This window comes from Haemaphysalis longicornis, unplaced genomic scaffold (genome assembly GCF_048455015.1).
Source record: "Haemaphysalis longicornis isolate Haplotype H1 unplaced genomic scaffold, Haemaphysalis longicornis Haplotype H1 scaffold_438, whole genome shotgun sequence".
Taxonomy (NCBI): Eukaryota; Metazoa; Arthropoda; class Arachnida; order Ixodida; family Ixodidae; genus Haemaphysalis; species Haemaphysalis longicornis.
The window spans coordinates 56,024-127,321 of record NW_027526375.1 but is presented as its reverse complement, the minus strand read 5'-3'; the positions used below and the strand labels follow the sequence as shown (position 1 = coordinate 127,321).

The following is a 71,298-nucleotide window of genomic DNA, read 5'->3' as shown; positions in this document are numbered from 1 at the left end:
TTTTGGCACTGTTGAACTTAGAACACTGCCACAAGGTGGCACCGCGAAAGAGATGGCGCATGCCGTCACCCCGATTCGATGGGGATGCCTTTAATAGTAATCATCATCGTCGTCGTCGTTATCATCATCATCATATGTTGAGGTCAAAACACTTTTTCCAAGGCACATTTTTTATTTCCTGTCGCAGAAAATCAGGCAGTCATGTATTTTTAATTAAAAGAATAATGCAATGTCACTTATGTGTTGATGTCTTGCCTCAATATGCCTGATTTTTTTCATTTTGTTCAACAATGTTGGCAAAGTGTGAACATTGCTTTCATATTTAGTATCACCTTTCATAGTTTCATATCACCCGCCTTCCGATTACATGTCGTATGCCTTATAAATTTGGCGATCTGGGTGACTAAGCTCTCCGCCATGGCTTAGTACACTGTATCTTGCGCTTGAGCGTGGTAACCAGCGCCACTATAACTACTCGGGGTGAATGAGACCTTTTTAACCCCCGGACCCACTAACTCGCACGAACGCGCGCGCGTGCAACACCCAGCGCCCGAAATCGCAATACCATGACTCATGCAAAGTAAAATTTCAGCATGTGCACGCTTGCCTATCGTTTGGCCTTTATTGCGAGAAAAAAATCAAGCCAAGTCCGAAATAGGCGTGTAACTTCCATTAGAGCGATGCCTCTTACGCGTGCAACACACACATCTTTTCGTCTTATCCATGTAAAGCAAGTCTTCTTTGGCGCTAAGGACGACGCCTGTGGCCGGCACTAGTCGCAGTAAACGAGCTTCGTTCCCTTTCCCTTTCCATTGACCTCCTGCAGGAGGCCCGACGGCAGCACCCCACCCGCCGCGGTGACTCAGTGACTCAGTGGCTAAGGCGTTGTGCTGCTGAGCACGAGGACGCGGGTTCGATTCCCGGCCATGGCGGCCGCTTTTCTGATGGAGGCGAAAGGCAAAAGCGCCCGTGTGTACGAGATTTCGGCGCACGTTAAAGATCCCCAGGTGGTCAAAGTTAATCCGGAGCCCTCCACTACGGCGCACCTCATCGCCTGCGTTGAGCCGGCGCGTTAAACCTACAATCAATCAATTCGAGTGCAGCACCCCGGCGTTGGTGCTGAGGAAGGCGGCGCCCGTTGCCTCGACCCCGGTTGTAGAAGTCCGTCTCCTGGAAGCCCGCTTCCTCCCGGACATCCTCGCGTTGCCTGAAGCCACCGGACTCGCGGAACTGGCCACCCGCTGGCTGAGGGGCGACACCGCCGACGAGGCTGCCTTCATCGATCGATCGGCAGGATGCCGCCCTTCTTGCCCAGGCTGTTACCATGGCCCTGACCACGACCGTGAACTTGGCCTCTTCCGCGGCCCAGGCCCTTGCCTTGACCTTGGGCATCTACAAAGAAATTCGTTCACTTTTTGCCGCCATTTTTCAACGCTTCCTGGTAGGGCCGCGCGAATTACCGACGTAAACGGTGTGTGACGTCTTTGGCGTGTATACATCACGAGAGCCGACACCAAGGCGTCCTTCAGCTACGCATCTTCATGTGTATATATGTAACGCGGTCATGTGTACTGTCGCATATGCCATTTGCTACTACAATCAGTTTTCTAACCAATGTTAGGCTATGAGGGAAAAATACACAAGGCAAGACCATGTGTCCCATGAAACGCAAGTCGTTTTGAAGGCGTGTAGAAACAGTTTGAAACAACTTGAAACGGCTACTTCTACGAGAAGTCTTGTAAATGTATATTAGCAGTAGTGTCAAGTAGTTCGTGTTTCGATGAGAACAACATACCGTATAAACCGGAATATAGGTCGAGTTTTTTTCCAAAAAAATCCGCACAAAAGTCACCCCTCGTCTTATATAGCGGTCATTGGCAGAATGTAAATTGTTGTCTGGCAACAATGTGCAAGCGTAGTCTGTCCCCATTGCCCTTTGTGTCGGACTGCTCTCTCGCACTGTCAGGCCTTTATTTGCTTTTCGCTTTTCTCTAGTTTTTCGTCTTTTACTCGTCTATTGTGTGTGTGTGTGTGCGTACATTTCTGTACGTGTCTGTTCCGAGATGAGTTGCGGCAGTCGACGCCAGTTCACCGCGGCTGAAGGCGATTGAGTCGCCGAGCAGAATGCGAATATGGCAGCGCAACGCCAGTTTAGCGTTTTGGAAAGAAGCGGCGGTACTGGCGGAGCCAGAAAGCTAAGCTGTGCGCGTGCAACCCCCGGAACAGATCATTCCGTGGACATCAAGCGGTGCACCCCGAGTTGGAGAACAAAGTGGCGGACTTCGTCCGGGAACTTCGCTCACGATCGCGCCCGGTTACAGCGGAGGCCATCCGTGGACCAGCTCCGCGAACTGGACAATGATTGGATAGCCGGCGACAACGAAAAGACCCATACAAGCCGGCTGCGAAGACCACCCCTCGTGACCGTGTCAAGCTGGGTGTCCTTCTCTTGGCAGTCGCTACCCGAAAACATGGTTGCACGAGCGTTTAGGAAGTGCTCCATCAGCAACGCGCCTGGCGGCACAGAAGATGACAGTGAGAAGCAGTCGTCCTCGAACGACTCTGAGAGCTCGGACGAGTGACTTCGGCAGGCATAGTGAGTGGCAGTGACTGACAGGCGTCGAAAATAAATATAGACGTGTGTGCGTTCTGTGCCGAATTATTTTTTTGTCAACTTTTCCCACCTCAAGGTAGGGGGTCGACCTATATTCCCACTCGACCTATAATCCGGTTTATACGGTACTTGGTACTTTACACTAAGAAATGTTATATTTTGTTCCACACAAGATGTGTGATGTATTTGCATTGCAAGTACTTCGTTAGAATTTCTTTTTAAAATGCGTTCCTTGGGCATGTGCATCGCCCTATACGGGGGCACCAATGCCCCCAACACAGGGGGGGGGGGGTAAATAAATTAGTGTAGCTCTTTAAAAGTTTAATGGGGCAGGCACATGTACGTCCTGTCTAGCTGGGGCAACGCTTAACCCACTTATCGTCTCCTCCTGCTTTGGTGTAAGGTAATTTAGTCACAACTGCTGCATTTCTTTCACGTTGTGGGGAGCGCCTTGGCCCGACACCTTCTGGCCTAGGGGGTGTCGCCCGGAGCCCCTCGCCATGGGCTCCCTTCCCTCTCCCTCCTCGCCTACCGTGCGGCCCGGTCGCCGGAGAGATGGCGCGAGTGGACGGGTAGGGACGGGCGGTGGTGCTGAGGAACCGCGCGCGGGGACTGGGACTCGGGACGAGCAGAGTGTTTTGGTGTGTGCGTGTGTATGCCCGGACGGGCGACAGCGTGGAGGATGTAAGTAAAGAGTTCTTTCACGCAACCGCAGTGTGCCTCATTCCTTGGCATGCCGTAGAGAGCAGGCCCACATCTGGCGCCCCACGTTGGGCGCCAGATGTGGTCCTGCTCTCTACGGCCGTCCAGAAATGAGGCACACTGCGGTTGAGTACAATGAGAAACTCTTTACTCACATCTTCCACGCTGTCACCCGTCCGGCCACACACAGACACACCAAAAAACACTCTGTCTCCCCCGAGTCCCGAGTCCCCGCGCTCGGTTCTTCAGCACCCCCCGCTCCTTCGCCTCGCTGCCCGCTGCCCGTCGTGTCCGCCAGCGCCATCTCTCGGGGCCCGACGTCCCCAGGTCCCGCGGCAGCAAAGTGTCCGCGGGGGAATCTTGGAGGCCATGCGTGGCCGGTGGGTGACCGGCGGCGGAGAGGGCCCGAGGAGAGAGCTCGTGGCGAGGGGCGCCGAAGCGCTCCCCACAACGTTTAAGGGAGCACTTACGTTCTCCACATTCGTTTGAACAGTTTTTCGTACGAATTTCTGAGATATATTCCACGCTGAAGTCGAAACTTATGTTGCAGCAAAGCCTGTGGACGACTGTACCATAGTTATGTCGTGGAAATCCCTGCAAAGCTCGCATCGCGAAAATCTCGTTTTCTGGATACCGTATACGATCCCGAAAACGCAGAGCATTTATTCCGTTAACTAAGCGAAGAAGGATGCTCACATGGGCCTTAATGGAGGCCTATGTTTTGGGTCGTCTAGATGGGGCGGGGGTGTTCGAATCCGCCACTGGCGGGAGCGCGGGGCCCCACAGGGAGCCCCGGTGCCAGCCATGGTTTCGGGGTGGTCGCCCCTCTCGCCCATGCCCTTAGCGCCATGGCCCCCTTTGGACATTTAGGCAGCGCGGCTTCACGGCTGACATGGTCGTAGGCCTTCTTGATATCCATTGCAAGGACAGTTCAAATCCGACGAGAGCATCCTCCGATCAGGATCATATGCAGAAAAGTGCTGCTGTCCGTTTTCTACACCCAGCTGTGGTCGGAATCCCCTTTGGGCAGGATGATAACAGTAATATCCCTCAAGGCACCAAGTAAGAAGTGTAACTATGCATGAGCTCTATCAGCTTACAAATGGTTGATGTAAGAGTTATTATTGGTCGAAGGTGACAAATACGGTCTGGTGTTTTGCCGGGCTTCGGGATATCAAGTATTTCCGCGTGACGCCAGCAGTAAGGAATCGCGGCTGAAGTCCATAATGTATTTATGGCTTCAAGTATGGCGTCGAGTGTGCTGCCTTATGTGTTCTTAAATAGTGCCGCGAACCATGCATTGGGTTTGTTTATGCATGTGTTTTGTTTTAACGCCCGGCGTGCCCGGCCGTGCCCGGCTGTGTTTGTGTGCCACGTGAAGCGCGTGTTCGATCCTTTATTTTTGATGCCGCACGGGTTTTCTCATTTGATAGGGAGAGTGTTTTTCCTGTCGTAAATGGACCAGAATAATCTTCTATGATACCCAGTGTTCTCGATGTAATTGGACGGTTCGAGAAACAATCGCGCCGAAAGATAAATTCTCGCCGAACAAACGCCGCGGCATTCGATTCACCGACACTCGCCTGCGCACGTCATTTTGCTGACTGCTGCTTCGCCGCCTGTGTATTCTTCGAGTTGTTAGGGGAGGAGCATAAGTTCGCTCCTGTAAACTTGCTTTTCCTTTAAGACAACAACTGCGTCGTCTTTGGCTACGTGACATCTGGTGGAGTTGCGGGGTGAGCACACCCTTTATGCTGCCTCACCCTTTGGAAGCCGACAAGCCAGCCAAAGCCGAGCTATCAGCCGACGGCAAGGTTTACCGGCCGAGTTTGGTCTCCTACCAAGAAAAACCAAAGGTAAGACCACCGCAACCGACAACATGGTGCATGAAGCCACTCCCCCCTTTGTCCTGCAGCAGTCCCGGGAACCACCATCGTTCCACGGATCTCCCGGTGAAGACCCTCAGGAATGGTTGGAGAGGAGAGGAATGGTTGGAACGCGTCCCGATCTTTAACAGGTGGAATGACGAAGAAACTTTTCGGCATGTACGTGTTCTTCTATTTAGAAGATGCAGCTCGAATTTTGTTTGAGAACCACGAAAGCTCCCTGACCGACTGGACTATCTTCAAAAGCGAGTTCCTTAAAACATTCGCCACCGTCGTGCGAAAGGAACGAGCAGCACTTTTGTTGGAAACGCACACGCAACACTTTAACGAAGGGGTCATGATCTCTGTTGAGGAGATGAAGAGAGTGTTTCGTCGTGCGAACTCGGAAATGACAGAAGAAAAGAAACTAAGGTTTCTGATGCGAGGAGTAAAAGCAAGAGATCTTTGCTTGTCTTGTCCGCAACCCTCCTAAGACGGTGGCCGAATTCGCGCCGCCGTACCACCGTCCACTGTCGCCCGCCCGACACCATGCAGTCCAAAACCAGACGTCAAGGAAAACAGACGTATGGCGAACCCCCGAAATCGTCCGCTGTGCTACCACTGCGGGGACGCCGACCACATCTACCGTCGCTGCCACTATAAGAGGCTCGGTTTGCGATGGTTCTCCGTCGACGCACCACGCCCCCTACCCGGCCAGCGCCATACTGAAATCGAAGAATACCTGTCCGAGGTCTAGCGCGCTTTAACCGTTTGCCGTCGCCCTACCCATACCGGTAGCCAAGCCGTCGAAGCAACTCCACGCGTGGGAGATTCCGCAGCCCACGTAGGGGAAACTAAACGCAGCAACTTCTGGAGGTGAAGTTGCTCTACGGCGAAAAACCGGAAATCATCCAACGATGCAAGGACACACCGAAGACCGCGATTCACAAGATGCCCTCAGCTCGACAACCCTATCTAACCCTGACTTGACTCTCGAACACGACCACAGCCACAAGGTGCTACGCGTACCCGACATGACCGAGCCTGCCGCTGAGAAGACGACGACAACGATGACGCATAGTGCCCCACCGTTAACACGCAAATAACTCTTCTTGGCCGATCCCCCTAAGTGGATATGTTCATTTTTTGGGCCGCCACCACCACCACCACAAGCCGAAATACGACGCCCCAATTAACGCACCCGGAACTTGAGGAAGGCGGCGCCCGACGTCCAGTTGTGCATCGACGGCTTTGATATATTCGCCCTCGTAGACACGGGAGACGACTACTCAGTAATGAGCGGATAATCCGCGTCTAACCTGAAGAAAGTTACGACTAGATGGGGCGGCCCACACATAGGAGCGCAGCGCCAATTTTGCGGCGCCCACTCATATCCCTGGAATCGTAAAACTGTGCGCCGCCACACCTTTAGCGTAAGGGAAAATTATAAAATTAATCAAAAAGTCCCAGGACCTCCATATTTTGGTATACCACGGCTTATATTTCCACTAAAAAGATGTCTCCTCAGCAGTAAATTTGTGCTTAGAGGTGAAGACGACTTTAATTGGCCTTTATTTGTAAGCTGGCTTTTTTACATCGTGTGTCGTGCAGTGAAGAACGTCCGTCTACGGAAGGAGTATGATTATAGAAAACGGCTATGACTCCTGTTTCATTAAAACTATCCAAAAATCAATTATATGACAGTTAGCCGCTAAGACGGCTCTACCATTACGCGGAGTTTCATTTACGTTTCAGAGTTACATACTTCACAGTGAAGTGGTAAATTTTGGGGAATTCCCGTCTGCTGCCAATACACGGACTTCTACGGGAGGGAAACGGACAGTCCATTTTTGTCCGCCCAAATAAAACCCTAGTCCGTCCAGGTTTCATTCAGGTAATTGACTTGGAAGTATGCTCAATCGCAAATTGCAAACAGACGTGTATTGTTTTGTACATTCCTTGGACTGCTTCCCGGTAAAAGCATGTCGCTTGCGTTGAGGCTCGGCACGACAGCTTCGTTGCTCATCCTTCTTCACAGAGCGGAAAGACACTGAATTTCTTTTAAAGCGAAAACTTCCTTAGTGGGACCGATGGCGTCCTGTCAAAAAACTAATGCATTTCCCCAGAGACTGGTTGGCCGACCGAAAAGCTCTCATCAAAAAATAAAAGCAGGTCCCAGGGCCTTCATTTTTTTATATGAGACGGCTCAAAAAAATGTCTTCCCATCAATGCATTTGTGTTTAGAGGCGACGCCGACTTTTAAGGTATCGATGTAAGCTTGGTTTTTGTAAGCTGGCTTCCTCACATTACCTGTTCTGCCGAGAAGCATGGCCATCTTTGGCCATCTACGAAGAAAGTATGCTTACTGAAAACGGCTCTAACTCTTCTGTTATCAAAAGTATCCCGAAACAAATTACATGAAAATTACCCGCCAAGACGACTGACTCTATCATGCGTGTTACCGAGCCTCTATTGTGCTAAAGCTGTCAGTTGAACATCGCGAAAAAGGAACGGTTCTGGATAAGGCAATACGTGCATCGATCATGAAGGAAGAGTACAACATCATAAATCACGTATCGGTATACACTTAGATTGTTCCTAAATGCGTTTAATAGTGCGCAAAAACCCGTCGCTTTCACGCTTCTCTCACCTCTTTTTACGAAGGGATGCTGGATGTTTTATCATTACCTTTTTGCAATTGATTCTTTTCGTTTTTAGGAGGATGTCTAATCGTACAACAAAATTGTGTTTGGCAGTTCATTCACGCGAGCTATGTATTTCGGTGGCTTCACCCTGAACGGGGACCGCGAATCAATGTGCCAGCCAGAATTAGGTTCTCATGCATAACGCTGCCTAAGGTCCTATCAGGTCACAGACCATGTGCATTTCAAGCAGATAATGCTGCTTAAAATGCACAAACGAAAATAAGCGTTCCAGTAAAAACAAAGGTTAGTTGTATTAACCAAAATTCCCGACAACTGCATTTATTCATCAAGAAGCTATAGCGCGCACTAGCGAAGCCCCAGTATTGTCTGATTGACTGTCTGATTTTGTCTGTATGATTTTAAACCTTCTGTTGAATGTCTGATTTTTAGCCTTTATAAGCTACCAACCAGTGCTAGTGGCGCGAATACGAAGGGCATTACAGCGAAACAACTATATAGCTACTCTCAGACAGCAGGAGCAGGAATAAGATCTTTGTACTGAAGGGACCGATAAAGCCTCCGTTCATTTTTTTTTTTCGCAGAATACGCCGTAAAATTATGAATTTTTCTACAGTACCACGTACGCGCGCCTTCTCATTGTTAAAATGTGCGGCGCAGAGGACCAGACAGAAAAGGAAACATCGGCGAGATGCGGAAGTGCGGGTCTTAGTACCACAGAACAAACAGCGGTGCGCAACCTCCGGGTAGACACCTCAGGTAACATATTGACGGAAGGACAAAGTTTCAGAGGTAAACTTGATGACAATGAAGTTGGGGTTTCTTTTGGCTTTTACATAGAAAATGCCCCTACAGTAATCCCTCGTTAACTCCAAGTCATAAAATCCGCTGAAATTTTCGAGATAAGCGGAGTTTCGAGTTGAGCGAAATGCCGAAAATTTGTGGACAGGTCACTGATATAAGAGCTAGTGCTGGTAGAAAATGCCCCACTGCACAGGGGAGTTTTCGTGATAAAGGCAAAATAATTCGCAGGAAACAGAGCTGCGTGATGTTCGCCTGCTTGGTGTTTGAATTTCGCCAAGAAAGGCGTGCACGAGCTTCTCAATGCACCTCTTCAATCGTAGGTTGCCACCGCTACATTTGTTGCGAAGCAGGCGCGGAATGTTTCTTGTTTGTGCCATTGTAAGCACTTTTCCAGGCTCCTCGTCACCCGCATGATCAGCTCGTCGTCCGCATGCAGCTATCCAAACGATGTAGGCGTCGGACAGCATTCCGGTAACGGGAACATCAGCCTCGCACAGGGCGTACGTAGCCCGTGTAAATTTGCCGTTCACGACCGCTTTTGGCGCTAAGGGTTCGAACAGAGAGAGACCTTATCAGCTGCCTGCAGCGGACTTCGCCTTGTGTCCTCCCTGGCAACATTTCGAGATATCCGTGGTCCCCCGAAAAAGCGTTCGAAATAAAGGGGGACAAATACGTATCACCCATGTGAGGTAAATGCGCGGAGAAAAACAGTTTTGACTTCACCGATATTGCGAGATCACTGAGTTCGAGTTAACGAGGGATTACTGTGTATTATCATGGATTGATTCGGTGCTGTATAAAAGTGTCTCGGCTGTGATCTGGAATTGGCGCACCCCTTTTCCTCACATACATGGGCAATACTCTAGCGGGGCCAAATGAGTGCTGTCAATATAAGCACAACCTCCTCAAGTAATATTGTAGACCGTGCGAGGTTTGTCAGGATGGATCAGGTTAGTTAGCCTAATGCGAAAATTAGGCTTCCTCTTCTACTTTAAAGTTGAGTCTCTTCTGTTTCTATTTAAAACTTTGAACACACGCCAGTTATTTAAGTCTTTAGGCCCTGCTTAGAAATGTACGTAAGAGAAGACAGCTGTAGCCACGTGTTACCGTAATAAAGTTTTTCTTCAGTTTGTTTGTAACACGGGAGGGAGGAGATTTCAATCGAAACCAAAGAATCCCAGGGATCTTCGACGGGGGGAAGCCCAAAACGTAAGCCTCTGCTCGATAAATAAAGATTTATTCTCTTTCTCTCTCTTAAAATAAAACCAACCCGGGCTTTAAAATAATGTTAGACCCCGGAAATGCAACCTATCTTTCCGAAGTAGTCCGACCATTGTACGAATTTTTTTTTTTTTTCCATATCCATGCACACAGTAACAACAGTAGCAAAAAATCTTTCTTTACTAAAAAAAATAAAATCAATTCAATTTTGTGCGTCACTTTTTTTTTTTTTTTTTTTGCCAATAACTTCGCGACAAGGCGCCCTTTGAGCATAACATTTGTTCTTTATTTCAGCATCTTGTTTAATAAGCGTAAGTGTCGGAAGGTAAAAGTTACACTTGAGTTAGTTTTGTGCACAAGGTCTCTCGAAGCCAATGCTCGAAGCCTCTGAAGGCGGTTTCTCGGAAGGGCAATTCCACCTACGCACTCTCGTTTTGGGTGTGAAATTATGGGTCTATGTTGCTCGATATAGGCTTGATAATTTGGGATTATTTGGATATAAGCGTTTCCTACCTCACTTAAAAGTGCACCGGATTATTTGCACGTAGGTGTTTCCTTCCCCACTTAAAAGTGCGCCGCCGAAGTCTTCTTTTGGTGGACGGAAGACAGAGCCGGGTGGAGAGAACAGGGAGGGAGAGCGGGGAGGGGCGTTCAGCGCAGGTCGGCGCCCTCTTTTCACCGGCACCCTGGGCGACCGCCCTGGTCACCCACCCATGAGACCGGCACTGAAGGTGACATACATTGTTTGGGCATCCGGCGCAGTCTCCCTCTCTTCTTCTTTTTTCTTTTTTTTCCCCGGTTGCGTACAACACCCCCCCGGAATATATTTCTGGCTACGCAACTGGCTCCTTCCCACGAACATGCTCATCAGGTGGCTCAGCGCTGCAAGTTATTCGTGCCGCTCTCCAGTGTTAACAAAATTGCTGATCTCTGCTGTCGAACCAGGGATGGCCACGAGGAACAGCGGGTTGAACGTTCATGTCTGCCCGTCGACGCTCAGTCGGAGAACACCGACCATGTAGAGCTTCAGCTCCTTCCGCATTACATCAATATATACCCTCCGTGTCCAACTTTCCACTCCTTAAGTTGGTGGGCTCTCTCCACAGATCCGAAGTACGTCTCCGGTGGAAAACATTATGGAGACGTCACTGGGGTGAAAAACCCAACAGTTGTTGGGATCATCGTACTGGACCCATTCGTCCGCCCACTAGTTCCTCCCTCTGTGAACTGTTCCAGTCCTGCGTACGGCCTCGCTAATCTTGGGGTTCCATCCTAGCTCCGTGGCCATCATGCATAATCTTCAGCGACTCGATGTCGAGCCGCACGTCCACACGGTCCCTCCCACTGAAGGGTGTCCGCAGCGGCATCTGCGCCCCGCTACCCACCCGTGGGGCGACCATCGGCATGCCCAGGTGGTCCCAGCTGCAGCAGGTAGGGTTAGCTGGGCACAAACTGGGAGCAGTGCTGGCTTAGCTTGCCCAGGTATCCCAGCAGGTATGTGTTATATACTGATGGTTGCTGATTGAATGAGGGACACCGGACAGCTTTACAGTTGGGTTTCACAGGCCGCCATCGTGTGTGTCTCTGCCGACGCTAGGCCTGTCTTTATTGACAAAAGAACCGGCACCCAGAGGGCGCTAGTGATGATACATATATAACATGCCACCACACAAGTAATAAAAACAAACAGTTAATGACTGACAGGATCTTAGTACAAAAATCTTGACGGAACTCTCACAGATCTTCCTGAACGAGTCTGGCGCTGCTGTGCTTGCAGTGGCAAGCCTCTTGGGTTTGACTGACTGGGGGAGTCACTGGAAATGAGCGAAAAGTCTAGAGGATAGTAGTCCTCAACCGTCAGTTGGGGGTTTCTCGAGTCTACTTCCTGGTTCCGCTCGGCCTTGGGCTCTCCTGAGCATGTTCTTATTCGGAGGTGATGGCGGTTGCGTGCGTAGCTCTGGCCATCAGATGATGTCACCTTGTATCTCCGTGGTGCTGGACCCACTTGGGTCACAACTGCTTGTCTCCAGCTTTTCCCATGCCAGAACCATACTGGCTGTTTCTTGTGCAGAGGAGGCAGCTCTTGCGCATGCTGATCCCCATGCTTATGTTGTGCACGCTGCCTAGCTTGAAGCTGCTTGGAGAATGACTTGTATGGATAGTGTGGTAGCAAGGTGCTTGGGGAGGCTGGTATTAGAGTCCTTATCCTTCTTCCCATCAGCATTTCTGCTGGGGATGGAAGGCCGTTACTTGGGGTTGCTCTATAGGTCATCAGTACCAGTGCCAAGTCCTTTCCTTCAGAGAGTGCCTTGGTCATTGTGGCCTTGATGGTTTGTATTGTCCTCTCTGCCTGTCCATTGGACCTTGGAAAGAGTGGTGAACTTGGATTGTGGACAATGTCCCATTCCTTGTTGAAACTTCTGTACTCCGCAGAGTCAAATGGAGGGCCTTGATCACTCACGATTTCATTTGGTATGCCGTGACGTGCATACAGATCCTTGAGCACAGCTATAAGAGCAGATGCTGTTGTAGTCGGCATTTTCTCAACTTCCACAAACTTTGAGTAGTAATCGACTACAAGCAAATAAGTGGTGCCGCTGTGGTGGAAGAAATCCATGGCCACTTTCTCCCATGGACGTGTTGGTAGGTCTCGGTCGAGAAGTGGTTCTTTCTGATTTGCTCTTTGATGTCGTTGGCAAACTTCACAGCCGCTGATCAGCTCCTCGATGTCCTGGTTTAACCTGGGCCAGAAGACACTTTGAGAGGCCAGGTTCTTGCATGCAACGATGCCACGATGGGTGATGTGGAGTCTTGAGAGGACATCCTTCTGGCATGCTTGTGGAACTACTAGTCGTTCACCATAACAGACGAAGCCATCTGTTACGTAGAGTTCACTTCTTCTTGAGTAGAAGGGCTTGACCGATGGGTGAACCTTCGAGATTTTGTTTGGCCAACCGTGCTCGATGTAGGTCATTACACGCTTCAGGACGTCATCTGCTGCCGTGCTAGCTTGGATTTCAGCCAGCTTTGCCGTGGATGCTCGAACCAAGGTGCAGACCAGGACACCATGTTCTTCATCAGCTGTGCTGATGCTCTGTGCTGGGTCAGGCGTGCGAGAGAGTGCATCGGCAACTGCCAATAGTTTTCCAGGTATATGAACCAACTTCAGAGTGAAACGCTGAATGCGAAGAAGCAATCTCTGAAGTCTGGGGGAAACCTTGTGGAAGTCTTTTTTGTGTAATCCAATGAGGGGTTTGTGGTCTGTCTCAACAACGATGCTGCGACCACAGATATAGTAGTAAAACTGTTCACAAGCAAACACTACGGCCAACAGTTCCTTTTCAATTTGCGCATAGCGCTGCTGTGCTGGCGTCAGTGCTGCTGATGCATATGCCACTGGGAATCCGTTCTGGAGAAGGACGCTGCCAATTCCATACGAGCTAGCATCGGTCGATATGACAATTGGTTGAGCTGGATCGAAGTAGTGCAGCACTGGTGCAGTTGTCAGGCTGCCTTTGATTTCGTTGAATGCATCTGACATCTCACGGGTCCAATGCCACGCGACGTCAGACTTCAGGAGCTCACGCAAAGGTTGCGTCTTTGATGAAAAGTTTGGAACGAACTTCATTAGGTATGTTGCCATCCCAAGGAATCGAAGGAGCTCTGCCTTTTCAGTTGGTGGTTGTATGGCATTGATTGCCTTTACCTTGTCGGGGTCAGGGGCAATGCCGTCTTGGGTAAGCTGGTGTCCAAGGTAGGTTACTGAAGACAATCCCAGCTTGAGCTTGTCTTTGTTCAGCTTGAGGTTGTTGTTGCGTGCTGTCATAAGCACCTTTCGCAGATGGGTTGTGTGCTCACTCGATGTTCTGGAAGCTACCAAGATGTCGTCGAAGTACGGCATCACGATTGTTTGACGCTCAAAGACTCTGTCGATGGCTTGTTGAAAAAGCTCTGGGGCTGTGCTGAGGCCAAAAGGTACTCTCCGGAATCTGTAGCGACCCCAAGGCGTGGCGAATGTGCACAGGTACGAACTCTCTTCATCAAGAGCTAGCTGCCAAAAGGCGCTCTTTGCATCAAGCACCGAGAACACAGTGCACCCAGATAGTTGTGCAAAGAGTTCTTCTGGAACTGGGATGCGGTAGTGGTGCAGCTTGATCGCTGCGTTCAGGTTTCTTGGATCCAGACAGATTCGCACAGTTCCATCCTTCTTTGTGATGATGACGATGGGATGGACCCAATCTGTTGGTTCTGTCACAGCCGTGATGATGCCATTGTGTTCCATTTGTGCAAGCTCAGCCTTAACAGTCTCTTCAAGAGCACTTGGCACTCGGCGAGGGGCAGTCACTGTAGGCTTTACGTCAGGCTTGAGGTGAATGCTGTATTCTCCTGGTAGTCTACCGATGCCCTTGAATACATCTGGAAATTCTTGAAGGACGTCTTCAAAGTCTGATGCAGGGTGAGGGGCCTTCTTCGTTGCCTCGACGAGCCTCACTCGATGCAACAGGTCTAAGGCTGTGCACGCAGATGCTCCAAGTATAGGCTTCAAATTTCCTTTTACAAGCAAAAACTTGAGGTTGGATTGGGTGTTCTTCACAGTGCAAAGGAACTGGCACTCATTCTCGATGTCGAGTTGCTCTCCTAGGTAGGTCGTGACCTTTGCTTTAGTTTTCTTGACCGCTGGATGGGGCTTCCATTTGGACACAAGTTGCTCTGGGAGAATGTTGACATCGGATCCCGTGTCCAGCTTGAACGTCACTGGGTTGCCGCTGACGTTGACAGTCTCAAGCCAGTCCGAGAGCGACTCTTCTGTGATGTCGTTTACAGTCAGGCTGCCCAGTCCAAAATCTTGAACAGCTACATCTTCCTCCATGTCTAACATTCGGACGTGCCGCGGTGCTGCTCGCTGTTTCTGTCGGCAAACGTTTTGAAAATGCCCGAACTTCCCACAGGCGTAGCAGGTTGTGCCATATGCAGGGCACTGTCGGGGCAGGTGGGTGGTTCCACACCTACCACAACTTTTCTGGGGCTTGGCTTCTGAATGTTGAGGCTGGTTGCTTCTTTGTTGAAACCGGGGCTGTCTTTTCGGCTGTTGCCTGTTCTGCTGTCGATGTGGCTGCCTTCCGCGGTTCAGCTTGTCGACCACCACTTCTTGTTTGTCAAGAGTCGTCGCCAGGGAAGACACGTGCTGTTTCGAGATCTCAGCCGCTCTGCATGTCGTGATGATCTTTTCTAAAGTCAAGTCCCTCTCCCGAAACAGGCGTTCTCGCAGAGCTGCGTCGCGGATTCCGATGATAATCCTGTCGCCTAGAAGGCGGTCGTGCTGGTCGCCAAAATCGCACTTTCTCGACTGGCACTGCAGCTCAGCTATGAAGTCGTCAACTGGCTGATTTTCCTTTTGGTACATGCAGTTGAAAACAGCTGCCGCCTGCGTAACGTTTTTGTACGGCAGGTACTTTTCATCAAACTTCGCAAAAATGGCAGCGACGGTGTCGGTAATTGGCTCACCGCTTGCTGGGGCTGTAAAGCTGAAGGTGTCGACGATTTTCCGTGCAGCGGGGCCGATAACGTGTAGTAGTAGTGCTCTCCTTGTTGCTGGTGGCTTTGTTGTGTACTCACACGCTGCTTCGTAGAGTTCGTAAGCCGTCTTCCATTCCGACCACGTTTCGGCGGGATTGCTGCCCGGCTCGAACGGCTTCGGCGGTTGGATCAGGGGAAATGCCATCACAATTTCCTCGTTGCTCTACTGTAGTTGCTTTGTAGAGTTGCTGCGTTGCGAAATTTTAACTTCTGACACCATGTTATATACTGATGGTTGCTGATTGAATGAGGGACACCGGACAGCTTTACAGTTGGGTTTCACAGGCCGCCATCGTGTGTGTCTCTGCCGACGCTAGGCCTGTCTTTATTGACAAAAGAACCGGCACCCAGAGGGCGCTAGTGATGATACATATATAACAGTATGTACATGTGGACTAGGCCCGAACACAAGCGGACACTGCCCACATTTTGTCAGGACTTCGTCTCCAGCCACGGATGTCTATAGCCCTACCGGCCTTTCCGCCGACACGGTCTGGGTTTTTCTACTCCCGTTCGGGTCCACGCACAACCTAGGCACCAACGAAGATCCCACTAGTCTGGATCTTAACAGCTCCTTGCCACTTGGTCATTTTTACCCGTGCAAATGCAGCTGTGTCATAGCGTACGAGGGCGTGGCTCGGGTCATGCTTGCGAAGAATGTAGCAACCACGGAGCACGCCGGCCGCTTGACCATTCGCTGCGCCATCTACATTGTGCTCCGCGAGTGGTGGACATTAAGAGCCCGCAGGAGAGAGCGAAGTCGGCGCTCCTGTTTATCTTGCTCCGTGGTAGCAACTATAGCTGTTGCAGCGATCGAAGTCAAACTGCAGCGGGTGCACTTCCACCTGGTACCACTGATGCTCATATCTCCCCGCACGCGGCGCAGATCATCGGATGCGTGACGCGGCAAATGTTCTCTGCATTATCAGATACATGGAGCTCGTCATGCGTGACCTGGTATCTAACGCGGTAGTTCATGAGGGGTCTACTGTCCCGCTTGACATGTCACGGTGCCGCCGCACTAGGTGCTGCTTCTCGGCGGCTCACCTATCCGCCATACCCACGTGGCCGTCTGCAACGTCTTCGTTTGTCCATTTCCATCGCTTCCACACCCCTCTCACACTGCCACTTCCACAACTATACCTATAGCTGTTCCGGCACCTAATTCTTGTTTCCGTCCAAGTGTTTCGCGAAAATTTCCAGTGGGACGGATATATTTGCGAATCTTCTATTACGCCCTTCTGTCACGGACTCTACAGCCACCCATCCCGTCCCGCGTAACGCCCACCCCGTCCGCGCAGCCCGCATCAACGCCCTCCGGAACAGTAAACGCCCCCAAGAAATTAATATTTACACCGACGCAAGCATAGCTAATCCACTAGTTGGCACCGCATGTACATCACCTGATCTCCCCTCCATCCAAGGCAAACGAACCCTTAATATTCCATGTGCTACCATTCTGGAAGCGGAACTCCATGCGATCATTCAAGCCATCGACTTCCTCATGTTCGACTTTCACTCCTCCGTCCCTTCACAAATACGCATCCTGACGGACTCATTCGAAGCCCTAAAGACACTACAAAGTCCCACATCGACCAATCCCATTGCCAACAAAATCCTGCATCAGATCTTCATCCTAAAATCTAGCGGCATCCATCTTCGCATCGACTGGTCGCCTGGACACGAGGAGTCCTCACCGGGGAACCAGGCAGCTCACTCGGCTGCACGGGAGTGTATAACCTCCAGTCCTCCGCTGCTACCTGACTTGGCTCCTCCGCCTCCTGAGTCATTACCGCCAGCCATACAGATTCTACGGTACAAAAAAGACAAAAAAGACCGCCTCAAGACCCTCACTCCAACCGGCTTTTTATCTGCTCTACCCCCGCTCCCAAGATCAGCCGAAATTTTTATGAACAAATATTTTGCAAATGCTAGCTTAACCCCAGAGACATTCCGTAAATGGTACACCCTATCCCTGCCGCCTCGATGTCCCTTCTGCGCCTCCCTCACACCCGCCAATCTCCAGCACCTAATTTGGCACTGTCCAAAATTTACGCGTTACAGAAACTTCAAGCCTCCTCCAAATGCCTCCTCCTCCTACATCGACCCTCGAACACTGGAACCCTCCACGCTGACTTTAATTGCGCACTACTCTCTAGAAAGCGGTCTAGCGCGAGCAGTTTAGAGCCGTGAGCCTGCTCTCCTCACCCCACGTGGCCTCTTCCTTCGTAAGGAGCCAACCAGCTTCAACTTGAACGGTTTATTTTCAAGATGTCCCAAGCCTCGAATATCCCACCCTCTACTCCCACTTCCTCCACTTGACCTAGCGTCTTCCTGATGTAATAAAGGCTATTTCCTCCTCTCTCCTATTACTGCCTGCGTGAGCTACGAGCTCACGTTCGGGCATGGAGGAAAGAACACTTTTCTTTCCTCCATGCGCTCGGGCCTTCGATCGTTGTCTTCGCTGCGATAATAAGGGCCTCTACGCGGCCTTCTTTGTCCATGCTCCATTTTCGCCCAGAATTTCTCTTTTTTTGCTGAAAATTTTTGCGTTCCCTTCCCAAATATTATTTTCTCACTTCCATTTCCGTCTTTTCTGTTTCTTACCCATCTTTCAGCATGAGATGGCCGATCATGGTCTGTCATGGCCAATCCCCGTGAGTAGGTGCGCGCCACCTTTTTTGTGTCCATGGTGCGCCACATTGAAATTCTTGGTTTCTTTTATTTGCCAGTCCTGAGCAGTCCTGAACGATTTCTGGACAGTCCTGATTGATTGATTGTAGGGTTTAACGCGCCGACGCAACGCAGGCGATGAGGCGCGCCGTAGTGGAGGGCTCCGGATTAATTTTGACCACCTGGGGATCTTTATTCTGGACAGTCCTGCTGCCTTGGGTCAGCTGTGAGCAGTACAAAACGGCAAATAAAAGAGACCTAATGCGTCCATGGCACCAACGTTGGCACCAACGGACCAACCTTTCCCAGATCCTCCCCCTCTTTTCTAAATTCATAACTCTAAATCCTGCAAGGGCGCATCGTCGATATGAAGTCTAATTTTACTATTTCGATGCTGCTATTGAGGCCCGTAATTTCTAATAATTGGTGCAACTTGGATAAAAATCATTCCGAAACAAGAACAAGAAATAGTGCTAGAGGATATCAAGACAATCCAATCCAATATTAAACAAACAAAAAGCATGCATTCAAGGCGTGCGTGGTACAAAACGTGGTGCAAAGCAAGTTGAGCATTTCTTGTTGACGCTTGAAATGGTTAATGGTGAAGCTATAGTGACGTTGTGAACAAATATGAAGCTGCCGTCAAAGAGGGTCTTCGATTGAATGGTTGCGTAAGTGTGTGTACTACCTATGATTGAAAAAATGACAGATTTTGTGTCCACTTAAAAGTGCGTTTGTACTGGCGACACAGCTTTGGATAGTATTTTACGGACTAGCGAATAATTTGAGGCTGATGAGAGCTCTAAATAGTGTTGCTGCAGATTAATGAATAATTTGGTGCTGGTGAGACCGCAATATTTGTAGCAGAAGCTGCTTCTAGCAGTAACCAACGCGCCCCCAAAGTTTTGTGCCTGCATGCGTGCGATGGGTATCACCCGAGCACACAGGTTTCTGTGCAGGAATCAACTACTCGGCCAAAACTCCTTTGTGAATAACAATTAAATTTCGGGGTTTGTGAAATCGAGGAGGCGGAAGAATATATTAGATTTTTCGTATAATTGGTTTCAAATGAAACGAAAATCAGCAACAATACAGGCCGTTGCCAGATGAACTTGAAGCTAACGGAGTTGCAAAAAAGAAAAATAATTTGGTGAGCCGCTTATCTATTCATAGCCGGAGGGGGAGAGGGGGATCGACCTGGCGAAGGCCAATCTATCGATACCTAGCGTCCCTAGCTTTGAAAGGTCACTCGGTGCCTAGGAGGCATAAACGTGCTCTGCGTCTTATGCCACGAAAGCGATAAGCTTATTTGCACCAAAACTTAGCACATGCTAGCGTCTGAAATGTTTGCCATGGATGCTACAAATGTCAGCTTAGTTGGCTGCTTACTCAGTGAGAGGATTCATTTTCACATTATATATAACACTTTATGGCTCGTTCGGTGAAGGGCAACTGTCCCTTGTTAGTGAAAAGTTGTCATCATGTGGCTAGGACCTGCAAGCAGTTGCTACGGTACTTTATGCCCCTGTCACACGAGCATGTTCAATCGTGATTGAGTCGATCTGGATTGAGCTCAATCCGTATTGGGCGGTGCTACGCGACAGTTTCAGTCGCGATTGAGCCTGATCCCACTCGAACTCAGTTGTGGTTCCCCAAGCGCGATTGAGGTTTCCAAGCGTGATTGGACGAAAGCAGGGATACTGTCGTTTCCACTGAGCAAGGGTGCATAAGGTGACAATTTCAGCGTCACAAATTGTATCAAATAACTTGACTCAAATAAACATGCAGTAACATTTGTATAGTTATGTATACCTACGACCATGCAAAGTTACCAAGCGCCGGCTGCGAAATGCATTTTCGGCACTATATGGCATATGTGAGTGCAACTGGTGCAACTTCTTAATCGGGGTTGAAATGTGCTGTGCAGCAGCGCTGATGCATCGAGCGTGGTCGAAAAGTCAATCGCACTTCTCTCCAATCCTGATTGAAAGTGGCTGTGGGACAGGAGTATTCTTTTATGTTTATATTTGGGTTGCCTTTATGTTGTTGTCTTTTAAAGCTGTAGGATAAACTTTCTGAACCTTCAAAATTTTCATGGCACCATGTTGAAGAGAGCAAAGTGTCTATTCATTTTTTAAACTGGCATTGGAAAGACACATGTAAACCTTCTAACTTGTGGAATAAGCCCATTGATGCATATTATGCTTCACTTTTAGATATGAAGCCTGAGCAGACCCCACAAGAGATCTATAACAGAATATAAAAGCCCAGATTGCCATAATAGTACTTGGTATCAAGTTAATGTGTTCATAGTTCTCTTAAGATTGACTGTAATAATTCACACAGGTCACACAGAGAGCAAACAAAAGTAGCGCTAACTCACAATTGTGTTTATTCAGCAGGAAAAATTATACTATTTATCAAGCGCTCTTGAATCACCTACTCTGTATTTCTGTTGTAGTCTGTCCGTCTTCTACTTCATTAGTAGTAGGCCAGTTTACGACTGTGCACCCATGAATATCGTTGCCCTCCTCGTCCTCACTAAAAAGACAAAAAGTGTAAGTTTGATAGGTTTTGTGTTTAAATCAGTCTCTCCCCTAATTTGTTGTCAACAATTCCCCCCCCCCTCCTTGCTGCTGCCAGTTTTGTTTTTGGGGAACGGTTGCAACACTTTATGGTCACTTAAATGGGTGGCATGGGCTGTTTATAAATAGCAAAAAAAAGGGCAATATTCCTCAAGGATATCAAAATAGCATAACTGCAGTAGCAGTCGCATCTCTTCTGGTACCGAAGTACGGGAAAGACTTAAGTCTAACTGTTAAAAAAATTATTTCAAAATGTAAAATCTTGCTTATTTTCAGGTGCATGCCTAATGAAAAGATGGGAGCTGACTGCATTAAAAAGAAGCTGCCTTGTCTTTCCTTGCACTTCTTTGATGCAAAGTAGGTCCAAAGCAGTAACATACGTGGGCGGACCTTTTTTCTCTTGTGTTACCTAATGCTGGCACTTTTTTGTACTACTTTGCCACATCCCATCGAGTCAAGCCTGTACGTCGTTTCAGCAAATGTTTTATGCACTTCATTGGTCCAAGTTGATCTGTAGCCTTCCTTACAGTGTGTGCCCCATATTCGAGGTGTAACTTTGGCACATAAAGCTTCAATCTGAATTTGAAATCTTCTGACAAGCAACTGCCATGAATCAGCTGCCATTAAGCAACTGCCATTATCCGAATTCATCCCACACAGCTTATGTGTGTGGATAAGAGAATGAGGTCACGCATATTCAATGCTTGAGTGAGCCCCTGTTCAGTTAGTGCCATAACTGTGGTTGGTTTTGTTTTCAATAGTTGTTTTTATTTGTCTGATAGTTGCTATTTTTACAGGAAATGAAAGCAACATGTGAACCAGAACTTTTCTGCTCAAGTTTTCTTAGCCAAACAAGCACTTCTAAGAACCTGTGATTACCAAACGGTAAGTACCACATAGAGGAACAAAGAGACTTGGGCAGCAAAAGGCAGCGACAAGTTTCATGTTTGTGAACATGTATGAGGTTCTGAGCACGCAGTAAGCAGGCCTGCCTAAGAGTGCTTTCCCTTAAAATGTCTTTTTTTTTTCTTTCTGGGGATATTGGCCGGAAGCAATATGAATTGCACCTGGGATGAACATCATTTGCTACTGCAGTTATTCGGCAGTTGGGATCACTTTCGTCAACGGTTAGCAACAAGACTAGGGAGAGCATGGTCTGCTACTGCCTGGCACACATGTGCACTTGGGGTTTTGCTACTCGTAATTTTTTTTTTCTGCTTAATTTTTGTGAATGTGTACTCTTAAAAAAGTGAACTCTTCTGTAGCTATTTGTCATCCCATGTAATCATATTATTTAAGTATCATGGTTATTTTAGAAAATAATGTTTTTGCAAGTTCATGGGGAGCAGGAGAGGAATCAGAAATTTAACTTCTTTGAATCTGCAGATGAAAGTGGCGGATGCAATGTTTAGCTACCTGCTCAGTAGCCGTGAAGGATCTTTTGTGGCCGAGTTTTGCTTGATGAGGCCCGGTGTGATGGAATCCACACACCAATGGCAGATGATTCCATGGTAGCTTGTAACAGTTAAAAATGTTTTCGAGCGTAAAGAACTTCAGTGCAGATCTTGGCATCAATGGCTTCTTGCTGATTTCCACAACTGTGCTGACATATCGACCTTGTAGGTAGTTACTCAGCCATTTGACCATGTGTCCTTGCAGCCCTATGCATGTTATCTCTCTTTGAATAGCGCAATGAGTGACTGCCAAATGCTGCCTTGACGTTAGAAAAGAGAGCTGGGAGATAAGACGGGTGTGTCCAGTCAACATCTTTAATTTTGACGAAAAATTTATATGTGGCCCTTTGTGCGAAGGGAAAACATATCTGAAGTTAGTTTTCTGAAAAAAAATTTTGCCTACCTGAAAAAAATTCCCAAAGCCGGCTTGGGTGGCAGGTCCGTTGGACAAATCGCGCGAAATGGGAAACTTTTGCAACTGTAAAACACAAACTAGTGCAGCTATTTCTGCGGGTTTTTTTCTGCAGAGGCTTTGCATACTGTCAAACAAGTTCGCAATTTTATTTTTAATTTTCAAGTGAAATTTTTTTTTAATAAGGAATTACAAACCCTGGCCTTTTTTCAAAAATTGCCAAAATGTCGGGTCCTGTTTTTCTGCATCTGGACAAGATAGGGAGTTCAATTTTCAAAGTATTATTCCCCCATTCTTTTCCATTCTTCATGCCAATTTTAGTTTATGTGGGAAAAGTAGTTCATTACAAAAAATGAACCACTTTTCCCGCATAAACTTGCTGGATATTCCGCACTTTCCGGACCTGAACTCGGCGGGGAGTCCAAATTAACCGAATTGCGGCCATATCTGATCTGACCAAATTAACGAGTTTTCAGCCATACAACGCAGAATTTGGACGGGACCAGACGGCAGTCTGAACCGCCTGAAATTATGAAGTAACGAGGAGCGGGGGTGGGGGGGTGATTTCAGATAAGATTGAACAAAGTGTGGCTGTTAGACCTCTTCAATTTGCTTGAAAATTTTTATATTATTCCGTGGTTATTGGCATGCTAAGATTCACGAATGTTTCCCCTAGGAAAAATTTTGTCTTGCTATAAAAAAAAAATTTAGAACGTGACAAGGTGGACCCCCACCACTACCTGCCTGTGCGCCTCGGACAAATTTTGCGACGTCAGACTACGAAAATATTCATAACGGGCAATTTGTAAATTGTAGGCTCAATTTACGCCTCGTGCACACTTCTCCGAAAAGTTTTGTTGCTGGAAAAAATAAGAAAATTTCGCAATAAAACATCAAATTTGTCTAAGAGCCTAACTTATAAAAATTTTTGAGCCTAAATTGTACAAAAAGTGCTTAAGTCACAACCTACAAATTTTACTCAGTTGTGCTGCTCACCATTATGAACAAACACACTGAATGTTATAATTGTATAAAACTCGGATAAGATGCAACGTGCGCGCAAGTTTGAAGAAAAGTTTGAAAAACACGAAGTTCAGATGCTATTATATAAAAAGAAAACACAGCTTCGATTTGTCTGAAATCTTCCACAGATGTAGGCCTTTACATGCTCTTTCATTATCGTCAAAAACATGTTGCATCATTTTGTTTCTGGAGTGCGTACAGTGAGGGACAGGAGCCCTGTTCGCCCGGCTCTCCACACCGTACTGTAGTATTACGACTTCCCTCAGATTTGTATATATTATATATGTTTTGTATAAAATGCAAATGATCCCTCCACAGATACAATAACTGAGAACGAAACAAAAAAACTTGAAATGTCTACTTTGGCACCATATCAACCAATCTGTGCCCAATTAAAAGTGTACAGATTGGGTAAAAGACAACAAAACCAGATATTCAGCGCCAGATTTAAAATACAGATGCTCTTTCAATTTTTGTGAAACTTTCCCAAGGTGTTTACCACCAATCTGCGCCCAATTAAAAGTGTACAGATTGGGTAATAGATGACAAAACCAGACGTTCAGTGCCAGATTTAAAAAAAAAAGATGCTCTTTCAATTTTTGTGAAACTTTCCCAAGGTGTTTACCGCTAACTTTACTTTGGTTGAAAGTAAAAACACCTTCATCATATTGAAAATACTAGCAGAAATACAGCGCCCCTTTACTACAAAGGCGGCACCACTGGAACGTACTCTGCTAATCTGTACAGTAACGGAGCGGTATTCTTCAGGTTTTGTTCTTAGAGCTTCCTCTGGATTTCTTAAAGCACCAGTACTCTTCCTTTTGATATGGTATTTTGTCTTTCCGAGCTGATTCATGTTGCCAACACACTGTGTCCGTGCATACCGCTGTCCTAAATGCTAGGTTTATATTGAATATATGCAAATTCTAAGGACGCAGATATCAGTGTTTCCTGTCTGAACACCCGCGAGGAGCATGGCTGACAGGGATCCATGCTTCTGCTGCACACACTTTAGTACCGATATAATGCAATATATTTCTTATAAAAAGTAAATTCAACGGTCAACAAATTAGGAAAGTTTCACAAAAAGTGAGGGTGCTTTTTTAAATCTGTGGCACAACCTAAGAGTTTTGTCGTCTTTTACTTAATCTGTGCACTTTAAATTGGGTGGAAATTGTTTTTTGTGGTTCCAACATGGACAATAAAGATGGCATTTCTCTGTTCCATTTTTTCTTCTATTCGTGGAGGGATCATTTGCCTTTTATACAAAACATATATGATTTATACAAAACTGGGGAAAGTCGCTATCACTACAGTTCGTCGTGGAGAGCCGCCGTCGAGAGCAGTTCGTCGTATGCATTCCGGGAACAAAATAAGGAAACATTTTTTTTATAGTGAGATAACATCTAAGGGCCTACATCTAGCTAGAATTCCATAAAAATCGATGTTTTTTTATATTAGCATCTGAACTTTGTGATTTTCAGCTTTTTCTTTAAACTTGCGCACCAGTCGCATCTTAACCGTACGGTATACAATTATAATATTCCATTTGTTTGTTTAGAAATGTAGAAACTGTGCCTTCCAGTCCGTCTGTGCCTTCCAATGATGCTCAACCAAGTAGCCCAACACCAAGCGTTACAGGGAGCGTGGAGAGCTTTGAGACCCAGGTTTGGTGAAGCCAGATACATGGTGCCCTTAGTGCAAAGCAAGAGAAGTAGATTGAAGCTTTGCAACGCTGAGTATGTGAGCTCTTGAGTGGGTCATCCATCAGTGTCGCACTCATGTGCAAGTAGAAGTGTGCAGACAGTTCTGAAGTTGCAGCTTTGCAGATTGTTCTGAAGTTGCAGCTTTGCAGATTGGAGGGGTGATTTTAGTGCTAAATTCTTCCACATCGCTCACTTTGGAAGTGACCTTCTGAAGAGCCTTTGGTGAGAACAGGGGAAGTGGGCTAGCCAAGGCCCTCATACTGCAAAATATTTGCCATATATGTGAGAGTGGCTTGCATGGACCTCTCTGAGAGCAAAACTGGCTGCAGGGCTATTTAGTGAGGTTGTCATTGTGCTTTTCCACATATTTCTGTGCACATCTAGCAGTTCAAATAATGTCCGGGGGGGATATTTTTTATGCAGGCCACTCTGCTCTCCTGTGAAGCAGCTCGTACTGGGAGTTGATCATTGACAGCGATTTGAGAAGCAAGCAACCTTTTTTTCTGGACAAGCACCCGCTTTCGAAATAGCATCACTGAACATCCCATGTGGGGTAAGAGCAGCATTGCTGTCTTCCAACTTCTCTGAATTAGTGCTGTGCTCTTTTAGTTTTTGGGGACCTTTGCCAACACCCTTGGGGACTGTACGGTTATGTGTCGGCAGGTGGTCACTACCAAAGCTTTCGGCATCAGCAAACCATAGCATGGGTGACAGCAGGGAGGCAAATGTCACCGTTGCATTCAAAGTGCTTGACTTTCTACCATGGATGAGTGTTGAGATGTTGAGCCTGGGTTGAGATCTATAATAATCTGGCAAGACTAGCAACATTTAAAAGGCGGCCTCCCCGAGATGTGCTCCTATTGCTGCCCCAAGTTGGGTGATATGCATTGAAATTGCCCGTAAGCACATGCAGTGGCAGCAGGTTGACCAAAGCATAGTGCAGAGGCTTACTGTCAAAGCTTGCTCGAGGAGGTATTTAGGTGATGATCACTTTCATTGCATTATGTTTTACTGTAGCCACAATGTAGTCAGTGAGTGGGGGGGCACACCGTGGACAACAAATGTCACGTCATTGTGAATTGCAAGCGAGACTGTGCTCTTGCCTGTGCCTGTCACAGATTCAAAAAGCGAATAACCAGAAACTCAAACCTTGGAGTGCAGGTTTCATTTTGACTTGGCAATTAGTGGGAACTGTTGTTTGCTGACAAATTGTCGGAGATCAGATAAACGTGAGCGCCATACACTGGCATTTCGTTGGAGTATTGGCGGTGAGCGCGAACACAGGCGGCGCTGCGAAGCGCGCCTCCGTGACGTCAGCTTAGGGATTCTCGCATTTGTCGTCTGCTTCACTCAAGATCGTTCTCCCTGCTGTTTCTTTGCGCTCGTCAACGTCTGATGCTTGTCCGCACCAAAATTGGCGTGTGGGTAACTTTTTATCATAATAATAGGCTTAAAATCGCATACACTAGCTCATCGTGTCAATTAAAGTATAGTTTTGGATGCGGCTACGGGAGAAACATTGCCGGCGCCACCCCATTACTTGCGAAGCCGGTCCTGTGCGGAGCGCGAAGAGCTATGCGTCAACTTCTCATGTAAGCATTCGAACAAAAGGACCAGTCAGCTGCTAATAACCGACAACAGTGAAAATGGAAGATCAAAACAAATTCTAGGCCTTCAGGGCTGTCCGCTTTTGCAGAAGGGACCACGATTCCCGGTAATCATATGTCAGGTAAAACAGTTTTTGCAACCTTGCTGAACGCTCGAACGCGTTTTGTCACATCACTTTACGTTGTCAAGGCATGAAAGTTTGCCGACATGCACTATAGACTGCAAAAACTGTAAGTTGAGTTCCAAATAACCCAGTGTGTATATACGCGCGTGCTGATTCTATACCAGGCATCTAACCAGTATGGAGGTTTATTGAGGAAAACGAGCCACGTCTTCGATAAATTTATGGTAACACATATATGTTTGTTAAGACCTGGAGGGATATTTCGAAACATTTTGCACAGCCATATCTTCCCGATATTCGGATATGCGTTATAGAAAAACTGCACTAAAGAGAAGGAGGAGGAGTAAGGGGAGGAGGGGTAAACTTGTTTAACCATTAAATCGATCTGGTTAGTGGGCCGAGTCCTCAGTCCAGGACAAGAGAGTAAAAGTAATTTTCTTCAAATCATAGAACGCCATCCCGAGTAGAATAGGATTTGTTCTTCGCGCCTGGAAGGGTTGAAAAGCAATAAAGAGCTACTTGGAATTATTCTTCGGTTTCGAGTCTTGTAATATATGCAGGTATACTATTTATTACGTTACTTAGCGAGTATATCAGGCCTTCAACACCGTAATCATGTCATCATTGTTCGATTTGAGAGTCAGTTCGTTATGATAACGATATAATTACGATAGAAATTCGGAGCACAAAAGCCGCCTTCGAGTACTGTGGACCACGTTGTTTAGGACGCGATCGCGGTGGCGTAGCACAAACCTTCTCATTGTATTGGCATGTGAATAAACAAAGCACGCTGCGGATATGCACCTTCTTGCACGCAGCCGTAATGAAAGCCAATTTGTGAAGAAGGGAATGTATGCCATACAAAATGAAGGAAATATCCACACGACCTTTGTGAGGCTACCAAACATCCCGAAACCTCCTAATAAGAAGTTGGTGACGGCGCAGAAAAATAATGCGTTGGGCAGAAATAAAAGCAAGAGACATTAATCCGATACAAGACAACAACGAAAGAAACCGAAGAAAGCCGCTTTATTTCCTGCTGTGCGATGAGCGTGTAGAGGCCGCTGCTTGGTACGTAGTATTAGGCTGTTCAGTCTTCATAGGAACATCTCAAAAATACTGCAGGGAAGCCTACGTATTTTGAATACTTATCGAGAAGCTCTGATCGCTGATCCTCGCGAATAAGCAAGAAAGGACGAGTTACACACGATCTTCTGACCGATACTCTGAAGAAAGTTGTTCTCTATCTTTTCGTGTGTTGCAAACTTGTGGGGGATACAGCTTCAAATTATTCAGATGCGTCAGAAGCTGGCAAAAGAACTGAGTCGCTAGAAATACGCTTTTTAACGCACTACAGCAACGAAGCGGGCGTTTTCTAGCCCAGGCACTGTTGCCCCTCACAAGCGGAGTGTAGCAGACGACAGCGGCGCGAATCCCTAAGCCGACGTCAGAGCCAGGGGGCGCCACTCAAAGATCTCACCGCCAATAGTTGCCTGGTTGTGGGTATTCGGTAGGTGCATTGCCACACCAGCGCTCAACGCCAGTGCTGTAAGAGGGGAACAGTGGCATAGAGTAGGGTTAAAATGGCTTGGACCACTGGAGACATAAAGGAGCTATGAAAAACTGTGTGACATCATGGGGCGCGTGCCATGAGGAGCTTGAAGTCTGGGTAGGGGGCCTTGCTGTCGGTTTGCTTGTGCTTGATGAGAACCCTTCCATACGGCCTGCTATGGGGCTTGCGGCTGCGAAGCCGGATCAGAACCATAGAGAGAAGCCATGTTAACCTTAGGAAGAAGTGCATCTACATTCAGTGCTTGAATGTTCATAAATGGTTTCAAAAATCTGGGCGATACTAGGGGAAAAAAATATCTGTTGTGTAATGTGACAGGAGTGTTTAAAAAATTGGTGCAGCTTGCACTAGTGGTTCAAGGCTGGAGAAACAGCAACGCTGGCAGCCCCCCTCTCTTCGTTAGAGACCTGACTGTTGCCCCTCACAGGGATCTCCAAACTTGCCGCTGAAAGTTCTCCATGACTGGGAGGCCAGGATCGTTTTGTTTGCAGGCTTTCACACTCTCCCGAATTGGACCGCATTAGCATGCGCTAGAGCACGGAGCAACCTGCTTCATGAACTTGGCTTGTGTAGTGCGAACTCGGCGTCTGTGCTTTCCACTTTAGGCGCAAACTCACGTGAACTGGCGAGGAGAGCAGCACGTGAGGGATCACGCCACGAATGCAATTGTATAGAAGCCGGTTTTGTAACGGGAGGTATCTAGGTTAGATTCGGACCACGGGAAGCATTTGTTCCCTTGGTTCGTCTCTTTTTGTTTCATGCGGCTGTGGTCTTTTAATTATTTTTGTTGCGCTTAATTTGGGGTGTTAGGTTATCGTTTTTTCTGTTCTTTTATTGTTTATTTCCAACCTCTTAAACCCATGTGTGCATTTGCCTTCCTGTCTCGTAATGAGGCGGCCTAGGAAGACGAGATGGAATGGTTTTTGCACGCTGTAGGTGCCTAAATTCGTTGTTAGGTTAATTTATTTTTCTTTGCTTCAAGATTAATCCATTTGTCTCTAATACTTGCGAAAATTCATATCTGAACTTTTTTTCCTTGTATGTGCTGCGAACTGCGGGCAACGCAGCCTTTCTTCCTTTCCAATTGGCTGCACATGTTACTGTTTTCCGCCGCTGCCAACCTGTACCCCTCGGGCCTTTCGGGTGTCCCAGTAATTAGGTTCCCAGTTTCACAGCATTCGTGGGTTGGATTCCCGGTACCTCCCTAATCACATTTCTTTCTTGAAGCGCACACTCCCCACACCTGCTCGTAGGCTCCTTGCCTCCTCGCCACTTTCCCGCACACTTCTTGGCCTAGCATTTCCCCCCCTCCACTTTGCTGATGACGATAGTTTTCTGGCAACGCTTCACGGCAGAACTAAAAGCTTAAACATCTCCGCTGTTAAAAACACTGAAGGGAGCAAGAACTAACTAAGGCACCAAGGCCATTGTAAGGATTTATAGCCGCAAGAAAGGCTGCTTTCAGCACTGTATCAGCATTTTCATTATAAGAGCATATTATTGGCGCTTACCTCAAAGTTCTGCCTAAAGGCATTGTCTTTTCATTTACATCTCAATTAGCATTATGTCCTTATTTGTTACAGCAGAGCAATGGACATCTCAGCTCAGCCTCAAGACAAGCTGTCTTTGGCAACTGGTTGTAGTGCAGCGCAGAGCCAGAATGAAGCCACTCCCGAATTGCCAGTGTTATCGGTAAGCCACTGTTTCTGCACCTTGTGAAAAAAAATATCGAGAACTGCCTTCAGCTCAGGTATTGGTTAAGAAGGGGAGAGGCATAGGAGAGGTGAGTGAGCCCAGATCCCTGTTGGCCAACTGAAAATCATGGAGCGTTATCATCCCTGCATACCTGTCCCCCTGTCGCACCTTGCTCCTCTTCACCCAACATCCTTGTCCATCTCAGGGGAGCTAGCCGCTGTCTATGTCGGGCCAGGGATGAATGCTGTTGCCCTGGCGGGGACACTTGGCTGATGCTTCCTGTGCTGTACAAATTTGTTTTGTGATTAAGGTTTAGCACGAGGGGTAGTGTCTGCATGGCCGTCGCTGTGGGTACACAGTGCCAGTGCAAACTAGAAAATGACACTGTTTAGCTTGGTACAAAACTTGGAGACAAGCAAAATTTTTGAGACAAAAGCGTGCAGAAAAGCATACAGAAAGTCATAGTGCAAGTTGGGGAGCACACGCTGAGAAAGAGAAGCAGCAGTGCTGTAGGAGGGTTCTGAGAAAGGGTGATGGACCATAGAGCATTCCAGATTGTGGCCTTGTATACGTCGCCGCGTGGGCTCAGAGCTTCATTCCACACAGCAGTGTGGGACGATGCACCAGGTCCTAGTCGCAGGCGGGAAGACTGAGAAAGTGCACCACTGCTGTAGAGGCTGGAGCAGCCAAAAATGCTGCTTTTTTCGTAACCGCTGTTGGGAGGAAATGGCTGTGGATGAAGCCGTTGCAGCAGCCCGACGAGAGCAACATGAAAGTTCAAGAGCAGATCAACAGCAGGTCCCACTAAGTTTTCACCTTCGCATTCTTAGAAAGCTCTAAGCATCCCTCGTCATTTTTTACAACAAACAGCTTTTCGTTGTTTTGCCAATTTTTCTTTCTTGAAGACAATTCCCACGAACAGTGCAGGTCAAAGTTCACGTTGTCTGGTTGGTGTTGAGTTGTAAACAGTTCATATGATGTCTAGGGTCAGTAAGCTGTGTAAGCTGAGCCTTATGTAAACTTTAGTTGTGATGCTGTTTGTATTCAAGTCCAATCCTGAATGAACTTGGTTGTCTGGCTTAAAGGCCAATGGCAGGGAAAATTTGGAGCTATTGAAAACCCTATGTTCGTACAGTTTCACTGAGAATACTGGAAGGTGCAAAATGTGACACCTGTGCTATGTGCGTGCAAGCCACAAGAGACCACGTAACATAGGCGATTTTGAAACTGAAATTGAGAAAAGCACAGCCTTTACAGCCAGATGAAAGTGATGTTGCAGCTGATGAGAGGGAGCGCCCATAAGCTGGGCTGCTAAGGTGAAAGCAAACATACAAGACAACCCTGGGAGAAGTGCGCCAAGCAGAGCTTGACCGGTTCTCCGTCTGCCTGGCTGGCCAGCGAACTGGGCAGGCAGGAATGCCACTTCCACTTCATCGCTGTTTGCACACCGTGCCAGCAGGGGCAGTGTTGTTTGCTACGGAGCCATTTTATATGCTTAATGTTAAACTGATAAAAAAGCATTTTTACAAGGCTACCAGCCATAACCCAGTTGCTTTAATAGTACCTAAAGCACGTTCAAAATAAACTTGGCCGAAGTAAACTCTCACTGCAATTGACCTGTAAAGTTGTTAGCTAAACGATTGAACTTAATTAAGCGTTGGCCTTTTTTTTCTATTTGTATCCTTTCATGCTATCGTCGCTGGGCTGCAGAGTAATTAGTATTTGCCTTCAAAGGGTGCATCTGTTTGCAGTTTCTATTTCCCCTTCTTTTAGAAAAATGCAGCTAGAAAGCTTGCCCGATACGAAAGGGTGGTTGCTGCTCGGCGAGCAAAGCGCCGGGAGAAGAAGTTGGCCCGCAAAAGCAGATTGGCTGTAGCAAAACAGATCGGAGAATCTTGTGTGCAGTCAATTTCTGGTAAGTAATATCTTGTCCCATATGGATTGCAACTTTTACTGTACCAGAGGCTTCTTCCAACATAAGCCTGTTAGCCATTTGTCAGTTTCATGTACATGTGATGCTTTATTTTTTTAATTCGAAAGTTTGCCCTGCAGCGTAAATGTGATATTTTCGATAGACACATTTTATAGGATGGTATAGCATGCACTGTGTCGGCTTTTGGCAAAGAATGGCCAAAATGTGCATAGTGATATTCTTGATAGGATAGGTCTCGTTTTGGGACCAAGGGTATTGGAGTAGCTGCAAACACTTTGTCAGTCTAGTATAGAATTTAGTGTTGGTTTTGACTTGTTTTTCTGTTCTTATTTTTTTACAGTTACATATTTGGGTCTGTTTGTTTTCATGCTTTTGGCTGTTAAGTTTTGTAGCTAAATGAGTATGGATTTTGCAGTCCAATGTTCTGGTGTCCATCCTGTCGTGCCAGGCAAGAGGCCAGGCACTAGTGTGACAGAGCCATGGCAATGGGCAGGCTCTTTGGGACAAGACGTATAAACACAGAAAAAGAAAAAAGAAAGAACACCCCATAAAACGAGCGCCCTAGACAAGCGCTGTAACCCTTATGGCTGCTCTTAGTCCCTTGGCCTTCTTACACCCAACTTGTGTCAAGCCTTGTAGCCTTGCCATGGCCGTCTCCTGCTCAGCTGAGCTGTTAATTGGTCTTAAAAGGTTCACATGTTTCCTCTGGGCACTTGCAAGCTATGCAACCATATGACTTCTCCTTTCGGCAACGATGGGGCATGGAGTGGGCCTGTGTGCCATCGCTCCTATTCCTGTCCCCCTTAGCTACCAAAACTGAAACTGATGGAAAGGAAGGCTGTTGCCAGTAATTACCTGCAAATTGCTGACCAGTCCGGAGCTGTGCTTCATGTTTGGCAAAGCAGAATGTGCTTTGGTAAACAAGCAAACTAAACACAGAGCAGAATTAACACTTTGTGTCATGCTTGTTAAATCAAGGATGATGTCTCATTTTTGAATGCAAGCTCTTATTTGCTATGTGTTTTCCAAATGTTCATAATGTAATGGAAGCAAACATACGTTGTTGCTAATGTAGAGCATTTAGCTTCATGTATAAAGATATGCGTAGCATTCACATAAATGAAATTTGGTATGATTGTGTAAACTTTCAAGTAAAAAGGGAAGAAAATAGACAACAATGACCGCGCAGAGAGTGGTCTTTTTTATTGCCTGGTATTTCTAACACTAGCACCCCCAAAAAATTGCCCGTGGAAAGTTTTCCACTTTAGCAATGTAAGAAAACCTTTTGTCTCGTCAATGAAGAAAGCAAAACGAGTCATGTGTGCATTATGCACCGTTAACTTGTGTATTGCATTCAGCTGTTTTGTAGCTCATGCTGTCTTTCTGCTGTTGGGCATGTAGGTCACTGCAACATCAGCCACTGCTGCCATTCTGATTTCTGACCATTCAGTTTGCAGCATTTAATTGGGCAAGTTTTCATTGTGTTCCTGAGCCTGAAATTTCTTACGTCTGGTACTTTCCTGTTACTGTGTTCAGCAACATTTCACAAGAGAATTGAAATATTTGATAGAAATGTCTTTCTCTGCAGACACACAGCCTTGTGTGTTGGCTTGTTTACTCATTTTGTTAACAAAATGAAATGAGATCCCACCTGCCATATTTTACGGTGGCTGCATTTTGTGCCAATTTGTATGCGAAAATACTGGCTTAGATTGTCTGATTGTTGGAGTTCAACAACCCGGGGCGGATTGAACGAGCTCTGTGTGAATTTAATGAACTCATATCTGACATTAGGCAAGTTTCAACTGTGCTCATCTCCATATGATTTTAAGAAGAACTAACTCTGTCAGCTGTCTGTGGTGACAGGTGACTAGGGTCAAGATTTTTTATCTGTGAAGATTTCCCTGGTCAGACATAAACTTCTATACATATTCATTTCAGTGGTGTGCACACTTGGTATGAGCTGTGTGCCACCAAATCACATCAACTGTTTTTTTTTTTTTTTTTTGCTTTCTTCTTTTATTAATTGTAAGGAAAGATATGTGCGTGTTTTTAATGTCAAGGCAAGGGTTTCAGAGCCCTGGATTTTGCTTTGTTTGACCAGTAGTAAAGTGACTTTGTCCTTGAAGGGGAAATATGTTTATGAATCATGTTTGAAAGGACTTAAGTTCTCCTGTTCAGCAATAATGTGCAGGGAGAGTGATTTTTTGTTGCATTATTCCAGGTATGTACCAAAAGCCGAACAGGCGACTGCAGGAGGAGTCAGCCAACCATAATACTTCGGCGAGTTCTGAAAATGTGGCTCCATGTGTGTGCATTGACATGGGGCACACTGACTCCATGAGTGATAAGGTGGGTAGATGCCATGGGCTCGTATCTCTGCCAAAGCTGTGTACTTCTGTAGCTTGCCAAAAAGGTTCTGTAAAGAAGCAAAATAGAGATAAAGAGCGAGTTGGAACTTGGGGACTAATTAGCCCTTTCGGTGTCACTGACGTACTGGTACAGTTTTGCATTTCACCTCCGCAGTGTCACTGACAAACCGGTATGTTCTCCATTGTGGGTTCAAAAATTTGCGCCATAGCATAAAGCGGGCGCCCCTGGACTGTTCGTGCCATCTGTCGAATCTTTCTAGTAGCTTGTAATTTTCACTCGCTAGCTCTCTACGACAGTATATTAAAGAGTACGGAGCGACTGCACCCACCTTTCGTTGCTGGGGGGCTTGGTCGCTCCGCGCACTGTACTCTGTCAGGATGAGTGACCATGTGGCACGCGTGCGATTGCGGGTGCAAGGGTTGTTGTGCCATCCGCAAAGGGTTTCTAGGTTTCTTTTTTTATTTTGCTCCCGCATGTGCTAGGGTGTGCCAGGTTAGCCCAGTGCGCCGTTGCCTCTCCAATAGACCAAAACATGACTCAATCGCGGCTTTCGCTCGCTCATTTCTATGCATTGGGCGGGCTGCTGAAAGTGCTCTCTCCGTGTGCGCGGTTACTTTCGGATGGCGGACCGCGCGGGGCCTTCAGCTGCGGACAGGAGCGATGGTTCTTCGATTCCGATCCGAATACGTGCCGAGCTCAGATTCGCATTCCGAGTTTCTCATCTGGGGAGGGGGTGCGAGATCCACAGCGTCAGATTCTGATATTGAAACGGTGAGGTCGTCCTGGAAGCGTGCACGGCAAACTGAAAGTATCTGGAAGGAAAGCAATTTCTCACCCACGCTCTTTCCTTTAGACGTGTTGCGTTCTGGACGCTATCATAGTCAAATAAATCACTGTGTTCCTTCCCTCATATTTTGGGAACCAAGCCGACACTGGGGGTGCGTCACGGCCAGAAACACCCGACAGTGAAAGGGTCAAGGATAAACAGTTTGAAAAGTATCTTTGTTTTTACATAGAGAAAATGAAGTTATTCATTTTGCTGTGACCATTCCTCTGCAGTTTTAGTATGTTCCCAATTTGCTGACTGCCGATTGAAAACTTGAAGATCGAAAACTTGACTCGAAGGTTTAATTAAGTTGTCTTTTAACTGCAGCTTCCCGACAGTTCAGCGTGTCTTTCTTGAACATTCAAGGCCTTGCCCAATACTTGCTATGCAAGAGGTTGCTCGTTCGATTCCTGGCCACAAAGGCTGTATTTTAGATGGAGGTGAAATATGAATGCCACCACGTGTGCAATATTTATTTATTCATTTGATACATACTGCGTACATACATTCATACGCGCACACACACTCGTACAGATGCCGTCAAAAGTAATTGGAACACGGTTTTGTAAATTTACAGGAATTTCTTCTTCCAGAAACTCCCTAGCTGCATTGGTGTGCGTTTAAAGGAGTCCTCCCCAATAGAAAAAGCGTCCTGTAACCTGTAAACCGGTAATAGCTGTCACAAAGCGAGTAAGACTACTATTTTGTGATATTCACCAATCCTTGTTCCAATTACTTATGATGGCACCTGTACATACATACATACATGCATGCATATAGTACATACATACATTAAATATTCCCAAATGACATGAAGGGATACACAGCACTTGGCTATAACATAATTTTTAGTAAAGCCCAGGTGTAGGTTTGGTGCATTAAAACCACATTAGCAGAGTTACTTGATTACTTATTGCTTCTGTTTGCTTTACTTATCCCGGCCGCAGCGGCCGCTTTTCTGATTGAGGCAAAAAGCGAAAACACCTATGTGTTCGAGATTTTCGTGCGCGTTAAAGATCCCCAGGTGGTCAAAATTAATCCGGAGCCCTCCACTACGGCGTGCCTCATAACCTGTGTAGTTTCGATGCGTTAAGCCCATAATCAATCAGTCAATTTGGCCACTTGTTACTTCTATTTTGCTTTTCTAAGTACCTACCACCTCGTTGCGCTCCTAGATATACCCAAAGCGCCAACCCATCTCAGTGGCTTAGGCATTGAACTGCTGAGTCCGAGAATGGGAATTCCATTATGGTCGTGGCGGCCCTTTTTCTGATGGGGGTGAAAAACGAAAATGCTCGTGTTTCGAAATTTCAGTGCACATTCATACAATCAAATGGAACTAGAGGCCCTTCTACAATTGCCGTCATGTTTCTTGGTGGTGGCTTAGCCTGTCGGTAGCCACCAATCGTGCCAACAAGATTCTGCGATGTCATAGAGAATTCACAGGAAAGTGGCTGGGGAGTCGCCACTGCTTCATCTGTCTTCTTTATTATCTCGATTACTATTTGTTTGAAGTTTGAGACAAAATTGGTATCATTGCTTTCGGGACAAAGCAGTCTTTTAAGAGAACCAGACTTGTATTTTGTCTCATGGCCCCTTTAATTTGCCGAGGGGCAGTGTTTTCTCTTTATATATATATATATATATATATATATAGTGTGTGCATGGTCAGCATTTTTTTTTGTATGCTAATATTGTGCAGTGCTAGAAGAGGATATGCTGCTGTCTGCGTGTTTTTTTTTTTTTTTTTGATGTAGAGCTCATAGTGTGCTACCTTGCAACCTGCTTTGAATATCTTCACGCCAGCACCATCAGTCTGCTGTCGCTAACTTGCAGGCGTGCCACACATACCTTTCTCATGCCTACATGCACAGCTGCATGAACATGAAATCACTAACATCAAGTTCAAGTGCTAAATTCTATCGTATCATTGTGAGACATAGTAGGGCAGTGTCAAGAAGCAGCGGTAAACAATTTTGTATTCGCTGTGCAAACATCAGGACCTCTTTCATATTTTGCTCATCTGCTTTGTTGGTTGTCTTGGCATTACCTGATTATTACCTGTTCAATGCGGGACATCGTTTATCATCCCCGCTCATCATACGGACACAAGATAGTAGATTATTCTTTGTGACCCTGAGGTACACTCGTCAAAATTTTTTGGGGACACGATTTGAATGATAAAAGTTGATTTTTCTGCTACCTGGTGGCTAAGCTCCTGCTACACGTATAGTGATGATGCTCGAAAGCATGATGTTTCGCTTACGAGTATAAATCAAGCATTGAGCCATCAGGCAGCAGAGAAATTAACTTTGATACTTGAAATCGTGTTCTGGAAACTTCTGACTCCAGGTGAACATGCAATGCTATCCATATGCATGCCACAAGCACTTAGTGGACGCTTTCAGTGCTGTCTCCAGTGCCTGGATTTTTTCTTCATTTAGTGCAACCAAATTGAATAACTCAACACAATAGGGATTTGCATATGTAAAGTGGGGTGCTAATATTTATATTTTTTTTGGCCCCACTCGCTTTGGGCATGAAAACATTGTCACAAAAATAGTTACCCCTATTGGAGTTCTCTTTGTTCTGTAAAGGAGTGATCCTGCTCGACATTCATCCTTCTCCACTTTGATGTTTCTTCATAGTTTACCTGTTCTTCTCCAATGATATTGCTCTGTGTTTTTATATGTCAGTAAAAGTGCAAAGCGGTTAGGATAGAAAATACAAAGTGGGATAATGTATTTACTTATGTGATTTATACACAGATTTTGAGCTTGCAGGGAAGAAAAACATTTCTTGAAATGTCATGAAAATTGATATTCACATGGCTGATTAGCACAGTGTTAAGCCCGTGTCATTGCCTTTTAATTAACATGTGTCAGTGCAGCATCCCACCCATGAGTGGCCACCAATCAGCATCCATCTCATCTGTCTCCCTCTTAGCCACCTGCTTTCTATAAACACATTAAAAAGGTTTTCCTGAAAACTATCTTTATTAAATGCTTCCATGTGTGCTCAAACTAATGCTTTTGTAGCATAAGCTACACTGGCCGAGGTTGAGCAGTTTCGCGTGGACCTTGAAGGGCCGTGCTGCGCAAGCGCGAGGAGCATTGGATTGGATTGGATTGGATTGGATTGGAAATCTAATCCAATTGGAGTTCGGGTGTGTAGAGAATTGGGTCTGCACATTCGCCGGTCTGCACATTCCAGAGGAGTGACTTTATAGCCGCGGCAGACGCACTGGCGCCGGTGCGTGCCCAGCTGTGCGCCCCCGTTGAGCAGTAGCCAAGTCTGGCGCAGCACCGGAGTCGCTTGATAGCCATTTCGCGTGGCTCCTGGAGAGCCGTGGTGCGCGTGCGCGAGGAGCTGTGACCGGACCGGACCGGACTGGAAATCGTTTTACCGCGGGATAATCAGCTAATCCTAGACAACCAGGAAACCTAAGAATAACCAGCTGAATTTTAGCGCACGCGACGCATATACTGGCATAGAGCTAAGCCACTGCTAATTTTTTTTTGCTTCAAGTAATTAGCTAATGGGGAAGAAATAACTTTTAGATAGCCAATTTATTTTTGCAATTGTGAAGTTGCAAAGTGTTGCAAAAGAAGCACCCAGAGTGGCAGTTTTGGCAGAGATTTTGCTTGCAGGGGAGATTTCTCCGTGCTTTGAATAAGGTGCACCAAATTTAAACAACCAGCTGCTTGAAGGAGAAATGGGTTGGAATAACCCAAGTCCCCCTTTGCATTTAATCTGAATATTTTCCAAATGAGTGGTCTTCGCCCTGCACACCACTTTTAGAGGTTATGTGCAGTCACTGACCGTGCTTGCTCGCAGCTGCAATTACACGCTGTGCAAATGTTTCGATGTTTTCAGCATTTTCGTTACTGCATCACAGAATTTCATCCAGCATTTCACACCTCCGTGAAGCCTCCATTATGTTTCATTAACATTACAACATGCACCTCACTACTCCTAGAGCCGAATCTCGGCGTGCCAGTTTGCAGAACAGCTCAAAGGAGGAAATGTGATAACTTGTTCTCAGCATGCATGAACAACAGTGATAAAACTGAGATAGCATTTTGAGGCTGATCTGAAAGCATTCCACCAAAATAACAGGCAGTATGTAACCAAGGTCTAGGAGTGCTTCTGCTCCATAGTCTAGTTGTAGCTGTAATAATTTAAACATATCTTAACCTCTTCAAAGGGAAGGGAATCTAGCCTTTTTGAAATGCGATTTTTGTTTTGTTATACACTTGCGAAATTCTTGAATTCTGATCTAGGTGGAGGTCCTGACAGAGGGAAGTTGTTTTATATGGGGCGACTGATTTCACTCTATTAAGTGTCTCCTGTGCCCTGCAGTGTAAGCTGTGCCTTGTTTCGAGACTGCTGCCTGTCACATATCTTATTTACCACTGTGGTGTAATAGGAAAACTTGGGCGGGCAAAATAGGAGGAAGGAGTTGCGTCTGTGCAAGTGACGGTGCCTTCAAAACAGGTCATCATTTCCTTGTCCATTATGCCTACTGCACTATGAATAAAGCAAAGCATTGAAGATGTAGCAGAAGCAAAAAAAAAAAAAAAACTCAAGCCAGAAAAAGAAAGTGTAGCAGTCAGGGCTGCATTGTGCTAGGAAACAAAATGGCTCGCAGTGTAATGGCAAAATTTTTAGGTAAGAAAAATTGTTGTGGCATAAGTATGGTGCATCCGTTATTTTCAGCGTTGTCCTGTGCTGTGTTTTACCTCAAACAATCGCCTTTTTGCAGGAGCTAAATAAGCTGTCATCGCAACTACGTAGGCTGTATGGCTCTAACCGCCATAGTTCCACACCACTTAAGCTGTACTTCACACATTTCCCATCGTCTTGTCGGCTGTACCAAATCTGTGTTGAGAAACATCAGGGATTTGAAAGATATTCGGTGAGTGGACTTCTTTGTTGCCCTGAATTTGCCCCCAAGCTTGTGCTGTGTGCGAGAAAGAAAACGGAGGGGGGATGGGGCCGGTATGAACACACGGCTCATGCTTAGCGTGAAGAAAACAAGGACAGGACACAGGAGGCACTTTGCAGCCAGCCAACCATAGCTGCTCAACAGAAAGACAATTGAGTGTAAAGTGGCATATTCAATGTGCTAATTGCACTGAAGAGGTGCTGCATGGGATTCCACTATCGTCTGGCACCACTACCGTCTGGGATCGCGAAATAGTTTTATAAATCGGTGATTCAAAATATGAAATGTGCCCATCTGAAGCGCTCACCTGATAACTCTGCACATCACTGAGAGCTTCCCAAGATCGTGGCAAGCCGTTGCTAACTTATTTGTTCGTCAAAGCATGGAAAATGTGAAACACAGCACAGTGACCACCGCGCTTCATTTAGCATGAAAAAAGTCCAAGAGCTTGGCTTGCCCCATCCTTGGTGTCATGTATTCCTCAAATTGTCGTCAGGCTTATTTATTGACTTCGTCAAATGAGAAAATTCAGTGCCGGCCCTTGCGCCACAACAGTGGCGAATCACACTGAATGCTGACACAAGTTCAGCTGCGGTAGGCTGTTAGGAGTGTCGTCAGCCTCACCAGTAGGGTCTGCTTTTTCAGTGTTTGGCAATGTCTGCCACGCACTTTGTTGCGATCCGCCGCAGCCTGCTCGTCGTGATCAGCACTTCCCAACTCACGTGCTGTTGCGCCGTCTGGGATGGAGCATGGCAATGCTGACAGCTCTCTAAATTCACTCTTGATGCACCCAAAGCTGTTGTCTTCAGTGTCTGAACACCTCTTGTCTGGGGTCACCATGAAGCAGCTTGGTGAACCAGTTGCAGGAACGCACATACAGCATGCTCCAGAACGGCTGGATAGTGCTGCCTTCGCCTTTATGTCAACTTTGTTGCATAGTCTTGCGCTAAAAAGGGCTGTAAGAAATTTTGCGTGAAATTTTGAATGCCTCTGCAACCAACAACCTCTTTTTACGGCCTCCACCCGTAGAGTGATGTTTGTCTTCGTCGCTAAACTATTCTGACACTTTTTTGCAACCATGGTTCCGAAACGGGTGACAAGGCGCCACAAACTAAACAAATGCACACCATGCCACGCAGGTTTCCCTGCACCAGCAGAGCCTTTGGTTGGTTCCTTCTATTTCTTTATTGCCTTTCGAATGCAATCACTCCCCGCGTTCTTGTTACCATGTAGCTGTCCCCCATGCTGGCACTGTGAGCAGGAGTCGGAGGCCACTCAAGCGACGCAACACTGCCTCCCTCTCGTCAAGCACAGCAGCGTGCATGAGGAGTCATTGCCAGAGCCTCATCAGGAGAAGCGCACTTGCAAGGGCACTTGGGGTGCGGCGTTTGATATATCATACACGCATACAGCAGCACTATACTTTTGCATGGGATTGCAAAGGAGATGTTTAGACTGTGCAATATATGCAGCAATTCTATATATCCGGGTTTTGATATATCCGGAATCAACTGTAGCTCGCACGATGTCCATCTTTGTCGTCATGTCATCGGGCATGTTCGTTTTTGTGTTGCATTATCTAATCGCCCGCTTGTGGTAGTGTTGATGACTTTTTTCACTTAGACATGTTTCTGCTCTGTGATCTAGTATCAAAGGAGAAGCAGCCCCTGTGTAGAGGTTATCATGGTCAACTGTTATTGTATTCCAGGTTGGCTGCTGTAGGGCAGGTGTGAGAAGCAAAATGCAAAGCTTTGTGAGCTGACGTGTTCTTTCTGTGAGAGTTTAAAAAAAATGTCACGTTTCTTTTCAGGTTCATCAGACAGATAGGTCGAAGACATTATTCATTGAACTTTCAGTGTAAACATATTTAGCTACATTCTTGTAAAAAAAAATAATGTACTCTGGCATGTCATTTCCTTGACTCATCTAATTTTGAAGCATTAGCTGTACATATAATTCTGAACTTGTTTGTTGCGTTTATTGTTGCTCTCTTTGACGTTGCGATTTCTTTTTTTTCTAAAGGTGGAAATGAGGTCAGAAAGTCATGTCAAGCTGTTCCCCAAGGAGTCGTTGCTTTATTTAAGTCCAGATGCTCCAGATGCTCTGCCCACTACGCCCCTAAGTGCCGACACAGTCTATATTATTGGTGGCCTGGTTGACGAGACTGTACATAAGGTACTTGTGGCACCATTCCTTTTCCATTTATTGTGCATATGTGTACATTTAGGTAGTACAATGTACTTATATGGATCTTGGTGGACTAGTGAAGGGTTCCCTCATGTGCATGCGTAGCATCACAACAGTGAACTTTGACAGGGTAGGGCAGATGGTGTAACTACACATTTCGTGTAAACTTTTTCTCTCCCCCCCCCCCCCCGTACATAAGGTACTTGTGGCACCATTCCTTTTCCATTTATTGTGCATATGTGTACATTTAGGTAGTACAATGTACTTATATGGATTTTGGTGGACTAGTGAAGGGTTCCCTCATGTGCATGCGTAGCATCACAACAGTGAACTTTGACAGGGTAGGGCAGATGGTGTAACTACGCATTTCGCGTAAACTTTTTCTCTCTCTCTCTCCCCCCCCCCTTTCCCTCCACATACACACCACAATCCTCTGCAGTTCTTCTCTTTCATGCCTAAACTTTAAGCTAAAGCTTTAGGTGATAATACAATAGAATGTGAGTTTGCAAAATGTATATAAAAGTTTAAAAACGTACCGTTTTCCTGTCGGTAGAAGAAAAAGTGTTCAAACCCTACTCTGGCTCTACTACCCTGTTTCTAGTAAAGGCACAGCGAGAGTGCTGGCACCTTTGGTATGATAGTCGGCTACTCTGCGAAGTAAGAGACAAGGTATAACAGCCTTTTGGGAGCCTAGAAATCACAAAACATTGTCCTGACCCTGTGAAATGGGTGCTAACAGGCTTTTTTTATTATAGTGCTTTTGGCGTATTAGTTTAAGTGTGTGGGGTGTTTGGCAAATGGCACACTGATTTGTTTCCTCAAACATGACGTGGTGTGTAAGAACATGGCTCTGTACAGATGTATGCAGTGACCGGTTATCCAAACACTGATACACTCTTTTATCATTTATATTATGATTTGTATACGATTTCCTGGGGCTGTTGGTGACAAGCAGCAAAAACAAATAGGGAACTGAACACACTTCACGCCTCACTGACGAGGTACAAACAGGTGGGGAGCTCTGATACGTTCTACTGCATTTCCTGGCCAGACCCGTTAGCTGACAGTGTGCACCTCTTTCTCAGAGTAGCCCTTTCCGTTTTGGTTCTACATGCTCATAAGTTAGGAAACGAAACCCAGCCTTATTGGCAGTTCACACCACACTTCACCGGTCCTGTATGTATACGGTGCAGCTGTGCTTGGCCAATTAGTCCCAGAGGCTGACAGTTGCGGGTTTCACGTGCCAGCCTAATCCTTTGCTCGCTGAGACACTAGTGACAGAGGCCCACTGGTGGCAGTCATGACATAGGTTGACAAAGTGAGCAACCTGCATTTCTCCAGTCCCGGGTCACGCAAGATCAAAAAAAGATCAGGGCAATGGTGGCCATGCACACTGCTCTTTACAGAAAAGCTGTTTACCTCTAGGCCCTGTATACATCCCTGCATGCATTCCCAAGGGGGGCACCCGAGCTAAGGAATGTCCGTGAACATAATGTGGCTGTGCGCAGGAATTTGGGTAAAAAGAGAGGGCGTGGTGTGGCAGCAGCCGAGGCATGGGAGAGGGTGGAGAGAGCGTGGCGTCGGTGCTACATTGGAGCCGTGAAAAGAGGGAAAGGGCATGGTCAACATGAGCGACATGAAAAGGAGAGAAGAGAGGTCGTGGCAGGAAACGTGGCACAGCCGCTCCTGCCGCCAATCACGTGGATACCGCGGGCCAGCAAGATGCAGCAGTTGCATGCGCTCCTTTGGACTATGTCCTGGTCAGTCGTATTTTGTTTCATAAATGTATGCAACTCCATGACACCAAAACAGATTTGCTGAGTAATCCGCTGCCCTAAGAAGGACTTGGCCCGCCAATTCTTTTGCACCCAAACAGCTGGGCAGCTTGCACTGTCATGCAAATGCGAGGGCAGTGATGCTGCCATGTACAAGAAAAAAACCTGCAGTTTGCTTCATGAGGTGTATGGCTTATGGGATGTATGAGACTATGTTGTTCTGCTTTAGGTCCTATGGGGGCCAGAGTCCACTGTAGTGAAAATTTCGACCTCTTAAGAACCCTATTTTTGTATAGTCTGACTAAAAAGACTGCGAGGTATGAAATTTGACAGATAAATATTCACGTGCACGCCAGAAGCGGGCAACGAAAATCAGCGAATATGAAACTGATTGATTTGATTGATTAAGGGTTTTAACGCGCCGACGCAACGCAGGCGATGAGGCGCGCCGTAGTGGAGGGCTCCGGATTAATTTTGACCACCTGGGGATCTTTATCGTGCGCCGAAATCTCGTACACACGGGCGTTTTTGCTTTTCGCCTCCATCAGAAAAGCGGCCGCCGCGGCCGAGAATCGAACCCGCGACCTTGTGCTCAGCAGCGCAACGCCTTAGCCACTGAGCCACCGCGGCGGGTGCGAATATGAAACTAAAATTGAGAAAAACACAGCCATTGCGGCCGGGCAAAGGGACATTGCAACCAGTGAGCGAGTGGCCAGCTGCTTGGCTAAAAGTGTGCACGCAACATCTTTGCACACACTAAGCGGAGCTGCACCTGTTTGTGACTGTGGCGTGTTCATTCTTGTCTTAGTTGGTTTTCATACTTTAGTTTTGCTTGCTCACTTCCGCCTTCGTTTTTTTTTTTTTTTTAAATAATGCTTCACTGTCATGTATTGCAACACCTGCTGCTTCGCTGCTACACACTCTAGTGCAGATCTAGGGCAGTGTCAAATGAACAGGCGAAAATGTAGTGTCCTCTTGATGATGCTTTCACATTCTGGTCTCGGAGCAGTGCCAAAACAGGAAACATGCGAAAAGACCACGGTTATCAGTACTTTTTGAGAGTATGGTACTGCTCTTGTGCATCTGGACTGTCCACAAATGCATAACTGCAGTTGCTGTGGCTGGTCAAAGAGCAACCCGCCTAAATGAAGCATGGTAGAGAAATAACCTTTGTTCCTTTTAGTTTTATTTTTATGTGCATGCTCGTGGGATGGCAGCACTGTGTGAAGGTTGGGATCTGATGTGGTAGAAGTCACCTCTTCCTCAGATGACAAGCCGTCATTCTCTGAATCTGAGTTTGGCTCATATTCGGCGTCGGAAGACCACTGCTCCAGCCTGCAATCAGAGGTTTCATGTGAATAGTCATTTTAGTGGAGTGTCGCCATTCGAGGGAGTACTTTAATTTCTTTAAACTTGCCCACACAAAATAAGCACAGCAACAGGTGAAAGTGATAGGTAGGAGAGATGCAGCAAATGAAAAAGATTGCCTCAGGAGGAAGCAGCAATGTGGCTGAAAACTTGGTGTAACATAGCAGCACCAGTAGAAGATATGGAATGGATGACTTAATTATAGGAAGAGGCCAATAGGCTCTGTTGTGGGACATGGGAAAAAGGGTAGGGGAGATGGTTCATATAAAGTCCTTACACTGCACTGTGAGAGTTCACTTAGCACGATGTGCCCAGATGAAGTTGTGGTGAGGAAACTCTAATATGACCATCATCGAGGCATCCTAAAGGAACCGTTCAGGAGCCACAAAGGGTGTGTTTGGGGGGGCATCTAGAGAGTGGGTGAACGATCCACCATCACACTACTTTATAGAGACCTGTTATGAGACTGAATTGTGTAATTTGCTGTAAAATTCGGGGGTTGTTTCTGACATGTTGGACATGTTCTTCAGAAGTTGTCGGGCGTACTTGCGTTGTAAGGAACTGGTCGCGGTCTGTTGAGTAAGCTGAACATGCCCAGATGAGGTGGAAAAGGTTCGGTGTATTGTTGCTGCCGCAGTAGGGGCACCAAGGACTAGCAAGGTGCCTATGCGTTGTCCATTTGGAGACGACGTCCGGAGTGTAGGCCGAGTCAGCGTAGACTTTATTGCAGTGATGCTACCGCTGCGCCAATTGCGCCAAACTGCGCCCAAGTGCTCTGGCTGCTACATCCTGCTACATTTCCTCTAAATTTGGCGATTCTGCGCCCAACCTGCGCCCAAGGGTGTACGCCGGCTTTCATAAATGAAACTAACTACTTGAGTTTCTCCATTGAAAGCGACATCGCGGTGCACCTGTTTTCAGGACGCATTCCGAGCCAAGTCAAAGCAAACTGGCCCTTGTTGCGATAACGGCGATGATGCGTTTTGCGGCAGGCGCCTCGTAGGCATTGTGGAATCTCCCCCCTACCCGAGACTGTTAATTCCGTGCAGTGCGCTTCGCACCGATTGGACTCGCGAGATCGGCTGCCGCCGTCGCCACCCTCCGCCTCGCGGTCTTCGGGCCGCGATATGCGTCATGATATGCATGCCGTACTCGTGAAGTTTGGCAACTACTTCAGGCGTCACGAAATTGCTGTACAAACTCGCCAATGCGCCCCGCCCTGGCAGCGTACGCGTCGACCAGGTGTCTGCGGAGTTGTGCTGGAAGAAAAGTAGGCAAGAGATGAGGACGCAGGGGTTGTAGTTACAGTGGAATCTGGATGATACGAATCTCTGATTAGTCCCGGCGAAATCACACTGTTTTAAATGGGAAAAAATTTTGGCTCTTACGAACGGACCTGCGGTGCTCGGCAGATGATAAGAAGTCGGGGAGGCGCCCGGCTGCCGAGCAAGCAAGCTACGGTGACATACGGGCTCTCTGCCCTCTTTGCGCTCTTTCTCCAGGAACCGCCAAGCTGTTTTCTGCTCGCGAAAACGCGCCACGCACTCCACAGGCACGCTGACACCACCGCGAAACCGCCCGCACGCTGCGCGGGGCGCGGCAGGCCGCGGCAATATGGCAGCGGTTTCGGTCGCGAAGTGGTGCGGGGCGCTCAAGAGACCGCTTCTAACCGCTCTTTAAAATGCCGCTCAAAGCACACACGAAGTTTCTTGTGCGGTGAATGAGCTAATATTGTGAGCGAAAACGGTGGTATAAAACATCATCCGCGCCGCTAGTGAAAGCGCCCATGAAATATTTGTCAGGGTGCTAAGCCTAAACATCTCCGGCGGAGCCAGCCGGCTGTCATGAGCGCTTCGTAACTGCCGCCATGAGGCGCACGCCTTCCCATTGGCGCAAGTCGTCAGGCTCCTCCCACTGCCACGCGCGTCGCGCGTAATAACACTCCTGTAGTGAGTGAGCTTGAGCACCGCGAGTGAGGAGACAAAAGTCTAGAAAGGACCGCTCGGCGACAAGGAGGTTAAAAAAAAGCAGAAAAACGTCACGGGTTTCGTCACGCGAAAGTAAAAAAAGAAATAATCGAAAACTTGTTTTAGTGCTTACTTTTTGGTCTGCGTTATTCACACGAATTTCGGATGATGGGAATATTTTTTGCGGTGCTGCGAGATTCGTATCATCGAGATTTTACTGTAAACAGATGAGAATTTGCAAAGTGCAAGGGTGAGAAAATGGTATGCAAGGGCAGGAAACGGTCACATAGTTTGGGCCGCGCGCCGGTGAGCGAGTACGGCAATTTCACGACGCCTGACGCTGTGTCCGAGCTTAACAAGTACGGCACGCATATGACGACGCCCGTCTTAGATTTCACGTAGAGTTCATAGAGGCATAGAATTCACATACGTGGAAATTGAAGGTGAAATGCGCGCATGTGGCCTCGCAGGGAATTAACATAGTCTCGGGGTGGGGGGGGGACTAGTGGGCTACCTTGCCATTAAGGGACGCGTTTTGGTTGCTTGCGGCAAACAAGCCGTGAAGGGGCAAGATTCAGCCTGGTGCTGCATGTTGGTTGCTAGAAGTGGCTGCCTGCTGCCTTTCAGCGGTATTGGTGGCTTGTCATTTTATACCCTTACGGTGGCAGCGCTGACGCTGCTAAATAGTGATGCATGTGCAACACGGGGAAGAGCGCGATGTTCAATTATTCAGTCAAAGCCGTGGCACTACTGATATTTTTGGTCTGTGCTGCCACAGTAGCCTTCCAATTGTGCTGGATTTTACATATTGTGACGAACAATTTTTAGTTTGTTCATAGTCAGTCTTCTATTGTGTAAAAATGAGAGCTTGTTTTTTAAATTTTTGTTGTGCAGGCCGCTGCACAAAGTCCAATGCAGACATCCTTGAGGAGACTGATGAAAATGGGGACAAAATATCCATGTGCAGTGTTCTTTTAATTTTTTTATTATCGTTGAAGGGAGTGCTTTTAGCGATTATCTATCATGAATGCAATACGTGTCTTAAAATTGCTTCTATCAACACCTGCTCCAAAAGCTGGTTTTGCTGCTCCAAAACTCATTTTTGCCTGCTCCAAAAGCTGCTCCAAAGCGGCCTAAGCCGGTAGCATCACTGTTATTGGCAAAAATTTCTCCGGTTCTTGGCAGGGACTGCAGAGGAGCAAGAAAACGAGGTGGTGAGGCGTCGGCAAGCCGTTGCCGGCTGTGGTTCTTAATTCGACGGTATTTTTGCTGCCAGTCCAATTCACATGCCTGTTGGGGGTCAGGTCGTTCCTGGATGGGCGCGGGAACCATGGAAGGATTGTGTAAACACTCCCGGGCAGTATTATGCGCCGAATGGTTTCCGTCCGCTCCATGTGTGTGAGCAGGAGTCCAGACCAGGTGTATTTTGAACCCTTCGTGAGTGAGGTCTCGAATTTTGTAAAGAACGTTGGTGGCCGTAGAATTGGGCGAGAAGGTCCTGTTCAGTTCCTGTAAAGCGGCATGGGAGTCAGTAATGACACGGAACTTGTTGGTGGTGATAAATGAGGTCGCACTTTGTGTGGTCCGAATAGCGCCGAGCATTCCGAAAAGTTCGACTTCATCAGTGAGACCATATGTGTTATGTTGCGAGAGCTGTTGAGCTGGGGGATATCAGGGTAGGTCCAGGTAACCACTGCTGTTGTGCCGTTCATGTCTGCGTTGATGAAAATGTCTATTTCATCCGGAGCTTTGTCGTTGGTGAGAGTGCAAACATATTGTTCCCACACGGCGCGGTTACGGTGAGAAATGGGTCGGCGTCTGAGGAGTGGCCCAGGGCGGGTCGCTCCGAGGGTGGAATAGCAGGTGGAAAAGTTTCAGCATTAAAAGTACTATTTAAAGGCCAACTGAACTCAAATTTTTGTTTGTCCATATTTGATCCAGATGAGTAGTCTATGCTCTTAAAATCACCATGGCGAAATCCTTAGCTTCGGTACCACAGAGCACGCCAGGTACCTTCGTTCAAAGCACCCCCGAGCAGACGACGTATGCACCTGGCGGAGAGTCGCCGAAACCAGTTCCGAGCGGCCTGTGACGGAGGTTGGGGAACCTGTCCCGTGAAGCTCGCGCTTCTCCGGCGACTTGCATTGCGCTGCGCCGGCTGCAGGGATGCGTTCGGCCGGGATTTCTCTGCTACACCAGCACGCTGTACCACCGTCATCATCACATGTGTAAAACTAACCGCATAGGTAGCAATATCCGCCTCTTTTTTTTTCAATGCAAAAAAGAGATTAGAAGCCTTCAAACTATTCATGCGCTTGCGAACGTCTCGGAGTTAGCAAAACTTTTTTTACTTGAAAATACTTTTACTCAAGGAGAAAAATAGCGCGAAACGAGCACTTACTCTACATTTGTCACTTCTATTGCACCTACCACAGAAAGATATTTTATAAATTCTTGACCACTTGCACCTCCGCGTCCAATATTGGCCATATTTGGGATGGTCCAACGGCACCTCCATCTTTTAGACCTTTCCAAAAGTTTCACGACCTAACTAGAGTTGCTGTACACGCAGGTATAAACATTTGTGCGTCTTTTGCCTCACTCGCTAAGTGAACCAAAATCAGCCTTTCCCGTAGTAACAAATACATCCGCACAAATATCGGCCGTCGTCTTCGCGAAGTGCGAAAGCTAACGAAACTGCTCCTCTCCTAAACAATAAACTAGATTTTTTGTTCAATTCTCAAGTGAAGTATTTACTAGTGGTAATGCGGTAGATTTATTACTTGAAAATAAAGTGTTTTCAACAGTACATGCCTCTGGTGAAAGTAGTAAACAGCGTTACATATAGGAAACTGTTTCGTGTTTTAGTGCATCATTTAGCCGTGGAAGCTGGCTTATAGTTTCAGACCACTTTTTTAATTCAATTCTCGATGGGCAGCAAGGTGAAAAATACTGGGCCGATATTCACGAAGCTGTTTGTACCTAATGTATTGTAGAAATAGTGATTGGTCTCCACCCGCTTGCAGTTTGTTCCCTTCAAACTGAGCGATGTGAGTTCCGAGGCGCCGGCTACCGAAAGCTACTTTTCGAGATCGTAGGAGCAAGTAGCTTTGTAAATCAGGGTCCGCTTTTTTCCTCGCAATGCCAAGAATCGCCACTCCAGCAGTTATTCTGATTGAAAAAAATTACTGTGGGACGGTCTACTTCATCTCGATTGATAGCAACGCGGCGCCGGAATTGGGCATAACTCCATTATCATGGGCAAACGTTGGTGGAAGCTCTTCTGTGGAAATAACGGTGCCAAACGCGATGCTACCACGCGCATTTGAAGGTGGCTCTGAGCGGCCGCCGGTGCTAGCGCGGCCGCTTCCGTTCCCTCACGTACGTCACGTCCGGCCGCCGGTAATGGCCGCCTTTTCTATTCAGTTTCGGTTCCGAAAACGCCAATTTCGCGAGCCGTTTGCGTAGCGCGCATTGACGTTTGAAACGCAGTATTTTGCATTTTGCACCCTTTTTATGTGTACTATTAGGTGACATTATTTTTACGTTGTCGAAAATTTGAGTGCAGTTGGCCTTTAATGTGTCCCACTTCAAAATAGATTGTCCTTGAGGTACATATTCAAGGTGCTTCTGAAAGCGGAGCGTTGTCTCCTCAACCAGGTTAGTGACGGGAGGAAGCGAAACTGCTTCCGACAGCACATCTTTTGGTATAGAGTGGAAGCCCCGTGATGGTACGGATTAGATGTCTATTGAGGATGTTCAGCTCGTTTAAAGGGACACTGAAGTGAATTTGTCAAGCTCCCGTTTTTGCTTGCACTGCTTAGACTGGCTCAAATTAACACACTTTTCATCATTTATCCGGTTCATAAGTCGGTAATTATTTTATAAAGCGCGAACGAAGAAAAACTAACATGCGCGGTTTGCGGCGGCCACACCAACTAAAGGCTGTGACGACGGGAGGAGATGCACTGTGATTGGACGATGTCCAAGATTAGCATTCAAACAAGTTTCGGTTTTGGTTCTGTAAAACAACATGCTTGACATCCGACAGCATCATTGGATGGGCATTCTCGATATCTCAGTAATCGTCGTACCGCACTTCTGCCATGTTGTCGGCTGTAAAATGCCTAAGATAAGCCTCCCAGGACGGCTTGGAATTGTAGCAATCACTAGCCGAGGCCTACACAGTGGATGAACGCCCTCCGCGTCCCCGCAGATGCTCAAATGCTATGCGCTTTTCCCCCATATTTGGAGCTTGCCTCACTCATGCCTATATCGCAAAAAGCGTGTTCGCACCAGGCCAAGGGTCTGTTGATTCTGGCCTGTGCCCACTGCTCGCAAGCAGTCGGTGCTTATGGCAACAGCACGCCAACGAGAACTTGCTAGTGCGTCAGTGTCAGCCTGCGCGCGTTCTGTGAACAAGTTCGTGGAGCAGTGAGTGTTAGGCCCAAAAATGGTGAACTCGGTATAGAAAACATCGGTTGAAAACGAAAAAGTCAACTTACAAAAAAAAAAAAAGAATGTATCCTCGGGAATTCGAACTTCTGACTTGCAAAATAACATTCCTAGTGCTCCAGACCACTCGGCCACGCAGCAGCGCTGCCAGCGTTGGAAATATAAGGTATATAATGTATAACCAGTTTACACTTTTATTTAGTTTTAGCATTTCAAGCAGCTTAGGTGAGACTATTTGTTATATAGCACCCCTGCAGTAAGCGTCCCCAAATTTCCACAATATCTCACGTCTAGCAATTGCATTTCTTAGATGGAAAAGCGTTTGCAGATGTGTGGTCGGGCTGATGACCGCTGTGCTTGTTCACCCAGTGTAAAAAAGTACTTCCTGCTCCCTAGTTTTACGCTGTAGGGTAAAATTTTTAGTTGATTTTATTTCCTTAGTACTACCTATATTGACTTCACTGACTCTTCTCCCGCCTTCAAGTGGCCTTACATTTTCTACTAGCGTACCAGTCAGCGAAGCGTCGAATGTGCGCTTGTGCAGCGCTTGTGTGGAGCGACCTGGACTTAGAGCTTGATACAGTGTACAAACTAACAAAGTAAAGAAAGGCACATTCTTCCATCCACAAACATGTCGTGGCTTAGTTTCAGCTGAGCGAACGAATTGCGACGACTCGTCGGCGGCCGGTAGACTAAACGCTGGGTCGACTGACTCTGTCGGAAAGTCAGCGAGCCGTGCAGTAGGGCAGTCAAGCCAAGTCATCTCCTCTTGATGTCACACGAAAACGCCACAGAAAATGGGCAAGGATGCAGAGAGGAAAAGAGCATTTTCGGATTGATTTTTCTGCTAAATGAATTCATGTAAACGCACTCAGAGTGGTCGAAACAGGGCCTAGGGACTCCGGACTACAATTTGCGCTAGTAATCCCGCAATGTTTGCAAATCACTTCAGTATCCCTTTAAATGGTGGGAATGCAATTCATAAACGGGGAACCAGTAAGTCAGTTGTCCGTGCGCAACAGCACGAGCAAGCATGAGACATGCATTCTGACTCGATCCGCCATATTTTTCAGAAATGCAAGTTATCGAATGTAATGTGGAGTGCCAAGTAGTTCTTAAATGGCAAATCCATGCAGTGGGACTATTACCGCTGCTTATCTGCAACCCTAGGAGCTTAATAATGCTATTTTTAGAGGTTGTTGGCCACTTGAAGTTCGATGGTTTGATCCTTGTTCGTCACACTGACGGTCCACACTGAGGAATTCTGTCTTATTAGGAGATAATTGCAGATTGAATGTAGCAAGGGTGCGCTTCAAGCTGAACACAGCAGCTTGAAGCTCAATTTGCATACCTTATTTGGAGTCATAGTCGGCAGCTTCTGTCCACACGACATCATCTGCATGCATGGCGAAGCGGGCAGCAGAGTCCCTTTCAAGTATGCAAGCAATGCGGTTTATAGCCAGGTTGAATAGTATAGGTCCGAGAATCGAGCCTTGAGGAACGCCTCTGTCGAGGTCGTAGGTTGGGGGCGTTGCGTCCCGTGGGTTGAGACGAATGGGTCGGTGCTCTAGAAAGCAACGAACCTATTTCTGCGCCTTTTTACTGGGGAAGGCAGCGGTTAATTCTCGGAGTATGTCCTCTTGGCTGAAGTTGTCGAAAGCCTTGTGGATATCGAGAGCGACGATGTAGTCAGGAGTACTCTTGCGGCATGTCTGGTTCACTACTCAAGGGAGAAGCCAAAGATAGTCGTGCATTCCCAAATTAGGGCGGAAGCCAGTTAGGGCCAGGTGAAACCAACCAGTCTGCTCGAGATAGTGTTGAAGCCTGTTATTGATCATTCCGCTCTGTTAGTTTGCATAGGACAGAAGATAGGACAGAAAAAAAAAAAATTAATGGAAGATCCATTGGTGGGACGTTAAAAATGCGTGAGCACCTTGCCCCTCTTTCTTGCGAACTTGAGGTTTGACCCGGTGCACACACAAAACTTCTCGCACGCCCTTCGCAGTCTGCCAATCATGCTTTGCTGTCTCACCGTCTCAGTGGTCATGTTTGCTCACTTTAGCCGTGGTATCTGCTGCCTCCCGCTCCTTTTGTTATTCACTGGTATCAGCATTTCGTGGCTGTCATTCCCATTTTGTCCTCTTTTGCTGCCTACTCAGCCCTGCACTTGGTGCACACTGCATTTTACGGCATGTACAAATGGTTACGGGAAGCATCAAGGCACTATGCAATGGGCACCTTGGGCTAAGGGAGGGATCAAGTCACCACCACTTCGACTCGATGTCTCCCAATCAACAGCGTTGTGAAGGCAGAGCCACTGCAGCCAGTACGGCTGGCGGCCCGGGGCTCAGCTTGATGTAACCCTGTTCCACACACACTCTGTTGTCTTCTGTTATTCTGTTGCTCTCTGTCTGCAGATCGATGGCGAAAATTTTTTGCTATTGCTCAAGGAATAAAAAAAATGCTTCTACAAAGACAAAGAAGATGGCAGACCCACCATAAGATCAGAAACCTTGTGCTATGCACAAATTGTTATATACGAGAAGTATTGCAAGCATAGGGGTATTCACCCTTAGAGAAGCCGCCACTTCTATCGAAGGTCTCAGGTCACTGCTATCTTGTGTGTGTGGGACCTTGCCCGTGGAGTAAGTGATTGCCCCGTCAGCTACCACGAGCATTATAACCGAGAGGAAGCAACTACAGCAAAAGATAGAAAAATCAAGCTTCTGGAAAGATACGGCACATTTCAGGACCACCTCAAGCATGCCAGCTTTGCGTTCCCGTGTCAATTTTTAAGCAAGGGCTGGAAGATGCAGGGTTCATTCAGTTAGTGGCATGAGAGGACTGAAATGTGAAAATGTGCTGGTGCATCAATGAATCTGAAAGAGTTAAAAGATCCCCTCTTTTTTTTTTCTGGATCTGGTGTTGCCATGCCTTTGGACTCAACACAAGTATATTTTTGTTGGATCATTTCAAGTATGATGCACCATGCAATATTACAAATCTTTTAGTTGGGTGCCTACATGTTCTTATTGTAAACTGCATGAGGAAGCTCAAAACGACATGAAGTGTCAGGCAGCACATGTCTATAGGGAACATACCTAAGTGCATTAACAGTACAGTTTTGCACATTTCGTAAGATGCCTGGACTTTCTGAGCTCATAATTAGCTAGCAGCAGCGTGTGTACTTGAGCCAAATCAGTGAATTGTTTCTTACAGTCACTGGATGCATTGGTCAGGCTAAGTATTTTTGTATTTGTCTAGGTCTATAGCTTTGCTTATGTTTTGTGATGTGTTGTATTTGTCTAGGTCTATAGCTTTGCTTATGTTTTGTGATGTGTGTATTTTTGCAGAACATTAGCCTGAGCAGTGCACGTGCTGAGGGCATCCAATGTAAGCAGCTGCCAATAGATGAACTGATGGAACGGAGTGGGGGAACAGGTTGCAAGATCCTCACTGTCAACCAGGGTAAGTTTTCATACAAGGGGGCTTAGGTACTGAGGGAGACTTTTCCACCAGTTTTTTTTTCATCTTGTACAGATGTTCTTGCCATTTAGATATAGACACCCCCCCCCCCCCTTCTTTCTTCTTTTTTCTGAGCAAAGTGCAAGAAATTGGGCTCTTCTTTACTTGGTCAGCAAAGTTTTACTTCAATTTTAGCCTGGGGATGTAGAGTGGTGTGGGGAATGTAGAGTATTAGCTCCCTTGCAAAAGAAGGTGTCAAGCCAAGATCTGATCGCAATGTTTCCTGCATTTTACGAAGCGGAAAAGTTCACAGCAATTTTGTTCGTACCAAAGTTATAAGCGGCTAAAATCACGCTTTAGAGACTCGTCTCCGTGCCGTGTGATCAGCTACTCCTGCAGCTATTCTGGCTTCACACTTTGATAAAAAAGTGTCTGTTCGCATTCTGCGGCCTCACGAGGGGCATTCCAACCTTTGAGGGCCCTCTAAAGAGAAATCTACATTTCTAATTTTTTATATTAGCAATGCAGGGGTGAGACAGCTGCGCATATTGCGCAGATTTGATACAAATTTGTTTTCCTGCGCTAGGCTGCTCCGAAAGCTTGAAAATTGTGAAAATTGCGCCAAACTGCTCCAAAACAGTGAGAGCCAAGGATTTTGACGCTCCCATCAGTTTCAGTGGGGAAAAATGCTTACTGACGGCATAATTTTCCAGCACCCCCAAGGTGATGGTTTGTAAAGGTTTAATAGATTGATCATTTCAATAAAAAACCTGCATAAAATTGTCCTCGAGATACTTCTTTTGAAAGTCGTAATGTCGGGTTGCACATGTTATATTCGGTGCGTTTTTGAAGTTTTCCCAACTAAAACCATTGCAAAGTCCTGTAGAAAAAATACCTATGTGTTAATAGTATCGCGGTAAAAGTTGCGCCAAATGTTTCAGGTAGTGTTGCCATGTCATCTACTTTATCTGTCAAATATCGCACGTTTAAAGGAGAATGGCTAAGGCGTTGCGCTGCTGAGCACGAGGTCGCGGGTTCGATTCCCGGCCGCGGCGGCCGCTTTTCTGATGGAGGCGAAAAGCAAAAACGCCCGTGTGTACGAGATTTCGGCGCACGTTAAAGATCCCCAGGTGGTCAAAATTAATCCGGAGCCCTCCACTACGGCGCGCCTCATCGCCTGCGTTGCGTCGGCGCGTTAAACCCCACAATCAAATCAATCAATCAACGTTTAAAGGGACCCTGCAACACTCTTTGAACAGTGCAAGTAAACCTGCGCGACGTTTAGATTACACTGCCAGGAATACCTGAGCCAAATATTACACGTGCACGTGAAGCGGTGAGCGCGCAAATCGATGTGAAAGACGCGGAAAAACCAACCGCTCTCTCTTCAGTTGTCCTCATTATGCATGGCCTAAGGGACGTCACATAGGCCATGGCTGCCCGATCGGCTGTCACTGGTCAACTTCGCGGCTAGATTCTCCCATTTCCGTCGTCGTCATCGCTGTGTACGAACCTCTTCTATGCCTGAACCTGTATGCACAGTTTTGCTATTTCTTTTGCCTTTTGAGTGCGCGCGAAGTTTGAGTGATGAGCTCAATACTTCCCTTTCAACGGGACCACTCGACTAAAATCCTTTATTGCTTCAAAAACGCCCTACCCGCCCGAGCGCGCACTTGCGAGCAGGCACCCATGCATGCTTTTTTGTCGCACCAGACCGGAAATAGGCCCCTCCGCGTTGCAGAGAAAAAGGAGAAATCTACCCGGCATGTGATAGTGTAGACCGCTTATAACGTATGTCGCGGGAGCCGCAAAAATCCGCATTATAAGCGGTACCGCACTATAACCAAAACACGCGCGAATTCAACCCCATCGCCACCTATCTCTCAAGTCAACCCATATTTATCATCACTCAAACGCACAGCACTTAAAAACGAAGGCACGGTCTGTATTTCGTATTATTTTTAACATCAGCCGCTGCTGCAGGGCAAAAGCGCAGTCTCACAAACGGCGAGCGCGGCTTTAACTTCCGTTGTGTTTGTTTTGAAAGACCATGGCTGCGTTTTTAGCGTCTATGAACAGATGCCGCAAGACGTGATAAGAACGCCAGCGGGATTTTTTTTTTGCCCCACCTTGTGTTCACGATGCTGAAGGCGGCTGCTTATCAGCGCAACGTACTGGTGGTGGAAATCTTCGGCTTCGCGCGGCCCGAATGTTCGGAAAGGGAAAGAGCGGTGGCTTATCTGCAACAACGTTCTAAAGTGTTCTAAAGCGTGAACCGCGTGGTAGATTTGGTATCGCGAAAACGTGCAGTGCACGCCAGCGCGGATACAACTGGCGTGGTGTGGGCGGCGCGGTAAGAGGCGGCAACATGGCGTCGGCACTGGCCGTGAAGCGGTGCAGGCAGTTCCAGTAAGTTCCAGCGACCGCTTCTAACCGCTCACTGAAATGCCGCACGGGGCGCAAGAGAAGATGCTCATGCAAGAAAAGAGCTAATAATGTGGGCGAAAAGTGGAATATAAACTGCCATCCACGCTGCTTGTGAAAGCGCCCATCAAAAAATAACGCGGTGGTAAGCCTAAACATCTCTGGCGCGGCTTGCCGGCTCGGAGCGCTTCGAATCTCCCGCCATTAGGTACGCGTCTCCACATTGGTGCAAGTCGTCAGGCTCCTCCCACTGCCACGCGAAGAAGCCACCGCGAGCGCGGAATCGTCGATACGAGCACGAGAAAAAAAAAAAAAAAAACTGACGCGCAACGCCGATGTGCACGATTCGTGCGCGAAAACGGGCCATGCGGTTCACGATTAATAAAATCAACTTGCCGCGCGCGGTGGGGAGTCTGTCGCTATCTTCCGAGGTGTATCAAGCAAGGTCAGTTGTGGTTATCAGGTACGCGCGAACTAAAGGGTGCCTATTTTTTTTTTCTTTGGGTGTCTACGTTAGAGGAGGGCAAGGGGTGCATGCTGCGTCAGATGGCCGATTTCATCCTTTCTTTTTTCTTTTGCTACCCTAAAACGATGCCTCAGCTGCGCCGGTCGATCAGCAGACCCGCCGAAAAACCGCACTATAAACGGTATTGTGCTTCGGCCAACCGCATCTTAAGCGGTATGCTTATGCATTGAGTTCTATGGGAGGCAAACCGGTGGTCGCAAAAACCCGCGTTATATCCGGTCCCGCACTATAAGCGGTTACGTTATAAATGGTCTACACTGTATATCGAAGGCCGCCGAAGAGAACGCCGCGAGCCGCCCCCCTCTCCGGGAGAGAGCGCGCAGCTTTCGTCGCGTTCCGCGGCCGAGTTGAGAGGGAACGATTATGCGCGATTTCTCATCGCGCGTAGTTTCGTTAATTGTGAACGGATTTTCATAATTCTTGCGGGAGGAGATTTCTGGGACAATAGACTTTATCCCAAAACACATTACTAGTAGTGGATGGTAAGTGTTGCAGGGTCCCTTTAAAGGAGAAAAAAGGAAACGACATAGGGGGTATTTTCGTGATTACTAATGGTTAGATTTCGGTCGGTTGAATTCCCATTATTTGGTTTTTGCTCAGAACGCACGGAATATGCGTTCTGTGCATTCCAAACAACACGTACGAGATTTCCAGAAATAAAACCGGAAAACGTGTTGTGTTTTGGAACCATGCGTGACTACAAAAAAGAATACTGCTGTGCAATGAATTCACTTATGCATCACCCCGGGCATAGTCTACGTCGAAAATTCAAAGGCACCAGTAACTACCCTAATGGCACCAGCAACTACTTCTACCTTTCTCCTGCATTGGTGTGGGGTAACTTTTTATTATTAAACGTCGCACACAGGCTGCGAAGGCCGAGTTTTCATCGTCTGTGCCCGCCCGCGCCAGGGAAAGCGACCTTAGGCTAAGCGCGCCGCGGTGCCCCTTTTCAACCACGCCCCCTTTTCAACTTCGCTCTCTCCGGGTGATTGGGACGGCCGGAGCAACGGCGCGCCGCCGGTAGCCGATCGTGGAGGCCACGCACCAGGCGAAGCAGTTCTCTTCGCCGATTTCTACCTTGGTTTTGGTTGTGGGAGTGGCTGGGTTTACATTTAGTCGTTTGATCTGTTGCGGGAAGTTTCGCGACTCGAAAGACGGGAGTTCATCAAAAAAACGTGGTGCCCACGAATTCGCCGTGTTTCGGCCTTGAGTGTGGGGCGCAGTGCACAATTGAATTGAAATTTCGGACTCATTGCGGTGTCATAAAACTGAGGTATTGCTGCCTTTCACAGCGAGCTTGCGAACGTCAAGAATGGGACTATAGACACCGCAGAAGTGGTGGCGCAGGCTACATCGCCACGCAGGCGACATCGCCTCGATCTCTCTCGGGCCTTTGACCGGCTTCCCCATCCTGGGTTGTTAGCGAGTGCTGAGCTCAAAGGGCTGCGTGGGCCCTTGCTTCGCTGGCTCGGTTCTTTTCTCACTGGCCGTCCCCAGCGAGTTATCTACCGAGGCGCTTCCTCAACAGCTGTTCCTGTTCTTTCCGGCGTCCCACAGGGCAGCGTCCTTGACCCTACCTTGTTCACCATTTTCATTGACAGCATTACAGATAACTTAGCATCCACTCCTATCCTGTATGCTGACGACATCTCCCTGCTCCAACCCCTCCGCTCTCCTGCCGATTACGTCAGTCTTCAGGCTGACCTTGACGGTTGTCTGTACTGGACACAGCTGCACCATCTCCCCATCAATGCAGATAAATGCTCAACAGTTACCTTCACTAGTTCAAGTCGCCCACCGTTTTCTCTCCAACCACCTCCTCTAAAGCTTGGGCAACATATAATAAGCTGAGCCAACACGGCAGTTGTGCTTGGAGTCGAGCTTGACTCTCGGCTGAACTTTTCCATACACACCAATCGCACTTTGTCCAAGTCTCGCCGCCTGCTGGGTTTCGTGACACGCGTGACCAATGGAATGCCAGCGAGTGCATTTCGAAGTTTGTACACAGTGCTCGTTCTACCTACTCTTGAATACTGCGCTGCCGTATGGTTGCTCCAGTCCAAGGCACTTCAAACAAATCTCGCCAGCGTCCAACGTCGCGTGGCGTACACCACTGCAGCCAGGATCGAACCCGTGTCATGGGGCTCAGTGGCATAACATCTTAGCCACTGAGCCGTCGCGGCGGGTTTAAAGATACAATGCAAGGCGTTAGGAACGTTAAGTGATAGCAAGAGTCGAATAGACAATGGATTTTTTACATCTCGACATTTTTATATTTGCAAATTGCCATGTTTTAAACTATGCATGACACTTGTGGCAGGCGCTCTAGAAGCAAGTTTTTTTTTCATTTGCGCATTGTGAAGCAATAAGAGCCAACCAATAAATATTTGACATTTTACAAAAGCTTTTTTGGCTTTTTTTTTTCTTTGTTTTTGCGTGCGAATTGAAAGTGATTTGCAAAATATGGGAAAATCAGGTCATTTACAGGTCTGTGTTTAAAGGATGTACGACATTGTAAGTCATATCTGGGCACTGTAAATAATTCTCTTTGTAATAGGTACTGTCAAATGTGTAATGAGTATATATTTACATTTTACTTGTTTGATAGTGGTTAGTACAGTGGAACACCGCTGATACGTCCCCTGGATTCATGATGACCCGCTTTTTACGACGAATCATCGCGGTCCTGGCAAACTCCCCATAGAAACAATGCATTAAAAACCCTGATGATGTGATGCTCGGGAGCGCGCGGTCCGCTTCATACGATGGATTCTGGCCCGGATAAACCGCGTTTTTCCCATATTTCGCACTGCTTTGCCACCTCGTCTCCACCGTTTGAGGCTGCTTGACGTGCAAAGGTCTGTAGGCGGGCCAGACCACTTGCTGAACAGACGCAAGCAAGCAGTCGGGTACTCGTGAGTGGGAGTTATCCTGCGATGGCCACACGCGGTAACAGTACGCCAACTCGCCAACTGCGAGAAGTCGAAGTTCAGGTGGCAGGCGGGCCGTGAATTTGAAGCTTCCATCGAGATGCCGACGAACACGAAAACACATACGACGCAACCCCACGGCGATGAACGAACAGCCGCTTTACCCGCCTGCTCGATCCAAGTTTCTTCCTTCCATGACGCTCTCTGTCTCAAATCACGCTCCTCTACAGCAAGGGTGGAGACGCGTGCCTGTTGGCACCGCCATTTTGGGTCACTCGCTGGCCGCCGCAGCAAGTCACTGTAGCAACCATGCTATAATTTTCACCGCAACACGGTTTACTCGCGAAGTTTGAATCATCTTATCTATTTCGCGTTGCTTGATCTTGTGGGAAAAGAAAACAGCTATGTATTGGCCACTTTGACCCAACATCGGCGAATGTCGTTTTTTTTTTTCAACTCCGCCTTGTACTATCGTTCGTTTTGCATGGCCTTGGCAGTTTCACACTCGCCTTTTCTCCTCTCAATATCCTCAACCATTACCATGTCGGCCTTATCTCGCGCGCGCAAGGCGCAGGGCCGGCGGGTTAGCTGGATGCCATGAAAGGGAGGGGGGGCACAACATAGGGTTTGCTTTTTTTAAAACTTGGTATTTCAGCTAGAGGTTCGCAAATCATGCGAGAACACATTAAATATAGTAGTTTAAATAAGTTCTTAGACCACCTGTCGCGTGAGACCGTCTGCTAGGCCGGAATTTACCGGCACCCCGATCATACGGCGCTTTCTGGCGGTCCCTTGAAAGTCGTATTATCGGGGTTCCACTGTATATTCATTGGAGCTGTGCCCTTTTGTGCTCTTTTTGTAGTGTTTGACATCTTATTGGGCGTACATGAGACACAAGGTGACTGGGCTGACTCCATGGCCAAGGTGATACCAAAAAGGACGGGTCTTCGGAGGAAACAAATCCTTTCTAGTAAGTCCGTCATTGCACAGCTTTTTACTAACCAACACGTCATTATTCATCTCGTATTATGCTGCAAATGGACTCAATTTTGTGCACTCAGTGTTTTGGGCATTGAGTGAAAGCTGAAATTTTGGAGGTTTTAACCAGTACTAAGCTTAGTGAGGTGAGTCAGGTGAAGTGAGGGTTAGTGAAGTCGGGGTTAGTGAAATTTGCGGTGCTACAGCGAGCTGACATTGCTGGGTAGCTCGCGTAGGAGAGCAAAAGCACTCATGAAAACCACCAAGAGGATTCTGCCGAACAGGAGTCCGTCCCGCTGGCATGTCACCATATGTGACTTTGTTCAAGGGGAGCTGAGGAATGGTTGCCCTGTGTGTGGGAAAATTTCGAGTAATGCAGCAGCCACCTACGGCTGATGCATAAATAGATTTGGCCGCACGTGCTAGTGAGGTGAATGGGGCCCATAGGATTGTCACACGTTCTACTATTGCTGCCACCGTTCTTATAGAGCTTCTCTTTTGAACTCGTAGCCTTTTATTTTAGCCTTTGCTATAATGATGAGTGCACGCATGTCACAGTTTGCAATATCTTGCTGAGGGACATGCGAACAGTGGTGAGAAGGGAGCTGTTTGATGTTACAGTTTTATTAGTAGCAGGGTGTGACACATTCCAGAACATGAATAATTTTTGGGAAACTATTAGTGTGTAAGAGGCAAAGAAAAAAACCAAAATAAATGTACCTTGAAAATGTGCGTAGTTGGTTATGTTAATCAAATACGAATGTAAACTTGAATGGCCAAAAAGATTTAAAGGGACACTGAAGTGACTTTGTCAAGCTCCTGTTTTTGCTTGCACTGCATAGACTGGCTCAAATAAACACACTTTTCATCGTTTATCTGGTCGATAAGGCAGTATTTGTTTGATAAATCCCGATAGAAGAAAAACTATCGTGCGCGGTTTGCGGCGGCCGCACCAACTAAAGCAGTGACGTCCATACAAGGTGCTACGAGATTGGACGATGTCCAAGATTAGAATTCAAACCAGTTTTGGTTTCAATTCTGTGGAACAACATGCTTGGTATCCGACATTATCGTTGGCTGGGCATTCTCGATATCTCAGTAATTGCATATCTGCCAACTCTTCTGAATTTTTCGTAAAATGTACGAATTTCAACCCGTCTTACGATTTTACGAATCTTGTGTGAAATTTTTCCGGATTTTTGAAAACAAAAAGGGAGGGATAATCTATTAAAGGGGTCGTGAAGAGATAATGCATTTGTGTTTGCTTAATTTTGTCTGCTTGAACAGCCTTTTAAGAACATAAATCCCAAATATTTTCACAATTCATTGCTTCTGGAATTTAGGAGGCGCCGTTGAAATTCTCGTTTTGAGGCGCATCGCAAGCGACCATGCGCGCGCCGTCGGTCAGCAGCGCAACTAGAATTACGTCGCGTCAAGTACATTCGAGAGTTCAACGCCATTCAATGTTCTTTGTGTATAATGTTCTGCAAAGCTGCAAACCCGATATTTTAAAAATAATGCATCCTTTATTCGTTGCCAAAAAACAGTTTTCTATCCACGTAAGCGGTGTCGTGACCGCTTTAGTTGTCTGGCAACCATTGCAGCAGAACTCAGACCTACTGGGTGTTTGTACAGTTTGTAGCCAGTTTCCCTGCTGAATGTCTCATTCTTTTGGCGAATTCCCTTCGGAATCTTACCTTTTTTGTATGAAATGGCCCACAAACCGCTCAAGAAAAAAAAAAAAAAAAAAAGTGCCCCATGTGCGATTCGATTGTGCGGCCTCCGGGCCAGCCCAATGTTACGGCCAGCCTAGTCGGACACTTTATCCACTACACTATCGACGTGAGAAGCGTGCGCGGGGAAAAACTGCTGCATAAAAGCCTCTTCGAATTTGTAACCCAGAAGTCTGTCGTGTTTTCACAAATTCTGGTCAACCCAGAGCTTTAACCGCCAACTTACTGTTGAGTGCTTCTGCAGTGAGCCAAAGCGGAGCGTATACAATCAACGAAACAGCGTTAACAGCACTGTTGCAGGAAAGCAATCATCGAACTGCGTGATGTTGGGACTCGGCGACTCGGCACTGTATCGCTGCTTCTCGCTAGTTATTTTTGGGCTTGATGAGTGAATGATGGATGGGTTTTAAGTTCCGACTACTCGAAGTTCCTTCGATAAACATGTTTACGTAATAAATTCTCATTTTAAGCGTTCAGTCATTTATCGTCCTGTCAGAAGTTTCACGTTCGCGCAACTCGCATTACAGGCTATGTGAGACAGACGTCGGCAAACTTGTGCAGGAATATCGGCTAGCCAAACGACAGTTTAGACTCGTGCAAAACAGCGCAAACAGTTTACGAATGCCCAGTTTAAAATAAACGTGGTTACTTCTGCCTGCACTACTCACTGGCGTTGTTGACTGAAAGTTCGACCATGTTGATCAGTCGTATCAGAGATCAGACATCTCCCGTTCAGTTGCTGGGCGAGTTTCATCATGGCGCCGATGTTGTAGCTTTATCTGACCCTTTGCAAGCCTGCTCTATGCCGACATATTGTGCAGACAACGGAGAACTATGATTGGCTTCTTACTGACTTACTGAAACATCACTTCATGAGTTAAGGAGGAAAGCCTCGGTGAAACTGTAACTGCGTTTGCTTACCTATTTGCCGATATCGGGCAACGAAATGGGTATGCATTGTTTTTTCGTCAAGGTTCCACTGTTATAAGCGCACACACAACACAGTTTTTTTTTAAATCTCTTCACGACCCCTTTAAAACGGCACTGTGGTACCTTGCGCCGCCACTAGAGGGAAATGCATGGTGTTGTTATCATTATCAGCATAAGCTGCGACTTCTGTCGTCTTCTCAAGTTGGGCTACACATCCTTAACTAGAGCTGGCTACCACCTCGGCAAGCTGGCTTATAGCATGTTGTTTGCGGTCCAGTTAGGACTGCCATGTTCACGTCACTCTTTGTATCACTGCGCCGTTTGATGCAGTACGACCTGTGGCACAACCACGGTAGTTGCTTTGCAGTGGCCCAACGTGGCGGCTCAGTGGCTAAGGTTTTGTGGTGCTGAGCTCAAAGATGCGGGTTCGATTCCCAGCCGCAGTGACCGCTTTTCCCGATGGAGGCAAAAAGCGAAAACGCCGTGTGTTCGAGATTTCGGCGCACGTTAAAGATCCCCAAGTGGTCAAAATTAATTTGGAGCCCTCCACTATGGTGCGCCTTATCGCCTGCATAGCGTCGCCGCGCTAAACCTCACTATCAATCAATAAATCATCAGCCTCGCAGTGCAATGGCGGGCTCGAAGCCACGACATTACTACCAAGTGTTTTTGAAGTTGTACGCGTCAGAAGTTGCTCCTCCTGCCCAGTGGAGTAGTTGCTCATAACTGTTGAAGGCTGACGGTTTTTCATGTATGGTTGTGAAAATGTGACAATGCTTGTCACAGAACGTTAATCCTTTTAAACTTAAAAATTAAAGTGTGGTGCCCTCCCCCCGGTCTGCAGTTTTTACGAATTTTTAAGTCACCATGTTGACCGGTATGGTAATCTGCATACCACGCTTCTGCCATGTTCTCGGCTGTAAAATGCATCAGATTAGCCTACCAGCATGGCTTGGAATCTTAACAGTCACTAGCCGAGGCATACGCCGTGAATGAACGCCCTCCGCGTCACCACAGACGCTCAAATGCGATGCGCATTTTCCCCCACCTTAGGAGCTTGCCTGGCTCGTGCCTGTATTGTGCCTGTATTGTAAGAGGCGTGTTCGCACCAGGCCAAGGGTCGGCTGATTCGGGACTGTGCTCGTAAGCAGTCGGTACTTATGGCAACACCATGCCAATGAGAACTAACCAGCGCATTGGTGTAGTCTGCACACGTTCTGCAAACTCGCTTGTGGAGCAATGAATATTACAGCCCAAAAATGGTGAATTCAGTATAGAAAACACTGCCCAACTACAAACAAATCAACTTTAAAAAAAAAAAAATGCTCCATCACGGATTCGAACTTGTGAATTGCAAAACAATCCACCTAGTGCTCCAGACCACTAAGCCATAATTATGTCAGCGTAGCAGGGGGGGGGGGGTAGGTAATATACAGTATGTAATGTATCGCCAGTTTACATTTTTATTTAGTTTTGTCAACCCAAGCAGCTTAGATGCCTATTTATTGGATAGCGCTCGTGTAGTAAGCGTCCCCCAAATTTCCACAAATATCTCATCTCTAGCGACTGCATTCATTAAGCGTAAAAGCATTCACAGATGTGTACTCATGCTTCTGACCGCTTTGCTAGTTCACCCAGCACAAAAAGGGCTTCCTACACCGTGGTTTTTATGCTGTATGATAAAACCTTCGGCTGATTTTAATTCCTTAGTACCTATATTAACTTCGCTGACTCTTCTCCGGCTTCAGTTGGCCTTAGATTTTTCTACTAGCATACCAGTCAGCGAAGTGTCGCATGTGTGCTTGTGTGGAGTGACTTTGACGTAGAGCTTGATACAGTCTACAAACTAAAGGCACATTCTTCCAGGCACAAATGTGTCGTGGCTTAGTTTAAAGTGAGCGAACGAATTGCGACAACCCACCAGCGGCTGGCTGACTGAACGCTTGGCCGACTGATTCTCTCGGAGGTTCGGTGAGCCATGCAGTAGCACAGTCAAGCCAAGCCATCTTGTTTGGACGTCATATGAAACGGCATAGGAAATTGGTACGCAGGACGCAGAGAGGAGGACAGCGTTTCCGAATCGATTTTTCTACTGAACAAAGTCGCGTAAACACAGCGAGAGTGGACAAAACATGGCCTGGAGACTTCAGACTTCAATTTGTGCTATATTCGGAAACAAGCTAAGAATGGCAATAGCTCATCTACGGTATCACTCCGCCTAAGTGACGTACTTAGACGTCAACGGGTGCACACTTTTATTAAGTTCAAAAAATCACTGAAACGGCTCGTGGTATGTTCAAAATATTCCCATTAACGCATTACTTGTGCTGCACGAAGTAACATCCGGCTGCGGTGATGAGGTACAGCGGCAACTTCTGTTGCAGTTCTTAACTTGTACCCAAGTATAGTAATCCCGCAGTGTTTACAAATCACTCCAGTTTCCCTTTAAGGTTACAGATGCAAGCGTGAGAAAACAAACAGGAAATTTATAAGTTAAGCTTTGGGTTCACAAAAGGCATAGATGTTCGCATTGTGCTGCCGACCAATCATTGTGTTTAAATGTAGACACCGCCTCGATGAATCATCTAACCAGACAATGCTGTTGCACAAGCTGTGGCACATCAATTGAACTGCAGTAACAGAAACCGTGAATGTCCTCTTGATGCTGGCTGGTATATGTCCTGTGCACTCGCAGAACAACAACAAAAAACAAGGCTCAACGTTCTAGCTACGTTGTGCAGGGCAGAAAGCGAGGCATGGTGGTGCACATCTAGGACCATAATGGCACATGTGCTTCTCAGGAATAGCTGTGACGTCAGTTTTGCGACTCTGGCAAAATATTTTTGAAATTTGCGAAAATTATGTTGGCGGGAGTTGGTGAGGGTTAAATTGAAATAAAGCTGAAACCCGTGCAAAACTTGCCCTTCTGCCTGAACTAGAATGAAATGCGCAGCGTTTGTCATGGTAGAGCTTTAGCTAGAGTATAGTATCTAAAAAGCCATGGATATGCTTTATACTTGATAACAACTTTCATTCTGAAGTATCTAGAACTGAATAAGAAGGATGATAGCTTTACCTTCCACGCCACTGATGAAGCAGCCGATAGAGCAATTCTGTGGTGAAGTGTTGTTCGCATGGAAACAGAGAATGAGCTTACCTTTCTTGCGCATTGTGTACTCACGATTGGAGAGTCTCCCTCAAAGCTGAAAAGACGCGATCAGTCAAGAATCATGGCCTGAAATTAGTAAGGTAAGAAGTACGAAATTATGCTTAGTATGAAAATGAGGACGGTAATGTTGCCAGGCTTGCTTAATTTTTTTTTTTTCTAAATTTTGGGTGTTTTACGCACTGATGCTACACCTGTACTACGAGACATGCCGTAATGGAGGCTTTGGATTACAGTAGCCGACCGATTTTTCGGGCCTGGAGGCGACCAGAAAACAGTCCGAATAAAAGAGCAGTCCGAAAAATCTGTGAGTTATTACTCCTATGTGACAACTGGCAGTTCCTCGGGAAAGTCTGGAATATCCAGCAAGTCCAAATTTTTGTAGCCCGAAAGAACGATCGGCTACTGTAATTTTGACCACCTGTGGATCTTTGATGCGTGCCGCAATCTCGATGGATGGGCGTTTTTGTTTTTCCCCTCCATCAGAAACATGGCCGCCGCAGCCAGGATTTAACCCGCGTCCTTGAGCTCAGCAGCATGCCTTAGCCACTGAGCACCTGTGGCAGATTGTTTTTTAACAATTGATAGTGTGAGGCTTAAAAAAAGGAGAGAAAAAAGTTTGCGTGGCTAGCTTAGCAATTAAAAAAATCTGCTTAAAAAACGAGAAACAAAGGATTGCATGCCGTACTCTTTCATTTTGTAGTCAGTGAGGCCTAAAACATTTGCCTTTCTTTTTTTATTTCAGGCTAAAATCGTTGCACGGAAAATGAAGACTTGTAGGCAGAGCATTTTTTGGTGCATCTTTGAGGAAAATTTTTTCAGTGCCCAACAAAAATTTCCCAAATTGGTGGCATCTTATCCGGCATACATGCCAATCTTAATTACAGGAAAACCCACAAAAAACTGTCTGTTCAATAATAAAGACGCAATGTGTGTGTTTCTGTGCACTGTGGTGTTCTGGTGATCAATGGTAGTATTGTAGCTTATAGCTTCTGCTGTACCATTTCACAAGATAGGTACAAGTGCTGGCGGAAACTTTTTTGAAAGCACTGTGTCCACTGTGTGCTCTGGCGCCGCGTACATGAATTTGAGGACCATCTAGTTGGATTCCTTTCCGTTTGTGGCTTTGTTGTACTGCGGATTACATAGAGGTATTTTTTTTTTTTTTGTTCTTGTAGTTGTGCTAACATTTTAGGGCTGAGCTGCGTTTAGGAGTATGGGCACTGGTCGGCGACTTTGGCTAGTTTCGGTTTCCGAAATTGTGGCGATCCTAGCGGCACGGTGCTGCGGCGTGGCCCTTCCCTTTCCCTCAGTGTTTCTTTCTTTCCACACCGTCAACGCTTCCGCGCCTCCTCACGCATGCGCAACAGCTCACCGGCGCCAATATTTTTTTTTCTTTTTCGCGCACGGCGGGCCAGTTCGGTACGTGCGTGAGCGAGCCGGCGTGCGAAGGGTTGCGCGGGTTGCCTAAACGCTTCTACGGGCGGAAAGTTTCGCTGCATTATAAAATACATTCGAATGTATTCTGAATATGGGGCAGCGGAGGAAGGAGTGTTACCACTCCTGCGCAGGTCTGTGGTGCAGCAACACATGGCGGTACAGTTCGACCAAGTTTCTCGCCTTCTCCAAGGACGACAGGTAAGCAAATTAGCTTTGTACAAGTTATAGTGAATTTCTTAAAAGACGACTGATTGCACTCTTCTTTTTTCAAAATAATTCGCGCATGTAACGTGAAGTTAATGAGACATGTCACTCGTCTTGGAGTGGAAACTAATGTGCAAATATATCCCAGCTGTGCAGGTACGCAAAGTTTTAGTAGAAGGAAACGCGTCTTTGGCACGCACACACTTGCTCGCAAGATCAATTTGTGGTGGCATTGCCGTTTTTTGATGATTGCCTTAGTAACTGCTGGAACGTCGATTCAGTATACTTATCAAGGTATTTTTTGTTGTTTCGTGCAGCAGGTATGAGTCTAGGTTTGGGCCCCAAGTCGAGGACGGTTTGCGACTTCATTGGACGTTTCCTCCGGTGACTCTCCTCAATCCATCCAATGTCATCACGACGCACCTGCTCACAAAGAGGGCAAGCTCAACTGTACGCGCTTCTTGCCTTTCATGGCGTACATACTACCACATCGATTGATGGCGTGGAGGTGCTGCGCCCTAAGCATTTTTTCCTCCCCCGTCTTGCTCCAAAACGTATATTTGCGGCGAAACTACTGCCAAGAGTTGCTTCAGAGCTCCGAAAAATCTGACGTAACTCCGCGGTGTTCAATGCAAGTCGATTTTCACATGAAGCAGTGGAAGGCCAAACCGAAATACATGCGTTGTCTGCAGCCGCCATTGCAAGCGTTTCGCTAATTAAAAAATAAATAAAACCAAGTAGCATTGCTGGCTTTGCTGTTCAATCTAAACTGCGCGCCCGCGCCTTGCCATCTTATCGCGAATGGGTTTGGTGTTCCATAGTTCTGAAGTTATAGAATGGTCATGCCGTATCGGACAGGATGAGATAAGAGGCGCTGCCCAGACACGAGTTAGAGGGTAGCTTGTAACAACCTGGCCGATATCTGCGGCTTAAAATACAGGAAAGCTTCTTTTTTTTCTGGGTGTCTTCTCCCCCCCCCCCTCCCCCGCCTTCCCTCCCACCCCCGGTAAGCAGACTGTTAATTCACGCGCCATTAAAAGAAAAGACGGGTGCGTTCGATTTGTGTTCTGTGTTCTACGAAGTGCACATGGTTGGACATTGTTTTTGTACGTAGATATAATCCAGCAAAGAGTGTCTGCAGTACGGTCATTGTGTTGCAACAGTTTTTTATGGATGCATTTTGTTGGTGTGAACATGATTTCTCGGAAGTGTATGCAGGTTAATGGGCGGGTCAACGCTTTCTTTCAGAGTTTGCGTTAACTCGCCCGAAAGGCAGGGCTTGAAGCCTACGTGTGCGTGCTTTCTTTTAACATATAGATTCCCAATTATTGTGTCTCTGAACTGAAACGAATTTTTTTAATGTCTAAAGAA

The 71,298-nt window shown here is 46.9% G+C and overlaps 2 protein-coding genes across 5 annotated transcripts in view; one reads left to right on the top strand and one right to left on the bottom strand.

The window, feature by feature from the left end:
• LOC144137681 (uncharacterized) overlaps window positions 1-1,392 on the bottom strand; it is a 15,893-nt gene extending 14,501 nt beyond the window's left edge. Inside the window, exon 1 of the mRNA XM_077669624.1 lies at window positions 1,143-1,392. Coding sequence (XP_077525750.1) covers window positions 1,143-1,392 — 250 coding nt within the window. The remainder of the gene's footprint in view (window positions 1-1,142) is intronic.
• A 17,231-nt stretch (window positions 1,393-18,623) lies between these two features.
• On the top strand, window positions 18,624-69,230 carry LOC144137679 (tRNA methyltransferase 10 homolog B-like). Of its 4 annotated transcripts, none has more exons than XM_077669621.1 (11): window positions 18,624-18,790; window positions 21,502-21,589; window positions 25,723-25,852; window positions 30,188-30,293; window positions 32,070-32,211; window positions 34,454-34,581; window positions 40,194-40,346; window positions 42,399-42,551; window positions 55,482-55,596; window positions 62,339-62,446; window positions 69,029-69,230. In XM_077669621.1, the coding sequence occupies exons 4-11, from the start codon at window positions 30,192-30,194 to the stop codon at window positions 69,031-69,033; spliced, it is 906 nt and encodes a 301-aa protein (XP_077525747.1). In that variant the 5' UTR covers window positions 18,624-18,790; window positions 21,502-21,589; window positions 25,723-25,852; window positions 30,188-30,191; the 3' UTR covers window positions 69,034-69,230. The 4 variants fall into 4 exon arrangements, with proteins under 4 accessions (XP_077525747.1, XP_077525746.1, XP_077525749.1 ...); XM_077669620.1 differs by having other exon boundaries at window positions 30,185-30,293; XM_077669622.1 differs by lacking the exon at window positions 18,624-18,790 and adding an exon at window positions 20,659-20,677 and having other exon boundaries at window positions 30,185-30,293.
• Window positions 69,231-71,298: the final 2,068 nt, after the last annotated feature.

Coding starts and splice junctions, on each gene's coding strand:
- LOC144137679 (XM_077669621.1), top strand. CDS start 30,192: ATGGACATCTCAGCTCAGCCTCAAGACAAGCTGTCTTTGGCAACTGGT. Junction 32,212..34,453: donor TTGTGTGCAGTCAATTTCTG/GTAAGTAATATC, acceptor GCATTATTCCAG/GTATGTACCAAAAGCCGAAC. Junction 34,582..40,193: donor CTGACTCCATGAGTGATAAG/GTGGGTAGATGC, acceptor GCCTTTTTGCAG/GAGCTAAATAAGCTGTCATC.